This window comes from Primulina huaijiensis, chromosome 4, assembly GCF_012295235.1.
Source record: "Primulina huaijiensis isolate GDHJ02 chromosome 4, ASM1229523v2, whole genome shotgun sequence".
NCBI lineage: Eukaryota > Viridiplantae > Streptophyta > Magnoliopsida > Lamiales > Gesneriaceae > Primulina > Primulina huaijiensis.
Genome location: NC_133309.1, coordinates 3,768,368 through 3,840,456, shown reverse-complemented (window position 1 = coordinate 3,840,456; position 72,089 = coordinate 3,768,368). Strand labels below are relative to the sequence as shown.

The window sequence follows — 72,089 nt, the reverse complement described above, 5'->3', positions numbered from 1 at the left end:
CACCAATGATAAATGATAAATGATGAATGATGAATGATAAATGATGAACGATGAATGATGAACGATGAATGATGAATGATGAATGATGAACGATGATTAACGATGAACTATTTTGGCACATCATGATTTCATATGACACATTTACATTAAGCTTTTAAAGTTCATGAAAGGTATGTTGAGTATGCTATTTTTCACTGCTGTGTGCTATGTATATGTACTTGTTACTTCTAGTACAGGTGTGTCGAGTCTTTAGACTCACTAGGCGTGTGTGATGCAGGTGAGCTTGATGTTGAGAGGACTGGAGGTGCCAAACTCTGAGTAGGCAGATCTGGTACGGTGACACGACCCGAGGACCGCATGTTTTCCGCATTTGGAATTATGAGTTTTGAGAAGAGATGAACATTTTATTATGTTGACGATTTTAAGATTTTTACTCGTTCATGGTTACGTATGATTTTTGGATGAGTTTGCTTAATTTAAACTGCATTATTTTTACTGTCAAATATTTAAAATCATTTTTAAATGTTATATTTTTCTGTACAGCGCATGCATACGAAATGTTTAAATGTTATTTCGAAAATGTGAGATTTATATATATAAAAAAAAATTTCTGCACTTTTAAATTGATAGATGTTACATGCGATTAAGATTGCGAACATGAAATTTTCCAACAATCTCCTCTTTTTGATGATCGCAAGACTTGAACAATTAAAGCGATTAATTAAAATTTTAAAATTTAACTGATTCTCACCTTTTGTGAGAATCAAAAACATTTAAGACAATTAAAAAATAATTTTTCAATTCGAGGGATAAGAAAGATCCCCCTTAAGAACTGAATTTAAAAACAAGTTTAAAGCATTTTTCAGTTCGAGAGATAATTTTAAAGAAAAACTCCCCCTCAAGAACTGAATTAAAAACGAGTTTAAAACATTTTTCAGTTCGAGGGATAATTTTAAATAAAAACCTCCCTTGAAAATATAATCATTTACGCGATTTAATGAAGTTTTAGCATCTTTTAACATTCAAGCAGTTTAGGCAACACATTAACTGAAAATATCTGTTGAGTTACATTTGAACCAATTGGATAAACATGATGTTTATTTAATCGAATAAGCGTCCCTTGTATTATACATTAAGCACACCAACATGTGTAAGGGAAATGCTACTACAATTACAAATATTAAACAACATCAAATATCAGTCAGCTTATACATAAAAGAGCTGAATATACCAATAATTGGTTGCCTTGAACGCTTTGCAATGTTGCAACGATCTTGAGTCTCTTTTTGCCAAAAGATCAGCTAATTTGCCTTGGACTTGATCTCTGTACTGGCTAACTGGTCGAGCTGACTCAAACTGGATTCAACTGATGCTGAACCACATTGATCATCTACTCTGATCTGATATGACAATGAAGCGGCGGTATACTGCTGATGATTAAGCTCCTAATCATCCAACATTTCAGCGTAGCTGGGTTTCGTCTGTTGATCAGCTGAACTGGTATGCTGGCAACTGAAATCTTGTCCAACGTTCAGTTTAGATGTTCTACTGTTAGTTGAACTCAAAACCCTGCAAGTTGCTAAAACAACAAAATCCGGAGTCGAGAGAAGTGGCTACAATGTTAGTTGCAGATCCAACAATCTTCTCTCTTCCCACGGTAAGCTCATATAAAATTTTTAAGTGGATTTTGAAATCCATTTTAAATAAAATTTTGAAACATATTTTAAAATATCAGCTTTCAAATGTCCTTCGTAGAACAATTAGCTCTGATACCAATTGATGGATCGGTTCGGGCACCTAAAAAGGTGCTTCAAACACAATATTCTCAATGAGCTACAATAGCTCGTGTTCTAAGAATGTAAACACCGATGAATTAAATCGAGTTTGGTGTTAAACTAAGCGAAAAATACTCGAAATAATCATTTATTAAGAAAGCTGACTGATTTGAAAGCATTTTAACTTGTGTGAACTGATTAACTGAAATAAGGGAGATCAGTTCGAGCTTGTATCAGTTCAGTTATTGAAAGAACTAAATTGATATCAGGTGAACTGATCAAATCAGTTTTAATACAATAGTTAAACAGTTAATAACACAAGATATGTTTATGGATGTTCGGAGACTTCAACTGCTCCTACGTCACCCTTTCTACCATCTCGGGTAGGATCCACTAGAAGACTTTGATTTATACAACACCTTGTACAAATCTACTCAACTTAGGACTTACCCTAATGCCTGACTGAACTCCTAGCCTAGACTGAATGCAACAAATTTCAGCTAATACTTGTTTAACGTCTATGTGTTAAATAATATATACATAAGTTTAATGTCTTTGTGCAAGACTCACTCAACCTATCAGTACGCTCAATTTTCTATATATATGAGTGATTGTGCGTGTGCGTGTGTGTAAGAAATAATACATGAATACAACATGAAAGTGTTCTCACATACTGAGAGAAAAATGCTCCTAAACTGAGCTGATGACACTTTGAAATGTTCTCTCAAGTCTGAGCTAATTGTTTCTGTAAGCATATATGCATTATTCGTGCCCTTCTTCTTCCACACGCTTGTTCTCTTGTTTTTCCACACATCTATATGTTTGTTGATGATCTTGGTCTGGTATTTATAGAGGCAATGCGACCGTACACCAAGAATCATCAAATATGTTCGTTGCAGTTTGAACTCTTCCTCGAAATGTGTCTGTACTTTCGGACAGCCATTCTAGAACGTTTTGGCGTTAAGCTCTGCTGCAACGTCCATTATTGTCCTTTGACTGGACAAAAGCTTTTCCTCAATGCGCACAGCTGGATTCTATTGAATAATCTTGCCGTGTTCTGCAAACTGATTGATTCCTAACTGATGTTCTGAACTGGTCAGTTGAACTGATTTTGAACTGGTTCGGTGAAATCAATTGGCCTCGTCTGAACTGATTTCGCTGCTTCAGTTGAACTGGTCAGCTGAGCTTTTCATTAATTGAACTCTTAATTAGCTGGCCGGCTTCTGAAGGTCTTTTGCTGAACTGCCTATCAGCTGGTCAATCAGTTGAACTGGTCTTGATATATCAGTTGAACTGATTCAGTTTGGTCAATCAGTTGGCGCTTCTAGTTTGCGTCTCGATAGCTTCAGTTTTGGCTCTATAACTGATTAGTTCAAACCCCGATCAGTTTCAGCTTCTGCGCACTTAGGTAAATTCATTAGAAAAAAAATAAAAAGTTTTGTTAACATTAAAATCAAGATTGTGAACATGAAATGTTCCAACAAAACAACCAACATTTTTGAGAATCACTAAGATTCTTCTATTGTTTCTTTGGAGGCAGTGTATCCGCAGCTTCCTTATCCTTCTTTTTCTTTCCTTTATCATTCGAGGTAGATGTATAATGAGTACTTTCAATCTTATCTTGCTTCAACCTTTTGTCTTCCTGAATACAGTGCGAGATGAACTCATTCAGAGACAAAGTCTCTTTCTGAAAGTTATATCTTATCTTAAATTGATTATCAAAACCAAATTCACTAGCAAATCCTCAGTGCTTTTAACCTTGAAACGATGAGACATTTCATAATGTACTCTCTTATGTTGTCCTTCCCATATATTTCATTGTAACGAGGCTTGCCATAAGTGTATTAATTTCAGACTTTTCACTTTTAACATACCTCTTTTCGAGGTCCTGAAGGAAAGCCTTAGCCGTAGAAATGTCACTAGACATTGTGCCCTTGAATGTTTCTAGAATGACCCTCTTCATAATCATCATATTCATGCGATTTGACCTCTCCCACTTCGAACTATTTCTTTTCATGAGAAGTATTCTTATTCTTAATGGTGCGAGGAGATTCAATCTTTATCACAAGGTACAAATCCATGAGTCCGAAAACTATCAATAAATTCTCTTGCCACGATTTAAAATTGGAGCAATTTAACATAGAAATAGAACTTATGTTGAAATGAATATTTGCATGACTCAGATCTGAATAGAGAACAAAAAACCCAAATATACATGCTCAACTAAATATCCAAATAAAACAACCAATAAATTCAAATAATGTAAACCCCATAAACAAGATACCGATCACTCCATTAATGTTTTATATTTGGATAAAAGATTAACTTGTAAATGATATTTTGGCGTGAAAAATCGAACAATTATCACATGTTTACCACCATAAGTGTATATGTAATTATATTAAATACTAATCTTCTTTTAGGCCGATCAATATTTATATAAATCACATATACCAAAATCATTTTGTATTTCAAAATAAAATTAATTTTCATAAAAGATGCCACTTTAGCGATATTTTATTTCAATCAATCTATTTTAAAATAAATATAACCTTATTATTATTTGAATAATTGAATATTTAAGCTTAAACCAAATAAATTGGGCCGCAAAAAATCATAAAAAAATCCATATTGTGCGTGCTGGGGCACCTCGAAATCGCGCCCCAGCGTGCCTGCTACTGCCCCAAACATACTCAGCGCGCGGGGGTGCCTCAAAATCGGACCCATGCGACTGTCCGGACGTTCTTGAGCGTGCCCTAGGTCGATTTTGTCGTGCCCTACGATTGTTTGGGGGGCACTATTGGGCTGTGCTCTAAGCCGATTTTGGAGAAAATTTTTAACCCAAATTTTCGATTTTCGTCTAAAATATATTTTTGAACAAACACTGGACGAAAATTTGAAGTGTTATACCGAATAATTAAAATTTTTAACCAAAATCTCTTTATCAAAACTGAAACTTAAAACATTTGTTTTCAACCAAAATATTTTCCAGATTTGAAGCCATATTTTTCTCCAGATATAGAACCAAATAATATTTAAAAAATAAACAATCTCAATTATTCAAGCCTGAGTGACTCTGATTCCACTTATTAGGGAAATTCCATAAACCACAGAATCCATTATGCTATTAAAAATTTGACTGAAAACTTAAGCGGAATCGTATCTGAAACCATAATTATGAATTATTTAAAACGTGTCTTGATCTTCCATATCTACACGGTCTTTTTCTTGAGAGAACCTTTTAATTTTCTCTTCTGAACTATTTTCTTAACGAAGAAGAGAATAGAGAATAAGGGTGCTTATCGGTTCTAGGGTTCCGGTTCCGGATCGGGTGATGCCAGAACTGGTTCCGGTTCCAAGAATCTTGTAACCAATCCAATCTTGGACCGGTTCAATGACGTTTAGACCGGTTCCGGTTCGGTTTGGACCGGTTCCGAGTTCCTTGTCCTAATATTATTATTTTTAATATATAAATAATTTTATTAATGAACATTTTTTTATTTAGTATTTTGAGTACAAACAATAATGAATAATCATAAAAATAAAATAATTGAAAGATTGATTTTACAATTCAAAATCTAAAATTCATCACGATTTATTAAAATATATTTTGAATATTCCGTATCTTCATTGGAACTCTTGAGCTTTGAAATTCATCGATTGCGCCAGCAGTCCTATTCTTTTTTTCGCCGAATATCGAACCGAACCGACAAATGAACACCCCTAAGTGCGGCCTAGTCATTTTTGTTTTTCTCTTCATTTTAATGTTGATATGGTCATCATAATATTTGTCAAATTCAGATATTTCTTACATAGAGCTCCGAACACCATTTAATCATATGTTTCTCGCACGGTCACCAATTTAAACAAAACCAAAATATATCTAAACTCAAAAATATACTTAAAATATTAGGGGAGCATTGTCTCTATTGGAACAAAGTCATCATGTATAGCATCAAACCTATATTTTCTCTGCTAGAGAGTGCCTCTGAATCTTTATATGTTTTTTGTTGGAAAAGTGGGTTGTCTGCTCATTTAAAGTCGATAAATAATCCAGACGATCTGCAAATATAGTTTTGAAGTAAAATTATTTATCGATTACTAATTAGGATGAATGAGAAATTAATTAATAAAATTTGAATATTAGATTAAAATTATTTCTCGATTCAATATTTCAGGTGACTTCTAAATTCACGGTGGTTTCTAAGCACTTTTTATAGCTAAATACTTGATTATTCAGCTTGAACAACACTTAGATTATCTAAAGGGAGACTTGCTTTCAAATCTCCAACAACATAGTTGTATTTGTGTTATGTCCCTATCGAACAAAATTTTTCATGCAATATTGATTCACTCAAAAAAAATGTTTCTCACTCACTAGCCTCACATATTTTTTCGCATGAAATTTGACACATAACATTGAAAATCATGTACTTATATATGATATTTGAGAAATAATTGTTTTAGATATGATACAAAAGATAAAATTTGAGTATAAATTGGAACAATTATATTAATATAATACTTGTTACACTTATTCGAGTACTCAAATATCATAAATGAGTATCATATTTTTAATATTTTGTACTGATTTTCATTTGAAAAAGACGTATCATTAATATCAATATTTGTTAAATATGTTTGGGTACTAAAAACCATATATTTGTACCATATCTGAAATATTTGGTACTCGAACATTATTATCGGTGTCATATTTTCAATATTTTGTACTGATTTTTATACAAGAAAAGACACATCATTACTACCAATATTTGTTATACATGTTTATATACTCAAAAATCATATATTAGTGTATGATCTCAAATATTTAGTACTCAAATATTATATATTGATATCTGATTTACAATAATTTTTTTACTGAATTTCATCCGAGAAAAGAATTGTTGGCCAGGGAGTGCAGAAACATTTTTTGTATGAATTAAGGACTGCATAAATTTTTTTCGTCTAACAGGAACTGAACAAAAATATAACTATGATGTTGGGGATTTATTGATCATTTACTCTTATCCTATAAATATTTGTTAGAGAAATTGCATTTTTCATGTTTATTCAATTTTTTTTTTTGGCAATTTTGGTAATTTTGTTGTCAAATTTCAGTTTCGGTCTCTTATCTTTGTTTTTTGTGGTCAATTTTTTAGTAATTTTTTCGAAGTGTTATTGACGTGTGTAATGTCACATCGGTATTTTTAATGAAAAAAAAGTCTAAAATGACCAAAAAATGAAACATACCAGATTAAAACTGAAATTTGATAATATAAAAACCAAAATGGTAAAAAATCAAATATACATCGCCAACATTCAATTTTTCTTAACTATTATTGTCGTTTTTTCTATTCATTTTCCTCTGGTTAGGAATTTTCCGACGGGCTTGGATCATGGATTAAAAACAAAAAACCAAAAACTTTGGGTCTCATTGATTCGTTCTATGTTGTTTGGGCCCTATATATCGATCTCAGTATCTCATTGTCTCACTCTATATTCATTCTTTTATTCTTTGTAAAACGCAGAAGATAACGCAGAGGATTAAATTCAGAATGACGCTAACAAATTTCAATGGTGCCGGTGTCGGTTTTGGTAATATATTTCTTGATAAAATGCTTAAATTCCCTTATTACACTAGTTTTAATATGTATCGATATTTGTACTCGGGGCTTTCTTGAAAAATGTTTTTTTTCGTGTGTTTGCAGTTACCCTTTTCTTTAATTTTTCTTTTGTTTTGACTATTATTATGATGACGGGTTTTTCTTGAAATGGGATTGAAATATCGTTCAGGTTTCGGAGTTGGCTGTGGCTTTGGTGTTGGATGGGGCTTCGGGGGTCAGTTCCCTATAACCTGCTATTGAAATTTTGTCTGAGAATAAGTAGCTTTAATTTGAATTTTCTGAAAGGTGCTCTGGTGAAAAAAAAGTTCAGATTTTGTGCTGAAATGTTCACCAGAAAATACGTTAAATTACTATAATCTTCTTAAAGATATGCATAATCTCATACTTTCGACTTTTCACAGTCCAAGATTTGATCGATTATGGTAATGAGATTGCTGTTTGAGGTCTATAACACGCACTCTTTTTAAAACAAATATTACACCATCTATAAAGAGGATTGGAGTACGTAAAGGCTCCAAACTAGTAGAGAAATTGAATATTTATGAATCAACTCAATGACCATAGGTAAACGCTTGTTTTTTTCACATTTATTTTTATAAGGTTCTTTTGAGTTTAAAAACATTATTTATTATTACATAGTTACCATGGTTTATGCCTCTGCCTATGCTTGCAATGACTGTAGGTAAAATATAATAAGGTTATTAAATTTTTATTTAAAAAAAAAATTTGAAGATGTAAAATATATCTAGGTTGAAGCTACCTGGCTCAAGCTTGAAGATGACCTTGAGTTGTTCGTTTTCATTACAAGTTCACATTTTTTTTTTATGAGGACAAAAACAAGTGGTATATTCTCTGTCATTTTATTGGTCAAGTTGATATTCAATGTCATTTATATTTTTCAAGTAATCATTTTCAATTTTATGAGGATATAGATTATAACAATATAGACAAATACATGTTACATCATCCTAGTGTTAATTTGATAACTTTGGAAGAGTTTAATTAATGTTTTATTATTATTTTAATGTGGAGGAAAGTTGTACGCATCCCTTAATTGCATATGGCATTTAGTTTAGATCTTGCATATTAAAATTAAAAGTAAAAAAATTACTTAAGAAACATTATACAATTATGAATTATAAAAGAAGATACATTGTAGACATTACTTGTAACTATATAAAAACTTGTAAAATTTACCCCATAGGGTTTTTTTGATATCTTTATTAATATTTAGGATTTATTCACAGAAGTTAGAAAAGATTAATTAATAGTTTTATTTTAAAGTTGTAATTGAATGTAATCTAAATGTATTAAAATTTTAGTTTAGAAACCAATATTGTGTCATTATATTTTCATAACATGATTTACTCTGGTAACTCATGGTATCTGCGTCAAATATTTTTATGCAGTCAAGTAATCAAATATATAGGAACAAGGGTGAGAACTATAATATATGAAATGAGAGCTACATATTTAGGAACTAGGGGGTGAGAACTAAATGATGAATGTATATTATGGCCTACGTTATTAGGAAAGACGAATCATCTCTTATCACCGAAATCAACATCTTTGATAATGTTGATCTTTATGAATAATGGAGCCGAATTAATTGTCTCTGTGTGATGTTCTTAAATATCAAAATCTGTGCTGGTATCTTAGTTCAATCAATCGGCATAAAAAAGTCAGAATTGGTGAACGATGTTAATGAATAGTTTTGAGTTTTCGAATATAACACTTGTCAGCACCTTGATTATGATGTGATCACATCATATAAATGAGGGCTCATCTAAAGACATTTGAGGTTGATATGTCTAAATCTTTCTTGATGTATTATTTTGAACACAAGGAAAGGTTGTGCAAATTCCATAAATGACTTCAAATGAAAGCTAAAACAATCTCATTTGTCTATTATAATTGTAATGTGGTTGATATTATGTATGACATATGGTGGATTGACTATTGATCTACAATTCATGTTTCAAATACATTGTAAACCTAAGGAAACCACTGCATTTATTTAGGATGCAAGATGCATTTGTATTTGAAGGTTGTTGGAACATGGAGTTTAGTTTTAGGCGGTGGTTCTGTTTTGAAAATAGAAAAGTAATTGATATTTTGGATTTTACTAATTTTGAGACTTGTGTCAATTGCATGAAGGGAAAAAGAGACTAACATATTTTGCGAAAGCCGTGCTAAATATGTTATATCAGTTACATAAAACTTAAATATGCTCATCATTTGTTGGTGAACATTTACAAATTTGTGCATTATTATCCTTTATGTTTACCTCTCAAAAGGGCTTATTTCTTTAGTAAATTTACATGTTCAGCATAGGCATTATTGAGCTATGTTACTATCTAATAAATCATTACTATTTCCAATTTTGCTTCTACGTTGGTACTGCATTTCGTTTAATTTAGTTGCGGGTGTTGATTTTTTTATCCTAATATGTGTCAAACTGGCATAATAATTTTCAGGGATGCCTTTTCACTTCTTGGGACTTGGAGTTGGTAAAATCGCATCCAAACGTTTTATGAAGTTCCTCACCCTCTATTTGTTTTTTTTCCTATTCTTGATCTATTCCTTTTTTTTCCTTCGATCTTTAAGGTGGTGGCTGCGGCATTGGGCTAGGACTAGGGTGGGGATTTGGCACAGCATTTGGTAGCCAATACCACAATTCAAGAACAACATTCCAAGGTGAAGCATTTGAGAGTAAAACCAGTGAAGGAAGTGTTTCCAAGAACTTGTTGGAGAACGTTAAGAAAATTCACTCGTCTAGTTGACATTTATATGGACCTTCATTTGTAAAGTATTGACAAAGTTTTTAACTTGAAATTTGTATTTAGTCGAATTTCTGCGTAACATCTCACCATGTTAGCAATACTCTTTGATCCAAATGTACTAGGCCATTGTTGTACACTAGTTAATACTCAGAAACTCTGCCAAGCAAGGCTTCTGTTGACTTTGTCGGGCCTCGAAGTTGCCCATTTCTTATTCCTTTATCCCGTTTAACTGCGGGGCTATAAGTTCAATGTGGTTTGTCTAAAGCGAAGATGCCAAAAGCACAGCATCACATGGCAAGTAGGTAGGGCCATAGCGTTGCATGTCTAGGCGCAAATCGAGGCACAACCCCTTTAGTGAAGTATGTAGCTTGGTCATGAATTTCATGTGTTTTTGGTTTCTTTTGCTTTCTTGAATTATTATGTGTTTTTGCATAATTGGATTCCGAAATGGGAATTGATCTAACATTATATATTTTGGAAGCAAAGGATATGGGTATATACTCCAACTCCGTGCTCTATTCTAATCCCGTGGTTGCCGGATATATGTTTACTGTTTTCTAATTCTGTTTTGAAATTTTTCAAAGCCATTTATTTGTTACGTAATTAAACTATTATATATATGGGGATACCTTGGAAAGAATCCGAGCCATTCTTGGACTCGGGTAGAGAGAGATACCGAGAAACCAGAGCTGGTCCCGATAAAACAAGAGAAGATTAAGTGAGAGCTAGCTTGGGTAAAGAAAGAATATCTTATTTAAACAATCCCCAGATGTACATTAACTCGAGAAACTGATCAGTCTACTGCATACTCATACGAGCCTAAGCTTCCAGCCTAGCCCGAGCAGCATAAGAAGACCAAGATGATGGATCAAGTACCCTATCCACATAATCCGGAGACCGGGATCCTCATTGTGTCCTCATGTCATAACCAGTGCCGGAGCATCTTGAGACAGGTATCGATTCCGGTCCCACAGGTATGAGTAGTCATGCTTAGAAATCATTAGTATGTCAATCATCACACGTGGTGGCGATGTGACAAGACTGGAAACAGAATGAGTTGTCAGTTGTGACAATGTCAGGGAGCGTGACATAGGTAAGTTGTCTGATAATGAGAAGTGACCAAGAACTGAAAACAAGGTCATCATTACTTTTTCTCCGATAAATACTCAGGTTTGCTCGATAATTCGGGATGATTCACATAAAATTTTCACAAGAAATTACTATATACTCACTATATAGCACTTTTCTTTTCTTTGTGTAAATACTTGAACGACTCGAGCGTCGTAGTGGTTACATCGAAAACCCTTCTGGCGCTCCATTAATGTTCTTTGTTTTTCAAGTCTGTAGATCATCCAGCCTGGGCTCCTTATGCCCGGTCACTAACATTATCATGGAAAGAACACGACTCTGCCCATTGAATTGCCCACCCAACTTTCCAATTTATCCGGTATCATTATTGGCGCCGTCTGTGAGAAATCAGATATATAGATCTATACGAAAATCATCTCGATGGAAAGATTCTAGAAGGTAGACCACAGACTCAGAGGTCCTTCAAGGAAACCCAACCCCTCAACAAGCTTTTACTATCGCACTAGAGCAGTTGACCCAGTGGATAGCGGCTGCTGTCTAAAAGGCCATAGCGAAAAACTTTCCTCCCAATAACATCCATGTGCATTGAGAAGAAGTGTCCGAAGATGAATCTCAGTCTCGGGGCAAGACTAAGAAATGAGAGAGTTTTCAGAAGGGTTCAAAGGACTGTGGCTGAAGAATTAAAAGACCTGAGGAAGAAGGTGAAGAGACTGGAAGGACAAACTGGGTCTTCCCGGGATCCCTGAGCCCAGCCAAAGGGATGTCCTTTCTCCATCCAAATAGTGAATGATCCCTTACCTATTCACTACAAGTCAAGCAAGGTTAGAGATTATGACAGGAACACAGATCTAGAGGAACACCCGAATCGATTCGAGAACATGGCTATGTTGCATTGTTATGAGGAATGAATCAAATGTTAAGCTTTCTTGACCACGCTGGTGGACTTAGCCCAGCGTTGGTTTGAGAAGCTTGAGCATCGAAGTATCCATTCCTTCCAAAATTTTAATAGCATATTCTTGCATCATTTCAGTAGTAGCAAGAGTGTTCAAGATTAAGCGGAATGAGGATGAGTCATTGCAGACATATATCTGCAACTTTAACAAAGCAGCCCTGGAAGTGCCATCTTGTGCTCTCGAGACCAAAAATATAGCTTTCATTCAGGGGCTCCAGGAAGGAGATTTCTTCTGGTCCCTTGTGAAGAGGATGCCCCAAGATTTCGAAGATCTGCTATCTCGGGTAGAAAAATACATCAATATGGAGGACGCCTAAGGACAAAAAAAAAATCCATGACAAAAAAGAGGGGACCTGGCAGGAAAAGCAGAGGACCGAGTATAAAGATGAAACTTTCTTGGACGATTTTCCCAATACACGCCCATGAAGGTCTCGAAAGATCAGGTCATACACATTTGTAACGAAGATAAGGTTGTCCCAAAGCCCTCACGGTCCTCCCAGGACTCAAGGAAAACAAGAAATTATGCGTATTCCACCAGGAATGTTACCATGATACCAGTGAGTGCAAGCAATTGAAGAGGTCCCATTCTCGACCGAGTTCAATCAAAGCCGGTCCTTCAATAAAAAAAACCCAGGCATTTCTGTGGGTACCCAAGAATCCAGATCTCATCATTCCTGCCTGCATCCAGGCTTTCCTGTCTAGGCTGGGAGGTTGGGATATTCCCTTGCAAGGGGATAGAGTCTGGGTAGAGAGAGACCAGGAAAGTCTCCTACTTTGAGAGTGATTAAAATGATTTATGATGATTATTCTAACCGAGCTCGAAAGGCCTGCAGCCGACGAGAAAGCTTGGGAGTGGACAATGTAGTTCGGCAAGATGATCCAATGATCAGTTTCGGTCCCCGAGATTTGCGATGCAACAGTTTACCTGACAACGATGCCCTAGTCATCCATGACAAAATTGCCAACTATGATGCAATGCAAGTGTTCGTTGACTCTAGGAGATATGTTAATATCATATTCCAAGAAGCTGTCGAGCAAATGGATTTGAAGGAATATCATTGGTACCAGTGGAGACTATCATCTTTGGCTTTGCTGGTCACACCATGTACCCAAAAAGAGAGATACTGCTCCTCTTGAAAGTCATATCCGAGGTCTTGAGGAGGATTGTCATGACAACATTCACAGTGATCAGTGCATTTTCCTCGTATAACATCATTTTGGAAAGCCCAGTCATGAATGCTGTGACGTCTCAGACTTCTCATTCATGCTTAATATACATTAAGTGCAGAAGAATGAGGAATATTTTTTTGTAGAAATGTGTGTCGTGCTCGTAAGTGTAATATACCATGCATTAAATTAAATTCATTCAACATATCCAAAATGCATAAAAAATCCCATGATTCAAGACTTGTAAAAAATCTCATTAAACAAAAGAATGCTAAAATTCGAATATCACACGATTCTCATATGGGAATGCCAAAACTTTTTTATTCGTGAAAACTTGAAACCATAAAATAATGTATTAAAACATGCATTCAAATAAAATGTGCATAACGTAACCAAAAATATATAAACTTCATTGACTTGCTGGACATAAGGTTCTCGGACAACCATGTCATGAAATCCTCTCCCCTCCTTGACTACTCAGCCTCATGACCATCGTTTAAATCATTAGCTTCTTAGTTCTCAACTGAATCATCCAAGCATAGTGAGTCTAAAGACTCAACAAGCATATTAAAATACTAACTAGACATAATAAAATCATAATATAGGTAGGATGTGATCATAACTTAAAAGTATATCATTCTTAGCTTTGTGTGATTAATATAATGAAAATGTGGTAATCACGATTAGAGCACATTTTCATGTTTAAAATAACTTTCATGAAAAAGAATACTTTCACCTTCATGCATTACGTACTAATGCATGAACCTTTCGATATCCTTGAGTTGAACCATAATTAATTTAATATCCTTGAGTTGAACCTTTTACCTTACTAAAACTCATCCATTTACAAGTAAACACCCAAATATAGAACGCTTACATGTCTTAAACTTCGAGTACTGTAAATCCATAAAACCTAAAAATTCAGTACAATGTCAATCTCTACATATAAAATAAAATCCTTCTAGCATCAAAATATGCTTAAACTATTTGCTTCACAACTATAAGTTTAACTGAAGCTTAAGGAACATGGACTTTCCATTGGACCGAGTGCAGTATTCTGTCATGTCCCCATTTTTAAATAACAATATTATATAAAGCTCAATAGGTAGTTCAATATCAATGTCCTACTTAATCTAATAAAATTTTGGGTTGGAAAAGCTAAATTTATAGTATTTCAATATTATATTAAAACAATCACCAATTTAATAACAAGTGTACTTATAGTCCGACGATCTTACCAAGGCTCAATGCTCAAGTGTGTAACCGAGAAGGAAGCCGAGTATGTACTCATAGAAATCCATGAAGGGTGTTGCGGAGACTTGCAAGGCATTGTTAACGGAATTTTGGTGGCTTACCATGAACTCGGATGCTGTCTGAATGGTCCAATCATGTGAAAGATGCCAAGGCATGGATATTTTTGCATTACAGCCCGATCTCAGCCATGAAATCTATTCGAGCCTCATGTCATTTCGATCAATGGGGTTTGGATATTGTGCGGTCTTTCCCAATAGCCTTGGCACAAAAAAAAAATTCATATTGATCGCAATGGATTATTTATATAAGTGGGTGGAAACCGAGCCCTTAGCCAAAATCACAGAGGAATAGGTGCTAAAATTCTTGTGAAAAAGCATAGTGTGCCGATTTGGACTGCCGAGAAAGTTGGTGTCTGACAATGGCTTGCTATTTTAGGGACGTAAAGTGACATCTTGGTGTGAAGAAATGAAAATTGCATAGGCCATTACCTCGTTTGCCTATACACAAGCTACTGGACAGACTGATGTCACCAACCGCACCATTGTTCAAGCCTTAAGAGACAGATTACAAGGAATCAGAAAAGAATGGATAGAAAAAATACCTAGTGTTCTATGAGCCTACCGAACTACTCCATGTACTGTTAATGGGGAAACACCTTTTAATTTGATATATGGATCTGATGCTGTGTTACTGGCCAAGATAGCGCAAACTTTAGCTCGGATAGAAGCCTATGCAAAAGGAAATAATGAAGCTAGGGCTCAGGAGTTAGAACTCACAGAATAAAAAAAGAAAGAATGTCATCCGAATGGAAGCCTATCGGAGCCAAATCATGGGAGCCTAAAACAAGTGGGTCCGAGCTCGGGATTTTCATGTTGGTGATCTTGTCCTACAAAAATTTAATCCAACTGAATATGTGGGAAAATTATGTTCTCTGTGGGAAGGACCTTGCAAAGTTATCCGAAAATTCAGATCAAGAGCTATATACCTATAGGATGGCCAGGTTCGATCTCTTAGAAGGCCCTGGAATGATTTTCATCTATTATTCATGAGTTGTATTGGCCCTCTAATTATCAATGAAGTTTATTTTCTTCGTCTCAATATGCGTGGAATTTTATCTAAGCCCGAGAGTTACGAGGCCCCGACACTCTATCCTGTATAGGCCAAGGAGGCATGAGGCACTAGCTTCCTATCTAAGCCCTGGAGTTAAGAAGACCAGACACTATCTTGTATAGGACCGGGAAGTATGAGGCTCCGGCTTCCTATATAATCCCAGGATTTACGAGGCCCTGACACTTTATATAGGATCAAGAGGGATGAGGCCCTGGCTTCCTATCTAAGCCCGAGAGTTACGAGTTTTGGCCAAGGCTTTCTTCTCGGTAGCCGCCTTCCGAAAAGCCAGCTTCTTCTCCTCGATCGCCTTTTTCGCCCCTGGTATTTTAGCGAAGGTCTCCTTCAACTTGGGATTATCTGTAAAAGACAAGAAAGTGTTAAAAAGCAACATATAAAGAATTAAGGAGAAATAGAAGAAAGAATGTGTGCAAGGGAGAGATACCGAGTTGAGCACCCAAGGCGTCGAACTCGTCAATCAACCTATCCATAGAGTCAGCTCGGATACTCAACCTGTAAGCTAACAAATTTTCCTATGAAATTAGAAGGGAATAAGAGAATTTATGCCCTTCCACGAGCTCCTGGCTCTGAACATAGGGTTCTTGGTTCTTATAGTTGCGGGGGAGCTCGGGCTGGGTAGGAAATTTGGTTTGGAAGCCAATTGAAGAATTGGGAAAGAAGAGAGGTTAATGAAAAAAATACCGTACTTTCCACCCTTTCAAAGAGGAAGAGATGTCACAAAGGAATCGATTGTTGACCGGGACAGTCAAAGACAATGTGTGGTTGCCGAACCGACATAAAAAAAATAATAGAGAATGAGAGGGTTAATTAGGAGATTATGCATCTTGAAAATAAAAGGTCTAGGCCATGATTCAGAAGAAGATGGGTTGGAGTTAGTTGAAAGGAACCTCGAGAATGCGGAACACCTCAAGGTAAAAAAGAAGAATGGGACACCGGAGACCACAACAGATTTGGTCCCTCAAAAAATTATAGAACCCATCCGAGGCTTATCAGCTCGGTCCGAGGGACTGAGAATTATGAGGGAGTAAGAAGAAAGGATTGACCCAAGGACTCGGAGGTCCTCGTCGGCCCGAAACGTAGGGTACTGGCCATGGTAAAAAACCATGGGGCACCGAAGACCTCGGTCTGTGTTTTGGTAGGGGGTTGAACTTTGACTTTACCCTTAGCTTTTTGGATTTTTTAGGGGCTGGAACTTGGGCTTAGGAAGAGGGGACAAGGAAGGATTTTTTGGAATAAGTGGTGGATTTTCTAATGGGAGAGGAGTTAGAGTTCAACGGCGCAGACTCATATTCCGACGAGCTGTGGACGTTGGCTCCGGAGGTGGAGGAAATAGAGGAAGACATGTTCTAAAGCAAAAAGGACTGAAAAAATATACATGAAGATCTTAGGAAGAGGGAGATAATCGGAATCACAGCAAGTAGAAGCAGGTCAAAATCACAGAAAAACGAGAGCACAAATGCGAGAAATCAAGATAATGCGAAAATGAGAAAAGAAGAAAGGCAATTCATATTTATAGACGGGGAAAAGTGATCGCAGCTGTTGATCTAGGTGTAAACGAGCGGACATGATGTGCTTCAGAAATTGAACCGGGTCATCGGAGAATACGAAAAGTCAGGTTAGGTATATGAAACGATGTCAGACACTTGTATTTTCAAATGCTAAGGCTTATGTCACTCTTCCATCTGTTCTAGCTTGCTTAAAAGTCAGTGTAATTGTTTTCCCGCCCAAAGTCCAATGTCTAGCCACTAGGTACATCAAGTGGGACTCTAGCCCGACTATTCTAAAAGGGAGTGGTGATACCTTGCAAAGGGCTTGGGTCATCCTTGGACTCGGGTGTCAAGAAAGATATCGAGAACCTAGAGCTGTTTCCAGGAAGCAAGAGAAGACTGGATGAGAGCTAGCTTAGATAAAGAAATAATACCTTACTTAAACCATCCCCAGATGTACATCAAATCGGGAAGCCGATTAGAGTACTACATATTCATACGAGTCTAGGCTTCCAGCCTAATCCTAGTAGCATAATAAGACCCAGATGATGGATTAGGAACCATGTCCACGGATAGTCCGGAGATCGGGATCCCCCTTGTGTCCTCACGTCATGGCCTGTGCCCAAGAATCTTGGGAGAAATATCAATTCTGTTCCTACATGTATAGGTCTCTATGCCTCGAAATCATTAGTATTTCAATCAATGCACATGGGGATGACGTGACAAGACTGGAAGCAGCATGAGTTTTCAGTTGTGACAGTGTCAGGGGAACCGAACACAATTCCATCAGTATTCTTTCCTCTATAAATACACATGTTTCCTCGATAATTGTGAACGATTCACTTAATATTTTTACAAGAACTTATTATATACTCACTCTCAAGCGCTTTCCTTTCATTTTCATGATTATTTGACTAACTTGAGCGTCAGAGTGACTAACTTGAGCGTCAGAGTGCTGATTTGCTAACTGATTGGCTATTTGACCCATTTGAGCTTCCAACCTTTGCAAGATAGTATCATGATTTTGCAGCCTCATCTCCATCCCCAAAACATGTTTCATCATAAAATCCTCATAAATTGGTCTTTGATCTCCTTATTTGAATCCTGGAGGTGCTGCTGGTACCAATATCCTTGTTGTCTCACTTGTTGAGGAATGGACAGTGGAGGTATATGTGTTAGATTAAGAGAATTCTCAGTATTCTTCCAAGATAAATTAGGGTGATTCTTCCATCCTGGATTGTACGTGGAACTGTATGGATTGGATTGCTGTCTCCATTGATTCCCCCACGAAATTCATTGCTTCCTCATCAAAATTGGGTTGTTCCTCGATGACTATTCCTTGGACTTGATTTGCTTGATTCCGTTGCAGCTGAGAGAATTTATGGGCTAACCCATCAATCTTAGCAGTAAGTGCATTCAACACATCCATTTCAAGAACTCCAGCCTTCTTTTCTCATTTAATGTCCGGCCAACCCGCACTATTTTCGGTCATATTTGAAATTATTTCCAAGGCAACTCGTGGAGTCTTCCTGTATAAACTACCATTGGCTACCACATCTAACATGGAACGCACAGAAGGATCAAATCCGTTATAGAAAATCTGAACTTGCTCAAATGAAGAGAAACCATGTTGAGGACACCTCCTCAACATCTTCCTAAATCTTTCCCAAGCTGAATGTAGTGTCTCCCCATCCTTCTGGTGAAAAGATGAAATATCCATACGTAGTTGTGCTTGCTTGGTGGGTGGAAAATATTGATTTATGAACATTTCCACCAAACCATTCCATGTAGTAATAGAGCCAGCTGGTAAATCTGTAAGCCATTCGGCTGCTTCACCATGCAAAGAGAAAGGGAATAGTCTCAATCTTATGGCATCAGTGCTCACTCCATTAAATTTGATTATGTCACAGATAAATAAAAATCCTTCTAGATGCGCATTAGGATCCTCAGTCTGCGATCCTCCAAATCTCACTTGATATTGTATAATTTGAATAATGGATGGCTTCAACTCAAAATTGTTTGCTTCTACAGTAGGACGAGTGATGTTCGAACCATAAGTTCAAATCATAACCTCCAGTAGTTTGTCTAGTGAGATCATAGACAGTTCGATCATTCTCCTCGTTGGCCATTGCTTCCATCCCTGCTGTTTCAACCTTTTTCCTCTGGTGAAGGAACGTGTGATCGGCGCCTTTGAGGTGCTTTCAACAAAATAACTCAATGAGCTGCAATAGCTCGTGTTCTAAGAATATATACATCGATGAATTAGATCAAGTTTGGTATTAAATCAAACGAAAAACACTTGAAATAATCCTTCGTTAAGAAAAACCGATATGTTTATATATTGTGCAACTGAATAACTGAAATACGGGAAAATCAGTTAGAGCTTATATCAGTTTAGTTATGGACAGAACTGAACTGATATCAGCTGAACGGATTAAATCAATTAAGAACAAAATAAGCCGTTAAACAGTTAAAAGACACGTGAGATGTTTATGGATGTTCAGAGACTTCAACTGCTCCTACGTCACCCCTTTTACCTCCTCGGGTAGGATACACTAGAAGACTTTGATTTATTCAACACCTTGTACAAACCCACTCAGCTTAGGACTTACATTACTGCCTAACTGAACACCTAGTCTAGACTGAAGGCAGCACCTTCCAGCCAACACTTCTTTAACGTCTATGTGTCAAAGACTACATACACAAGTTTATTGTCTTTGTGCAAGACTATATTTGAATGGTGGTGTGTGTGCGTGTATGTGAGAACTGAACAATGAACATGATAAGTGCATTTTGTGCACTTAAATTATCCTTATAATTCAGTTAGATTGTTAGTTTTCTTGGGCAGAATTATGCGTTTTTGTTAGTTTTGGTGTGATCGCAGGAATCTAGGTAAGACAATGCATGGGCATGAAAATGAACAAAAAATGGCGCTGAGAAGAAGATTTTGAGCAAGAGCCCACCTTTGGAGGCAGTGAGACCCTCGCATATGCGCGTGTCGTGATCTGCAACTGATTGCTCCTAACTGATGTTCTGAACTGATCAGTTGAAGTAGTCTTGTTCTGGTGTTCTGAACTGGTTCTTCAAACTGATCAGCAACTGGTCTTTGAACTGATATAGCGAAATCAGTTGACTCGTCAGCAGAATTGATTTCACTGATTCAGTTTACCTGGTCAGCTGTGCTTTTCATCAGTTGAACTCTTCATCCGCTAGCCGGGCTTCTAAAGATCTTCTGCTGAACTACGGATCAGCTGGACATTCAGTTGAGCTGGTTGCGATGCATAAGTTGAACTGGTTCAGTTCATTCGATCAGTTGGTTCTTTCAGTTAGCATCTCTGATAGCTTCAATTTTGGCTCGTAAACTGATTCAGTTTCAGCTATCTGCGCACTAAGGTAGGTTATTAGAAACAAAATAACAAATTTTGTTAAAATCAAAATTAAGCAAAGATTACGAACTTGAAAAGTTCCAACATCTAGTTTTAATTGTTCTTCCATGTCAGAGTCTGAGGATTTCTCCCTTTGTGATCTACGTCTCCGTCAAAAAGTATTCTCAGTCTCTAGATCAAATGGCTCTAATTCTGTGTCTCCTTTAGCACGGCTCATGCACAGTTAGATAATTCCAGAAAATAAATAAACAAACTTTAAACGAAAGAATATGCGTAAAATCAACAAAATTAAATAAAAACCTAATCTCAAGAAAATAATAAATCCTAATATTAAACAGTCCGATCTCGGCAACGGCGCCAAAAACTTGACCGACGATTTTGGTTGAGAATAAATCTAGCAAGCGGGCTAGGTCAAGTAATAGTAATTTGATGATGAGTCCAGGTATCGTACCCACAGAGATTGAAGTTTAAATACTAGAATATGAATTATTTTTTTAAATTTAGGATAATCAAATTCAAGTGAGATGAGATAAATTACTTGAAACTAAATTAAACAATTTAAATAAATTAACTAAAGCCAAAAATAATCCAAGTTATTAATTTAGACGAAAATTTAAATTATTTAAAAATGTTTAAAGCGCACAGTGGTACCAAGACAAACTTATAATCCACGTGTCAAATTTAAATCCAATAAATTAATTACTTAATGCATGCCGAAATTCTAAAATTATCTATTAAACGATTTCTCGAATTACAAAATTAATTAAATCTAACAGTCCAATTATTCATAACTGAATTTAATTATATTCAACCGCATTAAGTCGCTATGAAAATCCAATTTTTCAACCTAAAGTTGCACATTGAAACTGAATACTATTTCTAGTCAATTTAACCATGTGTTGATTGATGTATGAAGCAAATATTAATCTATCGCATTCTGGTTGTAGATTAACCAACAAATATTCAACTTAATTGGTTAATTAAAAGAACATATGGTAAACGTCATCAATCAATGAATAAAAATAAATAATAGAATTGAATCAAACTCAAAACATCAAAAATAATTTGTCTTGGCCCTATCATGGCCTTAGTCTATAAAAATCTATTCCATAAATTCAAAACAAATATAAATCCATGTTTAAATTTAATGAAGAAAACATAGTTGAGAAGGAATGGAAGGAATTTTCAGTGATTTGGCGTGTGTCGAGAATTCCTCCTGTTTATGCCTTCAATCTTCCTCCCTTCAATTTTTCTTCCGCGCTGTTGCTGCTTCACTGTAGTCTTCCGTTCTGCACTTCCTCTCTCTTCCTCTGCTGTTACGGCTCCCCCTCTCTCTGTACGCTCTTCTAAATGGGCCTCCTCCTTCAATTCCTTTTAAGCCCATCTCAAACTTAAACCTTGTAGATAAGATTGTAGATTTTATTTTCAAATATGAGACTTCATCTTTATCAACATATGCACATATTTTTCTTCAAAAACTTCAATAATATCAAAATAATAATAAAATATAAGAATATTTTATTTCCTAATTCTTTTGGTATTTTTTTCCTTTGAAATCTTGTAAATTCATTTTATTTCTAAATTTAATCATTTTTCATCTTTTATACAAATATACAATTATTAATTCAATTAAGTACATAATTAGGGATAAAAAGTCTAGATAAACACAAATAAAACCCCTAAATCTCTATACGATTTGGGCTTATCAAGTGTCTATGCTGAAAACCCTTCCGTTGCTCCACTAATGTTATTTGTTTTTCAAGTGTGCAGATCATCTAATTCGGGCTCCCTCTACCCTGCCACTAACATTAGCAAGGAAGGAACAAGACTCAACCCAGTGAATTGCCCACTAGCTCTCCTAGTTTACCCAGACATCTTCAACTTATAACTTTTTGTACCAAGAAAAAAATGGTTATCATTTTTAATTGATTCACATACTCATCCCTTACACCCCATATAGATTAGACTGAAATCGTTAAGTATATTTGTCATTATTCCTCGGTTAGTTTTTTCCACTATTGTAATTTGATATTGACCGGAGCAACGTTATGTTTGTGATGTAGGTAACGATCCACTAAGTTTCTCTTAGGGTTTGCAAGAGCGACAACCATACATTCAGACTCTATCATCCAACATTCGTCCGAAACTTTCTAACCTAGACCGCGAATTTATTTGGCTATATCAATGTATTTAACCCATAGCGATATTGTCCGACCAAAAGCACGAAAATACTCGTACATACATAGATGTCAATTGCACAACTACTAGGATCTAATTTGGTACCAAATAAACTGAATTTTATTACAATATTTTGTACAAAAATTTTTTTTAATTATTTTGTTATTTAGCATTGTTTGGTAATGAGGCAATCACGGAGATTTGAGTCTTAGCGTGTATAATTTAAATCAAGGTTAAATGTAAATCCTGACAAGTTCACATTGCAATTAGTGACAAAATAGTCCATTACTATATGTTTTTTTTTTTTGTTGCAATTTCTAAAAAAATAAAAGCAATAATGGGCCAATTGTTCATAAATATTAAAATATAAATATTACCCATCACCAAAAATATAAATATTTTATTCTAAAAGGTAAATAAACTAACAACAGTAGGTCTCTTGTGATACGGTCTCACGAATTTTTATCCGTGAGACGGGTCAACCTTACCGAAATTCACAATAAAAAGTAATACTCTTAGCATAAAAAATAATATTTTTTCATTGATGACCCAAATAAGATATCTGTCTCACAAAATACAACCCGTGAGACCGTTTCACACCAGTATTTGCCAACTAACAATGTGTGATATATCTTAAATCACAAAATTTCTCAAATCAACAAAATATGAATTATATAATTTGATTTAAAAAATTAAATAAATAAATTAAAAATTTATTAAACTATATTAATTAATTATAGAAAAAAAACATTAAAATAATTTTAGCTCCGAGAGTAACGCAAGACGCGGCTTCTTGACGGGGTGAGGGCTTTCCACTTCCCCTTCCATACGAGAACCGAGACCCAGCCAGGACTCCGGCACCACCGGCAAATTCAAGTCGAAACCCCGGTGAGTTACGACGCCTGTGCCATCGGATGATGTCACCCTGTTGTTGCCGCCACCGGCGCCTTCGTAATGGCGCCGCATGTGTCCTCCCAAGGCCTGTCCGGTGGGAAAGCACTTGTGGCATATGGAACATTCGTGGGTTCTACCTCCGGCAGCGCCTGAGGTGGCGGTGGCAGTGGTGGCTGAGCCGTTGTCACCGCTGGTTTTCCGATGGCTGGCTTTGTGTCCTCCCAAGGCTTGGTAAGACATGAAAGCCTTGTTACAAACAGAACACTTGTACACCAGATTCTGGACTGATGACTCCACTGCTGGCGGCAGCGGCGACGGAAGACGGGCTCGGTTAGGTGAGTTTTTAATCTGTTGGTGGGCGGTGGAGGAGGAGGCGGACGCACCGCTAGCGAGCATGATGAGGCAGAGTGCAAAGTACTCGTCTTCATTGACGGGCTGATGGATTCCGCCACAGGGACGCTTGGATCGCTTGCTTTTGTTCCATGACGACTCCTGGTGGTGGCGACGCGGTGGTGGTGATTGAAACGGCGGCGCGGGATCCGCGGTTGAGTTCAAAGCTTCAAGCACCATCTGAATTATAGGTCAAGAGGTATGAAAAATAGCGTTGTAGTATTCAGAATAGGGAAGCTATCAGTCGCATATATATTACATGCTAACAAGGTAGGGAAGGTTCTTGACAAGTGTTAGTGTGTGTGTATATATATATATATATATATATATAATTTTGATAAATTACATGTTTACTATGCATACTTATGTAATATCGATAAGGTGACATTCATCTATTAGATGTGATGAAACACGAAAAAATTCTACATCCGAAAAATGAGTGTCACTTCATCAATACTCACATAAATATACATAATTGGTGTGCAGCATATCAAAAATATGTGTAGATATATATAATTAAATAAGAGCAGAATAAAAATTAAAATATTCTAAAATTAGCAATTAAATTCTAAAAATCTTATATTTAGTCCTCATTACTGAATAACTCAAATTGTGAAATCTAAATTATTTTTCTCTAAAGTTAGCACCATTAGTTGATTTTTCATTCATAAATTATTTGATTTGATTTGATTTTGTACCAATAATTTGAACTAATTTATCAATGAATCTACTTGATATTTTTTTTTGAAATAAAATTAGTAGATGGGAATAGAGTACTAGTTTTATTTTAAATATTAAGATACATTATGTGTAAGTTAATCAAATAAAACTATATTTATCTTGTGCTTCAAGAATAATCAACTCTACAAAATTAACTAGTAATTTTAATATAGTTCATAACTAAACTAAGTCAAGAAAATAGTATTTTTTTATCAAATCGAAATGAGTATTTGGTCTGTTCTACGGTTTAAATGATTGTAGTCATACCACTACTATCAAAAATAACTTTCGATAAAACGACAAACGTTCGATCCTACAACATTTATTGATATTGGTTTTTCAGTAAGAAAATAGTATATCTGTTGTTTAGGAAAAATAAATTTATTTATTTTATTATAATATTCTTTTTTTTTTAGGATATTTTATTATTATATTCTATTTTCATATTGGAAAGAAAAAACACGTTTAATTCCAAAGTGGGGTTATTACTTGAGGTGCACGTGGAAGTGTGTGAGGTCAGAATGACAACATTGTAAGTGGCCGACTAAGCAAAGGTTAGAGCTCGGTCCAAGTCAAAGCTACTATACGCGCTCTATTTCTACGCAAATTATTATTTACTTAAAATATAATCTAATATAAAAATTGAGGGAAAAAAAATTTAATATTTGGAAAATATTTAATTAAGGTTATCTTTTATTATATGGTTTTTTTTTATTTTTTCAATTCAAGTGAGTTATTAGAGTTTGTATAATTTGAAACGGTCTCACACACACACATATATATGAGTAGGTCTCTTGTGAGACGGTCTCACGAATCTTTATCTGAGAGACGGGTCAACCCTACCGATATTCACAATAAAAAGTAATACTTTTAGTATAAAAATTAATAATTTTTCATGGATGACCTAAATAAGATATTTGACCCACGAAATTGATCCGTGAGACCGTCTCAATAGAGTTTTTGTGTATATATAATCGTGAGACAGGTTGACTCGGTTTATACCTACAATGAAAAGTAAGTATGTTTGACATAAAAATAATATTTTTTTACTCGAATCAACATATATTGCACAATATTTCTTCGTAAGATAACTAATGAAAAATGATATTTTTGTAGTAAAGATTAATATTTTTGACATAAAAAATAATATTTTTCATGGGTCGCTGCGAGACAGGTGGGAAATCTATTTCACAAAGTTGACTCGTTAGATCGTTTCACGTGAACTTATGTGGAGTTATTAATATCCAAAAAGATAGTATACAATCTATATTACTTTTGCTATCACTCTGCAGCGAGTAATATAAATTGAATAATTCGATGGTTACAATTGCCTACGCAAGTCAAAGCCATCTTTTTGTTAGCAGCCACGAAAAGAATAAATAGCGTCCCTTTCAACTATAATTTAGGTGACGCCAGTATGGTTCATGACATATTGTAAGTAGATGATACAAGGGAGATAGAGGATAATGGAAAATACTATATTTTAGTTATATTACTTTCATATATATATATATATTTTTATTTTTTGGTCATGTTGTTGGTTTATTTCGATCTCAAACCAATTATTTGTACACTTTTTGACTTTAGTCTTTTAATCAGAGTACTAATTGTTAGTCCTACGTACGATAATTTGATATAATAAATATGAAAATAAAGAATAAATTGGACATCGAAATTTACTAAAATGTCAACTACTCGTTTTCTTAAAAAATACTAAAATTTTTTTTCTCCATTAATTCGGCCGAACTACTTAAATAATTATATGAAATACTTTTGGAACATTTTAAAAATAAACCAACCAACTATATTTGAAAATCAAAAGGAAAATAGTTTGAATCATAAAATCGTCATACGTCTCAAATCCTAACTTAGCAAAATTGCTAAAACTAACGATCTCTCAAAAACCACTCAAAATCATGATCAAAGTCATAAAAATATCTTTAACATAATCATAAAAATCAAAAATCATAAACTAGTGCGGAAAACTAGCGATGGTCCTCGGGTTATGTGCACTTCAGTTCAGCAAAGTCAACCATCAAGACCGTCATTATCATTAATATCAATATCACCTGCATCAATCACACCTAGTGAGTCTAAAAACTCAACACATCATAATCTTGATATCAACATAATACGTATACATAACACATGCAACAGTGAAAATACTTGTACGTACAATAACATTTTCATAAATATTCATTTTCGTTTTCGTTGAATTCAGATCATTAATTGTGACTTTCGTATTCGTATTTGTATTCGTATTGGGGTGATGGATCCATCTACATGTAACCACATTACTGGGCGACGAGGACATCAGCGATAGTCTCACCCGTCAACTGAGCCTTGACCTACGTATTAACATATCATTGTATCACTTATTCATATTAGTCACAATTACTTCACTTCCTTCAACATTTCATTTTTTCATCACTTATAAAAATTAAACATGCATATAACGTTTTTCTTTTAAATCAAGCATACAACATATCTTTTAAATGTCTATATTAAATCATTGTAACTATTACATTTCAGTTTGGAGGATCAATCAAGTACCGATATTATAATCAATCTCAATATAATGAAGTATTGTGGATACATTTTTGAGGTCAAGTTTGATTTCATTTGAATTTTTTAGCAGTTGAGAAATTTTTAACCAATTACTTAAAGATTACAATATATTTTTCATTTTTTGAATGAATGATTTTGTGAATCTAATGCATTTTTAATTGTAGATATTATGGTACTGTTGTACATTTATTCAATTTTTGTGAATTGGAAAATATTTTTTAACTTCACTACTTTATGAAACAAAATGAACTTAAAAAGGTAATTCAAATACTTCATAAATTTTAGTTCAAATATAATCAACAATTTCTTCTTAAATTAAAATTAGGTTGCAGTGAAATATGGTTTATTACTTCTACACTATAAATAAATGATGAAGTAATATAACAAAAAATACTTTGACAAAATTCAAATTGTGTCAAAGTTATAGAAACCATTTATTTATCCCCAATTCAAAAATTATGAAGTCATCCGAATAAATTACTTCGTAAATCAATGTAACTTGTGAAGCCATGTTTGATCATGTACTTCGTTATTTGATAGAACTTACGAAGTAAAAGAACATTTTTACTTCGGAATCAGACTTATTTTGAATCGGTTATATCTCTTTAGACCAGCCAAAGATTTCATTTTTTATTGGACACAACCTTGGTTTTAAGACAAAGTAAAAAATGATCATTTTAATTCATATACGTCTACTTCAGTAGTTATATACTTATTACTTCATTTAATATCCGAAGTATATCAACAAAATTCTTCTAGTTAGAAAATAATGGAAATAAAATATATATTTTTGTCATGTGACTCGAATGTTTTCTATTTTTTGTCATATTATTAGTTATTTGCAGTATTAGTCCACTAATTTATATTTTTCGATTTTAGTTCTTTCATCAGATTGTTGACGTGATACCAAAAAATGATAATGTTTAATCGAAAACTGATAACATGACGATGACTATTACTAACATGTACGTTGTCACATCGGCATTTCGATGATAAGGACTAAAACCGAAAAACGAATGCACAACTTCGTAGATTAAGACCAGTTCTTCACTCAAGGACCAAGCATATTGATGTCAGACATTACTTCATCAGAGATCATACTCTAAAGAAGGCAATCAAGCTGGAATACATACCAACTGAACAACAGGCAGCTGACATCTTTACCAAACCATTACCCGAGACTAAGTTTTCTAACTTTCGCAATATCCTTGGTTTAATTGATCTATCTTAGTTATATGTTTGAATATTGTTTTGTCAGTTATTGCAAATTACTGTTCAGTTAGTCAATTGTTAGTTATTACTAGTTATAGGTCAGTTAGTTAATTGTCAGTTAGTCATATGCTAATTAGTGAACTGATATCAGTTAGTATGCAAAGGTAAACAGAAATGAATCGAAACAACAAATTTATTGATGATATCTTTCACACAGTACACGATTTATTTCCCTTTCAAGGGCTTTTAGCCATAGGGACATCCAACTAGATAATTCATTACATGAAATTCTTCTGTAGCTTTCCATAGAGACAATCTTTTCCAGCACACTCTGCTCCTTCTTAAGCATTAACTCTATCAAACCTTCATCAGTAGCAAGATCTGAAGTATGGATAACATCGAGCCGCCTCTTGTACTTGATTTCAGTTGCCTTCTGTTTATCAGTGGCAACTAATTTGTTTTGCTAATGGTCTGGAGGTTTTGTATTTTAGTGCAGGTGGACATAACTTTTTCCGAGACAAGATCCTCAATAGCTTCTTTCAAACTCTCCAAACGGTGAAGCGTTGCTAGAGAAAGAGGATTGTTGGAACTGTTTGTTCTATCCATTTGTACTTAATTGTTGTTGTTAGTATCTAATGACAGCAATCTTATTTATAGACAAATTCAAGAAGAAGAAATATAAGAAGACGAGAAGACTTCAGTCAACCAATTGCACTTGACTTATTCAGACTAATTTTTCTTTAATCTTTTATCTATACACATTTATTGAGGGGGAATGTCGAATTTAAATGGTTAACTGATAAGACAATAGTCAGTTGGTCATTAGCTGAACTGACTCAGTTTTTAATTTATTACTCAGTTACGGACCTAACTGATCTTATAAAATAAGTTAACTGATTATTTGATATACATTCTATATTAAGGATGTGACTGTTAAAATTATGCATTAATTGATGTCTTTCACTGAATAGTGATTTGAAACGTGGATCCTTGTAGTCCATTTAACTTCTACACACGTTTTCATCACACGTACACACGATTTTAGTCATTTATCTTGGACTGACACGTGTCCCTAAAATTTGAACAGTCACAAACATATGTACTTCAACCCGCTTCATTTCAGTTCTTCTTTTAGGCGCATCAAAACTTTCAGAGCAAATCGAATACACAGAGCTTCTTCTTCTCACAGATAATCAAGCTATCATCAAGGACGAGGCTATCAAGGATGTATTTCTGAAGCTCGAAGCAGCCGGCCTGAAGACATTTCTGGGATTCTCATCCTAAGAAATCTATCCCAAAGAGATTCAAGATTTTTATGCTAATAGTTTTATCTCTGTTGATGGCAAGATCACTACTACCATCAACAGTCAACTGCTGATTGTTGAAGGAGACTCCTTCTGCAATCTTTTCCAACTGCCGTCTGATGGCTTGGACAACATTTATGATGTGAAAACTTCTGATGTGGAGGAGATGCAGACACTCCTATCTGCTGATGGGCAGAAAATCAAGGTTTCTGACGCCAAGAAAAAACTGAAACCAGAAATCTAGTTATTGGCCGACATCGTGGCCAAGGGGCTACTCGTCAAAGCAGGCTCTTTTACTGCTCTTACCTTGGAAAAGTTCCAAGTGATGTCTGCCATCATGGCTGATAGAAGACTGAAGTGGTCAGCTATTATCTTCAACATACTCAAGAATATGTTTCAGTCCTCCAAACAATCCAAAAGATTTGCAATGCCTCTCAGCTATCTGCTAAAAACCAAAAGCTTGGTGGGTGATTATTCTGAGAAGTCATCCAAGGTAAAAATATTCAATGCGAAAAATGTTCAACCACCAAAGCTCAAGCTAGACATATCTCCTGAACAGTTTATTAAAGTGAAGAAAGAGATTTGGACAAAGGAGGCTCCCAAAACAGTCAAGAAGACAGTCCAGAAGAAGAAAATCAAAAGGAAACTGATTGTCAGTGAAACTAATTCTGAGAGAAGTCCATCTCCGAAGATTGCAAAGAGCCCAGGACTTTCAAAACAAAACCAACAACTGTTTTGGAAGCCATTCTAGCTGAAAGACTACAACTGACTGGAGCTGAACAGTTAGAAGATTCTTTTGTTTTTCATTCTTTGTACGAATCTGTACATTCAAAGAGTTAACAATAAAAGATTATTTTATCTACCCAAAGAGTTCAGTTTGATCAGTTCGTATTTTTCTAAGTTTTGTCAAACACCTAAAAGGGGGAAATTGTTGGAAACTGAATTTCGGTGGTTTGACAAATTGATCTAAGTTATTGAACAACTGATCAAGATAACTGATCTAAAAATACGCAAATTATTGGTTGCCTAACTGAAGATTATTGCGCAGAAAATCAACAACAACTGAACTAAGCTAACTGAATATTGTATTCGACTGAATGATCAGTTGGGAACTGATCAGTTACCCTACAATCAGTTGAGAGCAGTCAGCTTATAATATCGGCTTTATCACAAATGATAAAACAACTGAACACATCATCAGTTAAGGAATGTAACTATCAACCGACAGATTGTACAAAACCAAGACTGCAACTTTTAGTGGGAACGCCGCATTTCAGCAATGCAACAGTATATTACTGTCAGAAGAATTTTGACATGGCAAACAATGGATATAAAGTTTCAAATCACATTCATTGTTATCGATGGAAGCAAAGACTATAAATAGCCGAGAAGAGCAGCGGAGAACGAAGCTACTCAACCTAACGATACTCATAATCAATCAAGCTGTTACTCTGCTGAAATCGCTTCAAGATTTCTGTTCATATTCAGAAGATTTCAAAGCTCACGCTCAACATATAGATTCATAGCATTCAAGGTTAAAATTTGAGCTTACAAGCACAAACACTTAATGTTGTATTATTCGATCTATAGAGATCAGTTGTGCTAAGTAATTTCAGTTCAGTCGAGTACTGTAAACTGTATCGAAACTAAGAGTTTCAGTTTGACATTATTAAGTCCAAAACTAAAGTGGATATGTACAATTGTTTGTATTTGATCATAGTCTTTTAGTGAATATCCTATCTTCTAGATAGAAGGGGTGACGTAGGAGTGTTTGAAATCTCCGAACATCCATAAATATTGTGTCTCTTTATTTCAGTTATATTCTATATGTCAGTCATTTTATTTCCGCATTTTCACCAGTTAACTGATTGACATCGACAAACAAGATTCTCGAGATCAGTTTATCACTAAACTGACTCATCAGTTGAAAAAAGAGTAAAATTGTCAAGTGTTTATTCAATTCCCTTCTAAATACTTCACCACCTCTCAACCATTCTATCATATATATTGTAATAATAATATATTTTACTCTATATTAAACTTGAGGCAACTATAGTAATCAATGTAGTCTATTAATATCACTCATACAAATGACAAATTACATATATANAATTTGTTTTCATGTATATTATATTATTAAATATGAGATCCTTAAAGTAACTATTTTAGAGGACATCAAAATATTTAATTTCATAAATTCTTTTCCGATCATACTAAAAACCTATTCAAGACACTCCATATTTTATATAGAAAAAAATATAAACAATTTTTTTTTTTAATATAAAAAAAATCGAGCAATTTTTTTTAAATTAAAAATAATTTATTTAATATTATTTGATCAAAGTAAAAATAATAATAACACATATAACTCGTGCGGAGGAGTGGCTTGTGCCAGCTTAGCCGGTAGATATATATTGTCGAAGAATTAAATTAAAGGCGGAATAAAACAAAATCCCGATAAACAAACGCACCTACCTCCGGACAGCGACGGGGGCTTCATCGATCCGCCATGATTGAAGCTGAGCAGCCGCTAAAGAGGCAAAAGTTGCTCTCCCCACGATCGTCTCATCCATCCCCACCTTCAGCTCCTCCGCCGCCTCAACCACCTCCACCGCCAACGCCGCCTCCTATATCTCCGGACGAGATACTACAGAGGCGCAGAAACAAAGAAGAGATTCGTGATGTTTTTGAGTGCTACAAGCAAATTAAGTTCTGCATCGATCACAAGGATAAGCGTGAGACGGAAGAAGCCTACCTTTGTCTCATCTCTGCAGCGAGAGGTTGCAGTTGCACTTTCTCTATGCTCGCTTAATTAGTAATACGATTTTCTACCGAAATGGGGATTTTTTTGGGCTTTTGGGAAGAATTTCATTCCTCGTTTCAACTTGTTTATTTATGAATCTGTTCTGTTATTTGTCTTTTTTTTTTTGCTTAGGTTATTGTAGAAAATAACGAATACTAAATTGCCTTTTTTTGCTTTAGATTTGGTTAAATTGAAAAGAGTTTTGGTGTAATCTAATATAGTATTTAGCTTCTTTCTTTTGTGGAATAGGACAATATAGGGGATTTTGGATACGGGGCATGGTTTTTAATTGCTTGGCATACACAATTTTTTGAACAAAAGCGACTTGGTTTTAGGCCACAAAAAAAAAAGAACAGTGTATTTTTTAAGTTGACGACCCCCTCCAGAAGTTTGAATTTACGATTCTTAATCTAAGCTTTTCCCCCCGAAGCTTGTAGGTACAACGAAGCTACTCAATTTGGTTAAAAATGGCCTATTTTGAATCTCATTCAGTTGGGGAACTAGAAAATTTGAAAGTGTGGCGGTGGAAGATACGATATCTGAATTCAAGTACTAGGTAAACTTGAATAGTGTGAATAGCTGAAGAATTCCACAGTAACCTTCGTCCAAATTGAGACCAAAAATGGGATTTTTCTCTTCATTATAAGGAAATTCCTTTATGAGACAAACAAAAACTTTGATCCAGTAATGATTCTCAAGTTGCTGTAACAGAATCAATTTATTATCTAGCATCTTGGAGGAAATTTTGGTACTTGCATTAAGAAAGACAATATGTACTGATGTTTTAGCCAGCTGAAGGTTCAAGTCAGCTCGTAAATGAATCTATGATTATGGAAGAATAGAAAGGGGGAATGTTTTGTCATGTTTGAGGCAGCTGAGGCTTGCTATGTATATTTGGAAGTGGTCCATGGATTATCGTAGTCTTTGCTGAAGAAATTGAGTAGGAGAGTGATAACTCTATAATTCTTGATTGTTGCGACAATAATTTCATCTTTTCTTTCTTTTAGACTTGCCAATTCCAAATAATTTAAATAGTTTTAAAGAACTTGAAGCCACTAGTAGGTGAATATGAAGTATTTAGAAAAGTGTATAGTTGTATGTGGAGAACATTGGTGTGCCAAGCTTTGATGCTTGCGAACATGATATTCAATAAGATTCCCGTTACTATTTTTTTAAAATTGAAGTAATAACTTGTGGCTACATAATAAACTATCTGTGAAGAAATTAGATTAAATTCTTATTGTTAAGTGCATCGAAGAGACTTTGGCGGCAGCAGTTGTAGCTTTCCAGGCATTTTAAATTATTATTTTTAGCTGCAAAAGTTCAACCTTCTCGGAAGTAGCTTTTGATGGGTTTAGTTACTGAATCTTTAGGGACTAATTACTGGAGTAAATATAATTGATGGTGAAACAATTGGTAAAACCTTTGAATTTGTTGTAGGACTAGGTGTCATCCAGACCTTATGTTACAGATCCACATTCAAACAGCATACCAAACCTCTTTCGAGAGTTAGGAGTTGGAATGATAATGAATTACAAGTCCCATGATAAACATGTGTAATCTTATGATGCTACACTAGATAGTCTAGTTCATAATGAAACCCAAATAGCCAATCAAAGTCGGGCCATGACAAAATGTGCTAATTTCCATTCAATCCAACAGAAAGAAGAATTTCAACTTTTAAAAACAAAACACAGATGAAAACAGCCTGATTCGGTGAGCATTATCCGAGTAAATAAACTCAGCCAAGGGGTTATCCCTTTTACAAGAAGAAAGACTCTCCCTCTCCTTGCCCTAACCCAAATCTAGCAACAAAAAAAAAGATTGATTCCCTCGAGCCAACTCTAATCTCATATGTATCCTTTTTCCCGCTTCCCAACCTTTCCCGCTCTTCAAGTTAACATTTCAAAAATATTTTGGCCAAATAAGACGACATTAGCTTTCTAGGCCCAACTTATCCATAACAATACCGCCCCTTGAGAAGTAGCCTTGTACTCAAGGCTGTAGCTAGAAACCTGAATTTTGTGGTTTCATCATCCTTCTGAGTTGTCTCTTTTTAAGCTCTATGATCTCAAAAAACCAATAATTTCCATCCTTCCTTTCAGTTGGACTTGAGGTTCGTTTAAAACCAAGTCGAATACTCCAGTGCTCTAGCTTTTTAGGCCAATTTAAGGAGGATTCATAGTTATTAAAAGCATGTGCCTGGCTGCGCCTAGGCGACAGACCCAGTCAGGCACACCCATTGCGCAGCACTTGAAACAAACGCGCGCCTTTGCCCAGGCGCGAGGCATCCTAGAGGCGCATAAGCGTGACCTTTAAAGAAGTTGACTGATATTTTGTAAGTAAATAAAAATTAACTCGAACCCAACTGATTTGAAGCCTAATTAGCAAAGCTTATGGCTATTTTATGATTAAAAAAAACCCTATTATCACCCATTTATGCAAGAATTTTTTATCAGAAAGTTCAAGTCCTTTGTGCAAACTTTTACTTTTATCTTCCCCCTATGATGATGATATAGTCGAGGAAGATGAAAAAGAATTTGATGATTTAGATGATATTGTAATCCTCATTGCAAACTTTTACTCTAATTTCTTCTACACTCATGACTCACCATGGTTTTCAAAGATGATTATGATAATATAGTTGAGGAGGATGAAAATGAATTTGATGATTTAGTTATTTGAAGTTTTTTCTTAATATACTATGAATCGATGACTTACTAATGAATTTTAGATCATTAAAGTTTTTTTTTCTGGTTATGATTTACGCTACATTATTTGTTAACAAATTTTTAGTTATAATGTCTGCTATCTTTGTGAAAAATATTTAATTTATGTAATATTATAGATTTATAGTATAAATCACTTTATATATATTGAATTTTAAAATTTGTGCTAAATGTGCTTTACTTCGATAAAGCGTGCGCTTCGTCTTGCGTCTCAGGCTCCAGGGTACTCTAGCACTTTAGTGCGTCTTGCGCCCTAAATAATTATGGGAGGATTGGTCATTGGTCAGCAGATTTAATAACATGATCAATGTGCTCGAATCTTCTGATTCCACCTAACAAATTCGAGGGAAATGTAGCAACATCACCCCAAACATGAACAGCTAGAACATTAATTTTGGAGAAATCATCAGTCTTGATTCCTCCGCCCTCCTCTGTAATCGCCTCCCCATATGTTTATTGATGTTCATTTTTAATGTTAAACCAAGACATTGCCTGTATTTCTGTGATAAAATATATCATATATTTTGTCTCTATGGTATTTCAGTATGCTAAAGTTATGTTGCTGCGTCTTTTCTGGGATTTGTGATTACAATGAGGTATTTGCAGGTGGCACAAGTGTACAACGCTTGTTAGCGAATTTCATTCCGCGCTATGCATCATATTGTCCTGCTGCTCTTGAAGCTGCAGCGAAGGTTGTCATCAGTATCCATAATAGGTGTTTCACTGTAATAGAAAGGGGAGAAGATGTTGATGGCGTTGCTTTTGAGATTTCTAAGGCCTGCATTTTAGGTCTAGTTGATATATGTGAAGCTGCTGCCTCAGAAGCTTCAATTTCTCCTGTTATTCAAGGAATATGTTCTATTGTGTTTCTCAATGTATTTACTTTCTTCATATCCTCATTTGAGGGGCAGCACATATTTCAAATTGTTGACCAGAGAATCTTGAAGATTCATGATGTTGCAGAATCTTTTTTTGAGTTCAAGAGGGAGTTTTTGGAGGAAGATAATTATGTGTTGCTTAAGCTATCCAAGTTACGTGCTCTTTGTTTTTCGAGGATTTTATCCAATCACCCTAAAAAATCAATTACCTGTTGTTTTGAACTTCTTGAATGTACTGAATCAAAGGAGTCACAGAAAGGTGCTTACTTTTTAAATCAGTTGACAATTGGACTGAATGATTTTCGCATTGATTGTCTGGATGAGAAAAACGGCAGAAATAAATTAGCAGTGGATACCTCAGAAGCAAAATGTGGAAGCAAGCATCTTAATGATTTTTCTTCTTCAAATGAGCACCTTTTTTCAAATGGCACAGCAATTTTATTGAAGAACTGCTTGTTGGGACTGGTAAGGCTTATTAATTATAGCATTTCATTGCCAGATGGCATGCCTAAAGATTTTTTTTGGTGTAGTTTAGTATTGTCCTCCTGTTGGTTATCTATTTATTCCACCTGATTCTGGTGAGAGATACTTAGATTGTGAAATGAATGTGCTATTTAGTTGGGCTTCAAATGCTCATTCATTTTTTCCGTGTCCTGCATGACTTGGTATTTACAAATTCACGTGCTCACTGAAGCCTTAATATGCCAAACTATGTAACAATTTATTCTTACACATTCTTTCATCTATGTCAAATTTTCATACATTTATTATTAGAATAAATGTGCATTGAGGTGTTCTAATGCAAACTTGCTTCCATGGTCACTTAAACTCACGAGCCTGGTGTAAATAAAATTTCCAGCCAAGTCTGTTACTGCATGACATTTTATTTTAGTTTTTACTCGATAATACTTCTTACTACTCCATGTGATGGACGATTTGGAATAAAAAAACTCGTCATTTAGAAAGGGACAAGGGCTTCGAGGTTTGGCTGTTGCATTTACGTTGTTGTTGTTCTTTGTACAGGTTTTTCGCAAAGATCCTTCATATAGACGTTGGATTTTTTCTAGGTACAGAAGGCTATGTAATTCTGCATCTCCTGAAATTGTTACGTATGTTACTTCAGTTTTAGAAGGAGTATTTAAATCTTTTCTGCAGCAACTCACATCCGAAGGCAGCCAAGTAGATATTGAGGAAGATATATCTGGTTCATCCAAGTATGTTAGTCAGCACTTGGCTTCTGGAATATCTAGCCAACAAGGATCTCCTTCTGTAGCTTCTGGGAGAGATTGTCCAGAAAAAGGTGTAGGCATCCATTTGAAAAATCGTAGTGTGATGAAGTCAGGTATTGATCTTATTGAAAGTGGAGAATCAAATTCTGAAGATATGTCAAATGCTAGAAATTTTGTTGTGGCAATGGAATTGCACAATCATCAAACTTTCTCCCCTAGAGAGAGAACACCAAGGGAATTCAGAAGTAATTCACTCAATGGAAGAATCCATGGCTTGCAGACGGAGAAGAGCCCAATTCCAAATTTGGACTGCTCGCCAACTGCTTTCAGATCCTCCACAGGAACTTCGAATTCTTCGTTTGAATCCCCCAAACATGATATCCCTGTGCCACATACTTCAGCAAATCATTTGACGCGGTGCTTGGATGGAGACCCAGATGCCATGGATGTATTTCCAGCTTCAAAACAACTCTGGTTGGGATCATTAGGTCCTGATGCATCTGAAATGCTTATAAGGTTTCTGTTCGAGAAGTTCGGTCCTATAGGTCAATTACGGTATTTTCAATATGAAGGGTATGCTTTGATTGAATACAGATACATTATGGATGCCATAAAGGCTAGAGAAGTAATGAGAGGACGCACCCCTTGGGGTGCACCCCTCCAGATAAAATTTCTGGATACAGGTTTAGGAACTCGAGGAGCGGTAAATAGTGTCTCTGTTGGTTCTAGTTGCCATGTTTACATAGGAAATGTTAATAGCAAATGGGCCAAGGATGAGGTGTTGCATGAACTTAAGAAAGTTCTTCATAAAGGCCCTCTCGTGGTTACTGATCTTAGTAGTGAAGGTGCATTATTAATGGAATTTGATTCACCAAAGGAATCTACCGTCGCCATGGCTCATCTGCGATGGAAACGCAAGGAAAATAGTAATTTTATCCTTCCTCCTTCCAGTTTATGTCCAGCCAATTTGATGGTGAATGTTGAAGGTGCAAGGCCTGCTTCTACTTCTGTACATATGGATACAAGAAACAATTATTCTGCTAATAGTATGATTGGATCACCTCATGCTCAGAATGTATTTGAGAAGCCTTACGACAGTTACATGACAAGGACATCAGGGTTGTCTTCTTTACCTTTATTTATGTTAAAATTTGATGCATCTTACCCCAAGATCCTGTTGAGATTTAGAATCATATTCATGTTCCTTGAGAGTAACTGGGACAAATGGACAAGTACGAATGAACACAATTTGCATTAATATTTCACTTGTAGTCTTGTAGGCTTCTCATTTGTGCAGATTATGAACATTGTTCTGTTGATATTCTGTCTGTTGTCTGATAACTGTTTCATCAGTCATCAGTCTTGATATCCATTTTTTTATTCAATGCATACGTCTGATATAAAGTGCAGTTATTTTCCACTACTTGGGAAATTCTTTTAATTTATATTTTTATGCTGCTTATGTCTAATTGGTCTTCTTTTTTCTCTCTTCAACAAATCCCTGTCTTTATTCAATTTTGAATCTCTATATTTTTTGGAGATAGGCATCAACTTATCATTACATTTGGAGCAAGTTTGACATGAGGTTTTTGGAAGAGTTATATTAAACTAAATGCCACTCTACATAATATAATAATCTCTCGTCCAATATTGTTACTTAAGGCAACTTTCTCTGAAGTTGTGGTCTTGGAGGTTCATGATTATGAATTACTACCCTCTTTCAATCATCCTTTCATGTATGTAAAGAACCATTTTTACTTCACCTTTATCTTAAACTTTACATCTATGTTTTGAACAGGAATCGGGGAAAGCATCATGGAGCTTCTCCCCCAGTCAGATCAGATAACAATGCTCTGGAGCTTACATCACCAAGGACTGGTCAAGAAACTTTTAGACCAATGATGCAAAATGTGCATCCATTCCAAACAACTTGGACTGATTCAGGAATGCTCGAAGTTGGAAGATTTTCTACTGCCAAACAAACATGGATGTGTGGAAAACCGGAAACTGGGATATCTTCTGGGCAAGGAAGCATGGGACCCATGCCCACCCAAAATCAGGGACCACCAATTACGCCACCACAGCTGGTTCAGTCATCTACATTTGTTCGACCTTCATATGCACCACCAAATAGTATGTGGGATGCACGTGGGTTGGGTCACCATCTGCCTCCAAATCCAATTTCTTGTGTAACACCTGCCAATGCTCATGGTAGTCTGCAGGCTCCACCTTTTTTACCTGCTTCTGTCACTCCGAGATCAAAAATACAAGGAAGTTCTATGCCTCCATTTGATCAGATGTATACTGTTCCTGTTGTTCCTCCTCCTTTATCATCTTTGCCTCCTCTTACTAACGTGCCCCCTCCTTTGCCTCCTCAGTCCGATTTCCGGCCTCCATTGCCTTTTTCATCTGAGTTTCGGCCTCCATTGCATCCTCAGCATGAACTGCGGCCACCATTACCCCCAACACCTCCGCCTCCACCTCCTCCACCTCCTTTCCAACCTCCTCCACTACCCCCTCCTCCAAGTTCCCCCCCTCCACCTCCACCATCTGACTCGCTAAATGGTGGAGGTTATAGATTGTGCCAGAAATCAACCTGGCAGGGGATCTTGAGTAAAAGTGGTGTTTATTACTGTACTTTGCTTGCACAAAGAGTAGATTCTGATATTTGCAACTATTCAACTGATGTTGCTGAGCCTGCTGAGTAAGGATTTTGGTCTTGTTTTGATAATTTTGCTTAAGAAATGCAATTTCTGATGATTTTCTCTTGATGCATCTGCACAGATGGCCTATTAAGTTAGACATGACAAAGCGGACAGATTTTCGTCATGTGAAATCAACATTTTCTAGCTCCCCAATTCACAGAGTTAGTTCAATATTGTCCTCACACGCCTTTTTTCATTGTGCATATGTGTGCAATATCTCGCAGACCCAATGTTTGTTCAGTCCTTTAGCAGTACCTCACAATTTGTTTATATAAGTTCACTTGTCTCTGAAATTTGCGCTTACTTTAATTGTAGCTCTGATTTAGCAATACCCATTTACGTCAAGGTTGGAAACCAATGTGTCTATTCACCAAGCTTGCTAAGAGCTCTGATTTGTCATAAATAATTTGTGAAGCAAGGTTTGGACTCTTTATGGATGTATGAGATGATTTACAAATTGTCAGTCTCAAGTCTCAAGTCTCAAGTCTCAACCCATCCATCAACTGCAAAGAGCTCTGATTTCATATCCATCCCGAGGCTTAGTTTTTCCTACTGGACATTATTTTGATCCTGCTAAATGATTTGTAATTTACCAATACCCAAATTTTCTCCGCCAGCCTCTTAAGTGACTGCCCTTCTTCCACCTATTCTTACATGTTTCACTTAGCACTTTATGCCCTTATCCCATAGAATTTATGCCATTTGAATCCACCTGTAATTAGTGGTTTTGAAGCCCTAGTTTTTTCCATTCCCAAAACTGGCCCCCTCTTTTAAATTTCAGCACGTGTTGCATAGAATTCATCTGAAAGTTCAAAATGTGCTCATCTTGCTTCCGAAGTATTAACATATGGTATCTAGTACAAATTTTAGTTATATGCTTTTACATATTTAAACTGTTTAACAAACTATTGATATTAACTTTAATCGTGACAGAGAGAGGTTTGCTGGCTGCTTCCTTCCTCTCAAGAAGATCACAAGGGGGTAAGTTGGCCTTCTGATCAATTTCATTTGCTTTGTTCCTTCCCACTGTGAGACTTGACCCCTCATATAACGCAAGCATGCAAGTGGAACTTTTCCTAATTTTTTTGTTTTTTTTGTTGTAACATTTATCCCCGCAAGCACAAATTGACCCTTACCGAAATAATATTTTTCTCTGCTAGAAAGATACTGTTTTGTGATGCTGGTTGGTAACCCAAAAGTAATGTCATGATTGTCACTGGTTTGGCAGTATTGGGAAATTTCCTATTCTAGATTTGGTGGGAATGGCACTCTCTTGTTTGCCTGGTCCTAACTAGGTGGATGATTTCAAGTGCAAATTTGTCTACTCCATTGTAGTTAAGGTCTGAATCTGGGTTGGACTCATTTAAACTGGATGTTAAATTCACATCTCTTTTCTTATTATTATTATTTTAGAAGTTCTGTAGTAGGATATTTTTGTTGAATAGCTTGGTGAAAAAACATTTTGTTCATTATTGCAAGGTTGATTACAATAGTGTTTGTTTTAAAAAAATTTAACCAGTTTATTGTTCCATTTTCCAGATAACATATTTATTATTTGGTTCAGATAGAATCTTGTTGAACTAGAACACCTAGATTAAATTACCAATCAGATTTGATTACTTGAATTTCAAATCAGACACCCTTGTCGGCAGATGCAAAGCCGTAATCAATCGCATGTGATTGAGGGAGCATGTAGATTTTCTATATATATATTTTTTAATTTGAAGATTCCAACCGAGCAATCCAAATTTGAAAGCTTATTGTGTTACTTGAAAGAGGTAATTGAGGGAATGAATCTTCTCTTCTATTGAGATTGCCTTTATAGTAATTTACAGCATAATTACAGCCCAATATCAGGGATAGTATCACTAATTTAGAGGGAAAGAATATCATCCTAAAATTAAAAACTACCTAAAATAAACTTGACAACTAGCTAATACCTATTTATCATATTTACTTGATTTACAGCTCAAACCTTCCTTAAATAATCCCTATTCTCAACACTCCCCCTCAAGCTGGTTTAAAGATGTCTTCCATACCCAGCTTGCTCACTAACCATTCGAATTGTCTCTTGTGTAGTCCCTTCGTAAGTAGATCAGCTACTTGTTCCTTAGTAGAGACATAGTCCACACAAATCACACTATTGTCTATTTTTTCTTTGATGAAGTGCTTGTCGACTTCCACATGCTTTGTGCGATCATGCAGTACTGGATTATGTGCAATTGAAATTGCTGCTCTATTGTCACAGTGCATCTTCATTGGCACTGACTCTGAAATCTTCAACTCTAATAATAATTTCTTAATCCACAAAACCTCACAAATTCCCTGTGCTAAGGATCTGAACTCGGCTTCTGCGCTGCTTCGAGCTACCACATTCTGTTTCTTGCTACGCCAGGTGACTAAATTGCCACCCACAAATGAGCAATATCCCGAAGTAGACCTTCTATCAATTACACTTCCCGCCCAGTCTGCATCAGTATAGGCTTCAACTTGCAGATGTCCCTGACGTTTAAACAGAAGACCTTTACCTGGTGTTCCCTTCAGATACCTTAGGATCCTGTGCACTGCTTCGAAATGTTCTGACCCAGGCGAGTGCATGAATTGGCTGACTACACTAACCGGGAAGGCTATATCAGGTCGAGTGTGTGATAAATAAATGAGCCTCCCGACAAGTCTCTGATAGCGCTCCCTCTCCTTTACGGATTCTGTCCCTGCTGGTTGCAGTTTGACGTTGGGCTCCATAGGCGTCTCAGCCGGTTTACATCCTAGCATACCTGTTTCAGTCAACAAATCAAGGACATATTTGCGTTGATTGACAAATATACCTTCCTTGGATCTTGCAAATTCCATTCCAAGAAAGTATTTCAACACACCCAAGTCCTTGATTTCGAATTCTTTTGCAAGCCTCTCTTTAAGCTTTCCAAGTTCCTCGTAGTCGCTCCCTGTTAAGATGATATCATCAACATATACAATTAACACAACAGTTTTACCTCCCTTTGAGTGTTTGTAAAACATGGTGTGATCAGCTTGACTTTGAACATAACCAAGTCGCTTCACAGCCTTGCCAAACCGTTCAAACCATGCCCTCGGAGACTGCTTAAGTCCATACAGGGACTTCTTCAGTCTACACACCTTGCCAAGTCCAAACTTTGGTTCAAAACCCGGAGGGAGTCTCATAAACACCTCTTCATCTAGATCTCCCTTTAGGAAGGCATTTTTAACATCCAACTGATACAAGGGCCAATTGAGATTAACCGCAAGTGACAGCAGTACTCGAATTGAGATAATTTTTGCAACAGGAGCAAATGTTTCCTGGGAATCTATTCCGTATGTCTGCGTAAAGCCTTTTGCGACAAGCCTCGCCTTATATCTCTCTACACTACCATCCGCCTTGCTCTTCATTGTGAAAACCCATTTGCATCCTACTATCTTCTGATCCTTAGGTGCTTCAACAATTTCCCAAGTATCATTCTTCTTTAAGGCCTTCATTTCTTCGAACACTGCTAATCTCCAATCCTGGTCCTCTAGTGCTTCCTGAATGTTTCTAGGCACAACATGTTTCAAGATATTAGTAGTAAATGCCTTATGTGTTTCGGATAAATGATCATAGGTTATATATCTAGCAATGGGGTATTTGGTGCAGGTTCGAGTACCTTTTCGAAGGGCAATGGGAAGGTCCAGATCATTTTCTTGTGGGACAATTGGGGTTGGACTTTCAAGACTGACACTGGAAGGCTCAGGAATAACAGATAAAGGGATGTTTTTCTGTGGGTGAGGGAAAAAATAGGTACCTGGAGTATCCATAGTTCCTTTGCCCGGGGCTTCCAATGAAGCTTGTGCTGGAATGATTAATTCATCTCCGCTTTTTCTGAGGACATTTCTCCTAGAATAAACAATAGGTTCAAGGATATTTCGATTTTTTCTCATTCGTAGTATTTCCTTTTCCGACAGATCAATTTCACGGTCGACAATTGTGGATTCAGACTCCCCATTTTGTTCATTTTGAAAATTAAGAGGTTGGTCAATTACCAAATTTGGAAGAGGTTCGGATATTTCCCAAAAATTTGGTTCCCCTATATTATTCTCCCCCTGAATTAAATTTTTGGTAAAATATGGTTTTGTTTCCATGAAGGTGGCATCCATCGTGATAAAAAACCGTTTCGTGAGAGGATTAAAAAATTTGTAGCCTTTGCGATTTGCAGCATATCCTAAAAAAACATATTTTTCTGCCCTAGGATCCAATTTCGACCGGGATCTCTTAGGTATGTGAACATATGCGGTGCAACCAAATATTTTTAGTGGTAAATCCGAATTGATTCGAGATTCCGGAAAAAAAATTTTCAAACAGCCCAGCGGAGTGATGTATTTTAAAACTCGTGTAGGCATCCTATTAATTAAATATGCTGCAGTTAAAATAGCATCTCCCCACAGGTATTTTGGAACATTCATGTAAAACATTATGGCCCTAGCAACTTCAAGTAAGTGCTTATTTTTCCTTTCCGATACCCCATTTTGTTCTGGAGTGTCAGGACAGGTTGACTGATGTAATACGCCATTTTCCTTCAAAAAAGTCTCCACATATTGATTGAAATACTCTGTTCCATTATCGGTTCTCAAAATGCTTATTTTTGTTTGAAATTGGTTTTCAATCAAATTGTAAAATTCTTTAAAAAATTTTCCAACTTCAGTTTTTTCGCTCATTAAAAATACCCAACACAATCTAGTATGGTCATCTGTAAAAGTTACAAACCATTTTTTTCCAGATGATGTAGTTACCTTTGAGGGTCCCCATACATCACTGTGAAATAAGTAAAAAGGTTTTGATTCAAGATAAGGTTTAGAAACATATGTTCTACGTTGACTTTTTGCAAGAACACAACATTCACAATGAAAATCCAAGGGATTCATTTTTTTAAACAAGTCAGGAAACAAATGTTTCATATATGAAAAACTGGGGTGGCCTAAACGGCAATGCCAGACCATTATTTGATCACGAACAGAAAGGGAACTAATACTACTAAGCCCTTGAACAATTTTATTACCAGGTAAAATATTCTCGAAATAGTAAAGACCATTAACCATTCTAGCACTGCCAATCGTCTTCCCCGAGCTCCGGCTCTGAAAAATACAATGAGAGTCACAAAAAACCACACGACAGTTAGAGTCTTTGGATAATTTGCTAACTGACAAAAGGTTGCAGGTGAGTTTAGGTACATAGAGAACAGACTTAAGGTCTATTTTTTCAGAAATTTGGACCAAACCTTTTCCGGCAATAGGTGAAAAACTTCCATCTGCAACCCTAACTTTTCTATTTTCAGAACACGGTGAGTATAGTTTTAACAAGTTCAAGGAGTGGGTCATATGATCAGATGCTCCAGAATCAATTATCCATGGAGTAGAAATTCCGAAACCACAAGAAAAGGCATTTATTTCGTTACCTGTATGTGCCACCGAGACACTAGGAGCACTGGACGATGGATTAGATTTTATCAGTGCTAGTAACTGCTCCAGCTGCTCTTTAGTGATGGTGCTGGCAGCAGTCTCGGCCTCATTTGCAGTGGGAAAGGCACTGCCCGTTTTCTCCCCTGTTCTGCCCTTGAAGTTGGCAGGTTTGCCATGAATCTTCCAGCAGGTTTCTCGGGTGTGACGCGGCCTGTTGCAATAGTCACACCATACACTTGGTTTCTCCTCTAGTTTACGGAGGTTGGCAGCACCTCTGCGCATGTTCAGGCCTGTAGAAGCAAGAGCAGAACCTTCAACAGTAGCAGCAGGTCCCTTCTTGCCGAGCATAACATTCCTCCGGCTCTCCTCCCTCCTCACTTCAGAGAAGACTTCGCCAAGGGATGGCAGCGGCCTCCTACCGATAATTCTCCCCCTCACCTCGTCGAACTCAACATTGAGGCCAGCCAAGAACTTGAAGATACGATCATCTTCCACTGTTTTCTTGTGGTGCTGTCCATCTTCAGCATTCTTCCACTCATAAGCATCAAAAGTATCAAGGTCCTGCCAGATTCTCTTCAAGGAGTTGAAGTACTTGGTGACTGTTTCTTCTCCTTGCCGTAATTCACCAAGTTTGAGAGTCAACTCAAAAATTTGGGACTGATTCCCTAAATCAGAATACATCTGATTTATATTTTCCCATAGCTCATATGCCGTAGGAAAACACATATAATTTGTGCCAATCTCCTCTTCCATGGAGTTTACCAGCCACGTCATTACCATGGAATTTTCGGCATCCCATGTAGCATACATTGGGTCATCTTCTGACAGAGCTTTCTTGTCACCCGTTAAATATCCCATCTTTCCTCGGCCCCGGATATACATTCTCACCGACTGAGACCATCGCAAGAAGTTGTCGCCGTTCAGCTTGATGGTGGTTATTTGAACAGGGTGTGAATCAGAGGTTGTTTTTTGCAGATCTCTAGTCACTGTGGGTTGTGAGGAAGGCTGAGGAATGGTGGTGGATTCGCTAGAATGTTCTGACATGGTTCTGGCTTAGGTTAATGGCGCAGAAAATTCTGGGCAGAATGGGGAAGCTCTGATACCAACTTGAAAGAGGTAATTGAGGGAATGAATCTTCTCTTCTATTGAGATTGCCTTTATAGTAATTTACAGCATACTTACAGCCCAATATCAGGGATAGTATCACTAATTTAGAGGGAAAGAATATCATCCTAAAATTAAAAACTACCTAAAATAAACTTGACAACTAGCTAATACCTATTTATCATATTTACTTGATTTACAGCTCAAACCTTCCTTAAATAATCCCTATTCTCAACAGTGTTAAAATTCTGTCCATCTACTCTTTGACTCAAACTGTTGTGTGTGTTACCTGATATTTCACTCCTCCCTAGTTTTATATTAATGGTTACTTCAAGGGCTGTTAATGTTTGGAGTGCCCTTGTAGTAAAGGCTTATTTATCTTCACTCAGCAAAGTGATTGAATTGCAATTACATATTTTCAGTTTCAAGATTTCGTGTCATACTTGAAGCAGCGAGATTGTGCAGGAGTAATCAAAATCCCAGCTGCTAAATCCATGTGGCCTAGGCTTCTCTTCATTCTTCCATGCTCTCCTGATATATGTGACATGCTATGCATTCCTCCTAGTCCTTCACTTTGTTTGATTGGATTGGTTCTTCCTAAAGAAACGAATGCCGAGTTGGTATGATCCATGAAGTCATGCACACAAATAGATTCAATATTTAGGTGATGCTTCGGACAAGTAAGACAACTAGGAAATGTATTCCAGTCTTCGTTTCTACTCTATTCGGTAAGTATCTTATCTATGAGTAATAGAAATGAAATTCCTTGCAACGTTTTCTGCTAATTGAAAATGAAAAATTGCAGTGGTTGAGGTTAAAATCTAGAGTACATCAAAATTTTTATTTCAGAGCAGATTTACATCCCTGGGTTAGCAGAAACACAATTTTAGATTCTCAATAATGCTCAATGAAATGCAGTCAACTTCGAAGTCTTACTGAAGCTTTCTCCATTTTTTCAATTTTTGAGCAGACAGCTTTCCTTTATTTGTTCTGTCATATAAACTATGCTTAGAGAAGAGAGGAATATAATTTTATTGAATAAAATTTGGGTTGTGTTTGTTCTAGAGAGACCTTGGCTTCATCTACGTCCCCGTGTACGTTTTTTATATACAAGCACGCATAGCCTGATTTGTGAAAAAAAAAGAAAAGAAAAGAAGGGGTTGATTCAATGGATCATCTGCCATCAATGTCTTCAATTTAGTGTTCCGATTATAAAATCATTGTTTGAAGCATATGAAGTTGTCGTTTTTATTGATTATCTGTCATCAATGTCTTAAATTTAATTCGAGATTCGGGATCCAATTGTGACAAAACTATACCCCCGAATGAAAAAACAGAATACAATGTGTGTAAAAATATCTCATTTGTAAAAGACAAGGATTTTTCTTTTGAGCTTCTGCGTTGGTATAAATTTTATTAAATAATACACACATTACTTATTTTGGACAACACATTTGTCATATGAGAACATATTTGGCCTAGCATAAGCAGAGTTAGGAACATGTGAAGCACAATAAATTGGATTGTCGTTCAAATTTATTGTCTTTCCTCTCAATCTATTTGAAAAAATAATCTTTATTCGATTAAAAACATATGATCCCACATTTAGAATCATGTTTATTTTAACAAGTATTGGCCTATTTTTAAAAATAAAATTGGAGGGAAAATTATAAATTTATGTGTTTAACATAGAATTTACATATAAATTTTAAACAAACTTTTCATGGTAATTGTTATAAGTTCAGGGTCTGTGTCTATATGTTGAGATCTGAAGTTTCTATTCATTTTCTAAAGTTTGATTGCATATAGTTGTATATCATTATCAACAAATCGAGAATGTTTACAGAATTATTTTACACAAATGACATGTCGTCTCATAACTGATACAATTTATGCAAATCAAGGGATGTCTCATTCTTTGTCGTATTCCATTGGCAAGGTAGAGTTACTGATTATATATTACTTATTAAGAGTGTTAGGTTTGTAATGCTCAACATATGTGTGTATAAAACATTATATAACAATAGCAAAATAAAATCGTGAGTGTTTGTAAATTTGTGTTTTATCAGAATTAAGTGTTGTGTCAAATGTTACAACATTTATGAAAACATGCAGCGGAATATTAAAGTTTGTAGCACAAATGCACTTTAAATAACTAGATGGACAAGATTAAATTTGCACCAGTATAAATACTTGCACGGTGCTTCAGGACAAAAATTAATCACTAGAAAACCAAAACGTTTACACAAAAATCAATTACTAGTGATCTAAACAAAAATCAATTTTCTCAACACATTGAGAAAATAAATGCTTTCTAAAACAATCAACAATAATAAAACATAATTAAGAAAGCAAAACGTGATTCCGAAAAGCACGAGCAACTAAACACGATCTTCAGCCAACATCGTTACGAATGTTGTCTGTAGATGTTTGCAACATTCAGGGCAACACGGCGATCACCACTCTTCCAATCAGCAACGATTTCGTGAATTTATTTCTCTAAAATTTTCGGTTGCTTGAATTTTCTGCTTGGGAAACACTTTCTCTTTGATATCCAACCTCTTATTTATAAGCTTAGGTTTCATTAATAAAGAATTCTACACAATATGGAAATTAGAGTTTTGTTAGTCATAAACTCTATTTAAACAAGGATATCATATCTCCATTAAATCTTAGCATAATTATAACATTAAATACTATATAATCTAGAAAGGCAAAATCTCAATAAATATTAACCAAATCATATCAATCAAGGAAAATATAATATTCGGGAAATCATTTTAAGTTAAGATATTATAAATAGAGAAAATATATTTCCCTTTAATCTCTCCCTTTTTGCCCTTCTGGACAAAATGAGATCAAAACAATTTATCCTTTTTAGCTCAAGTTATCTCCCCCTGAATTCGAGATTTTTTCTCCCCCTGAATAAAATACGGTTAGCACGGATGTTGTTACTTTTGTTGGCAACACTTGTGACAACACTTGCAGAATTTCATTTATCATTTCGATTACTTCAAACATAGGGCAGAAGGACATAAAACATAGAAACATATATCAGAAAAACATAAAACCTAGAAACACATAAAACATAGCCATCTAATAGAAACATTTAACATAAACTCAAGCTCTTAAGCCTTTTCATCCGTGTCATTACTGTCTTTTGTCCCTGATGGACCAGCAGCAGGCGATCGTGTTTGATCACTACCATCTCCCCCTTTTTGTCCTGAAAGGACACCTACTTCTAGAAGTAGCTGGTAGTTTGCAGCCATATTTTCATAATAGGCAATATCCGCCTTGGCTTGCTCAATTTTGGACAGTGCGAGTGCAAGTTGATCCTGGACTTCAGTGGTTGTTAACAGTATGAATCCCTCGGCGGGAGAAGTGGCAGGAGCAGAGGCAATAGGAGGAGTGGGAGAGGCATTACACGGAAGATCAATCTTCCGGTTACCCTTAAAGAATGCAGGAGCAATCTTAAACGTGTCACTATGTCGGAGAGCTGTTCATCAACATTCCATACGAAACCTTGAGACACCAGCAGCCCATAGATCAGTGAGGGAAATGGGAGTTTCGATGCCCTGAGTCCTCCGACAGCATACTGAAGTACTGTCTTAAAAAACCAACTTTCCAAAATTAAATACTCATTTTCTACGTATGGAGTATAACACCAAAGCTTGCTGACACATTACTATGGTGGAATTGGTGGAAGGAGTCCAGTTTTGGAAGGCTGGCTTGTGAAGCACTGAATATAGAGAAGTCATATTCGCAAATGATAACCGCTGTGGATGAGCTGGGAATTTAGTAATGAGACCCCCGGTGATAGTGGATGTGACAACATGAATGTCATAGGGGAGTCCATCCTCATCTTCTGTCGGAGTCTGGTAGTGCAGGTTGATGGCATTAGCATTGAATTCATAAACTCTGTTTCGAACAAACACTTTTCCAAATTTTGCCGATCGTTCATCACATACTCCTGGTGATAAATTGGCGTAGAATTCCAGTACTAGTCTGCGGCAAGAAGGTGTGATGGCAGACACGGTGGAAATGAGTTGACGGTCATTGAGGAAGGAAACCAGATTGTGGCGAGCAAAGGCATCAAAGTCTATATTTTTCTCGTCGAGGAAATCTTTCTCGTTGAGGAAATCTCGATGCACATAAAACTGCCATTGGGCACCTGATGTCTCCGAATAAAATTGGGTGCTAAAGGCTGTAGTTAGATCGTAGTCAAGGAGATCAGTGTTGTCCGGAAGGTCGGCATCATCTGGCACAACACTTCCACTTTCAGAGGAAGCTTCCGTGCCTGCCTCAGGCATGTCATCAGTGCTTTTGGAGGATGATTAATGAGGCTATCCTCATCAGATTCGTGCACTATCTCAGGAGTGCGTTTGTCAGCAGACGGGGTTGGCGGCAGTCGTAGGGTTAGATTTTTTTGATTTCTTCAAATCGGCCAGGACTTGGGCTAGAGACACTTCGTCTTCATCAGACGAAGTTGGCCCCTTTTTTTCGTCCCGTGGACCTGAGTCAGAAGATTTTGAGTGTCTCACCAGTTGATGTGGAGGTGGATTTTGGAGCAGCTGTAGGCGTGGGCTTCTTATGAGCCACTATATCATAATCAACATTCTCAGAATCATCGCCTAAGCTATTATCTGGATCAGCAAGTGAAGGAGGCTCGGCCCTCACCCTTTCGGCGGAAATGCTTTGATGTAGTCAAATCAGGGTTGTACCCTGCTTGTCTCTTCGATCGGCGAACAGGTGGACGTGTTGGATTAAAAACCTGTATTATTGGTGGATTATCAACATCAACCGCATTCCTAGGCTCGCCTGGGAAAATTACTTTCAGTGGTGTGGGTTGTTCAGCAACGGGGACTATTTCCATAGTAGAAACTTCTGTAGGTGTTGCTGGATATGTTGTCTCTGTGGGAGCAACATCTTTCGTGTGACCCATTTCACTTCGTATGTCATGACGATCATAACCCTTTCTTGCCATTGGTTAACAAATGAACTTCAAATAAAGAGGAGTAGTAAGAAATCACAGCAACACTGGTGAAATTACACAGAGAGGGTTTCCGAAGTTTTGCAGAAAAATCATAAAGCGGATAATTTAATTTTTCAAAGCAACAGAGTGGATTAAGATATATGCACGCCCAATTACCTCAATGGTAACAAAATCAGGGTTTTAGCCAAATGGGTTTGTTGCTAACGGTAATAAAATAACGGGTGAAAAATAAACCGCCGCAAAAATATCCGTGGATGGTGAGGATAATTCCGTTCAAATTGATTTCAAAATAATTTCCAGAGATTGTAAACCCCATCGTAATAACACCACTGAAACCTCAGACACTTCACAGATTCGAGTTTTCGTAAAATTTTGATTTTCATCGAATTTTCTTTGTTGAAAAACTAACGTCCTGATGACACAACAATATTCACAATGTTGTGTTTATGCATGACCTATTTATGCCTAATAACAGAATGTAACATAAATAGAAACATGAAAGCAAATATGAGATATGTTTACACATGAAGTGTTATCACAAATGTTGGTGATTTAGATGCTTACTACATGAAAGAATTTTAAAACTTTGAAACTTGCATATTTGAGGCGTGACTTCGTGAGCTTCTCGCAACCGGCAGTAGGGATAACTCTTTACAAGAATACCGTTTTGATTCCAACTGTAACGTACCATAATTTTGAACATACTTAAAATTTGCGAAAAATAAAAATTTTTCTTAAATAAATAATTCTCCTTCAAAATGCCGTAAAAAAAATAAAATGCTTGAACAAATATTTGAAATTAAAACAAACTTGTAACATGCACTTGTTTAAAACAACATAAAGTAATTCGTTAAAATCATAATAAATGAGTTCAACGTGCATAAAAATTCTTTAAACTTAAGCGGTCCTCGGGTAGGGTTTAGTCCTCCGCCTAGTCCGAGCCATCTCACTGGTCTTCCCCTCTTGTCTCCTCAAACTCGTCCTCACTTGCATCGATCAAGTCTAGTGAGTCTAAAGACTCAACACGTATAAACTGAGAATAGCAAGTAATACATAATAAAATCACATGCTTTTTAAAGTAGCACATACATACTTAAATTCATAGCATGCTTGCATAAACAAAGACGTGCCAACATTTCATAAACATTTTCGTAAACGTACTTGCATCATACATACTTAAACATGCATATCATCATCATTTTTGCGTAGAGATATGTTTCAAAGCAAGTGACCCATAACATGGTGCGCCTGATCTGACTAAACCACAGTACTGTGCTGGCAGGGATGCCACTACCGCATACATAAGATCCCCGATCATACTTTATCGGGTGGATTGGTCCCTGGTCATACTTTACCGCTTTCTAATCCTGATCAAAATCCGATCATACTTTACCGGGGTGGAGAGGTCCCCGGACACGTTCTCCGACTTCCAAACTCATTCATATTTGGTCACAAGACAATTAGCATACCTAAAAAACATAAAATATTTTCTTTTGCACGTCGAACTTACTTACATAGCTTTGAGAGATTCGTTGAATCTCGCTCGGACGGTTGCTGCACATACTAACACATTTTCATGCATCTTAAATTCTATAATTTAATCATGTCTATCGTACTTATAACCAAGTGATTAAATAACTTATGACTTTCTAGAACACTCGGGAATTGTCCATGATAAACATCATAAACCACCCATGAGCGAACCCCGGAAAAACACTCGGGAATTGTCCATGATAAACATCATAAACCACCCATGAGCGAACCCCGGAACAAACCCTGATATTAGTATGAACATTTCCCAAGCAATGGAAAACCCGAACCCCGTTTAAACCGTGACTCAACGATTCTCATTCAAGACTCGTAACAACTAGTCTAACCCTCATCAAGCTTGGACATAACGACGTATTAATACCCAAATGAAGAAACATCACCTAAACTTGAAGCTCGAAGGCCCCTGCACCAGCGCCTTGGCGCTACCTTGCACAAACCAGCAGCGCTGCGGCGCTCCAAATGCAACGTTGCGGCACTAACATTGAGCGAACCAAACCCCAAAAATGTCATCTTCCACCCATTTGCTTCCCCATGACTTCTAATGCACTCACACCTTTACCGACCCGAAGCTACACACCAAATTTCATAGAATCACCACACTCAACACACCTACACGTAAAAAATACCACTCGGCGATCCCCAACGAAGCCTGCAATCAAATAAACTCCAGAAACATGAAGAACATATTTTTAAACATCACAGTTTGAGCAGTCACATGAAAATGATCATAACTCACTCGTTTCTTATCAAAAAATTACGAATTTACTGTCAAACGAAGGTATCAAAAATTACTATGTTTTATATGTTGAAAGTTTTTCCAGAAAGTCGACTGAAAATTCACAGTACTCGAAATGACAACAGACTCGGTTTTGAGATCTAAAATTTTGATCCAAAATCGTTCAAATATTTTTACTCAAACTTTTGCATAACATACACATATTTTTCATACAATATGCATCAAAATAGTTATTATGACAAGATCGATGCGAAAATGAAAGATTATACATGCTTTCGATGATTATACTTACGAAACGATGAATAACGACGTGAGGACATGCGCGAATCGATCCGGGACGACTTGTGGGCGATTCTTTCTACAAAACCTGCGTGAATCTACTGAAAATCAAGGGGAAGGGATGATATGGAGGCTGATGAAAGAGAAGGGCTCAAGAACCCTTGGTTTTTCTTTACAAAAAGAAGGAAAGTCAAGTGTGTGTGCCAATGGTGTGTGTGGCTGTGTGAGTAACGTGTGTGTGTGTGGAATAAATTAGGGGCTTAATTAAATAATTAGGTATAAAATAATATTAATCTAATTATTTAACCCCACTAAAAGATTTAATAAAATAATTTACAAGGTTTAAAATCTCAACTATTCAAATTAGTATTTTTGAAAAGCTTAAAATATCAAAATCACCTAATAATTTAAATTAGACTTTGAAATGCTAAAACTTTCATAAATCGTTTAAAATACCAAATTTTCTTGGCATGAAATAAAATACCACAATTTCATAAATTGCCCAAATCGTCACCGTTCTCTTTTTCCGATCCCGCATCGATTATTTTCCAGCAACATAAAACTCAAGAAAACGTTTTAACGTGCACCAAATAAACATGTAATAATTTTAAATAATGCAAATAATAAATCATGCATCGTAAACAAAATCATTTTAAAATTTAAATAAATAATTCAACAATTTAATAAATGCGTGGGTTTACGTGTACTGATTTTGGGCTCTATAACTTCAGGCTCATAGACCATGCTGAAGGTAGTTTCGCTTGTAAATGTTATCGGAGTAGTTTGGTAGGGCCACAAAACAATATGGAGTTCGTCAATCGAATTATTAGCCACTCCATACAATCTTGTCTTCAAAGCTTGTACAATAGAACTGTTGGTTACCAAAGGTTGTCCATTTTCTTGAGGGTAGGGCAGGCCGAGGTGAATGCTAGTCCTATCTTCATTTCTTTACACCATGCCAGTACCTTATTTCCCTGAAATTGTCTTTCGTTATTTGAAACCAATCTCCTTGGAGCCCCATACCTACACCAAAAATTATTCCCGAGGAAACAAAGTATGTTGTTCTCAATGCTCTGAGCTAATGACTCTTCCTCTATCCACTTAGCTAAGTAGTCAACTGCCACCAAAAAAATAATTTTGTGCTGGGGCAATGGGGAGTGGACAAACAAGGTCGGTCCTGAGGTATGACCCCACCCTAACGGGATGGTGTGAGCTCTATTTGATAGATAACATTTTGATATGAAAGGACAGTGAGGGAAGCGGTCATCTTGGTAAGGACGTTGGTCTCAGTGTTTTCTGTCTTCGTTATTTAAACTATGTTCCCTTTTATGAAATTTTCGGATAATCTTTGTATGACCTTCAAGTATTCCGCCATTTTTTCATTCTTTGTTTCATAAGTGCCCTTGAATTGCTAGATGGTCGGTTAAGAATCAGAGTAAATGACCACCTGAGTATCCTCAACCTCTTTGAATACCCTCAAACCTACTAACACGGCTTCATATTTAGCTTCATTATTCAAAGTCATGAAATACAACTTCACTATTATCTTTATCTTTTCTCCCGAGGGGGAGATAAAGACCGCTCTGACGCCGCTTCCTTCTTTTTTCTAAGCCCCATATACATAGGTCTTTGAAACCTCCTTGATTTTCACATAAATCATCTCTGCTAAGAAGTCTGACAAGCCCTGAGCCTTGATGGTAGTTCTCGCTGGTACTCAATATTGTACTCTCTCAACTCCATTGTCCACTTCACTATTCTGCCCAAGATTTTGGGTTGAGTCATAATCCGGCCCACCGAGCTGTTATCGAGTGCAGTGATGGGGCGAGACAAGAAGTAAGGTCTCAGCCTTCTTGTTGTAGTCACCAAGACCAGGGCTATCTTCTCTACCTCCGTGCATCTGACCTCGGGACCTCTAAGGGCGTGGCTAACATATTACATGAGCTTTTGGTCATCACCCTCTTGTTTAATCAATAATGAACTATTTGCATGCTAATAGTTATATGTTGGATCGTGTTCTTGGTATCAAAGGTGCTTCAAACAAAATATTTTTCATGAGCTGCAGTAGCTCGTGTTCTAAGAATGTATACACCGATGAATTAGATCGAGTTTGGTTTACAAACCAAGCGGAAGGCACTCGAAATAATCTTTCATTAAGGAAACTGATATATTTTATATACTGTGCAACTGAATAACTGAAAATGAGTAGATTAGTTTTTGAATTCACCAATTCAGTTATGGTGACAACTCAACTGATGAATACCCTTGCTAATCCAGTTAGTTTTGAAAACAACAGTTGATCAGTTAAATACACAAGATATGTTTATGGATGTTCGGAGACTTCAACTGCTCCCACGTCACCCCTTCTACCTCCACGGGTAGGATACACTAGAAGAATTAGATTTATACAACTACTGAAACGTCTACTTGTTGTGAAATGCGGAAATATATATATTTTTTTAAATTTTTTATAATTACAAAATAACATTTAAAATGATCGTATTTATTTGGAAATAAAATGTCGCAGTAAAAAAATAACCAACATCAAATGTAAACATAAATGGGCAAAAATCATTAAATCCTCAACGTAAATAAAATATTTAACTCCTCTTCAAAACCAACACTCAAAATGCAGAAAAACGTGCGGTCCTCGGGTTATGTCACCGCACCAGGACTGCCTACTCAGAGTTCAGCACCTCCTGTCTCCTGCTCAAAATGCTCACATGCATCACACACGTCTAGTGAGTTTAAAGACTCAACACACCAGTACCAGTAATAACAAATACATATACGTAGCACACAACAGTGAAACATAGTATAATGAACATACATTTCATGTCAGCAGTAAAATCGTATACATAAACATGTCATGTCAAAGCATGTTGAAATCATAGCATGTATAATCATATCAGCATATACGTGTTAATTTTCTTAATTTAAATTCCGTTCATTAGCTGTGACTTTCGTATTATCATGTCATCATGTGAATCGATGGATCCATCTACGTGTAACCGCGGTACCCGGCGGCGAGGATCAACAGCAACGGCATTACTCGCCCACTGAGTTCGGGCCTTACATATCATCGTGTTAGTCACAACTAAATCACTTTCTTCAAAACGTGTCGTCATGTTCATCACTTATATAAAAGCATGCATATACGTAATTTTCTCTTTAAACTAAGTATGCATCATAATTATCATAATAGTGTAAAAATCGTAAACATGATGCATGACCATTTAAAATATCATAAATTGTGCTCAGGGCGGTGCCATGACCAAAATCTCACCCCGGGTGCAAAATGACCATTTTGCCCCTAGAAGCCCAAAAATTATCGTTTCATCCCTGAACCTCTAAAATTGACCCGAAGCTTACCAAACTCCTTAAAATGTCCCAAAATATTTTTATAAGTATTCTTAGACGTAAATCCCAAGCCAAAATCAGAACTTAACCGACTCGTTTTAGAACTTGAACCAGAGTCCCGGTTTTAAACCGAACCAACTCGAAACTCTACTAAATTCTTCCCTAATTTCTACCATATCTTAAACATATTAAAATGTTCCTAAAACCATGACATTTTCCCCCTAACACATGGCTAATCAATTCCAGAATTTTACTAACTTCTCGGTCCTATCCCATTTGTCCACCTCATGCACTTCCCTTGCCCAAAACTCACGCCTATACCCTCAAACCAACTCACCAATCACGAGCCCACACACCAGGGACTTAGATAAGAACCTAAGGTACTCCACCGAATCAAACCTCCGCTCCCATGCACGCCCCTACACCACCAGCTTACCCGCTAGAAGTCCATCACCTAACCCGTGTTCCCTTGCTTCCACTTCACGTGTGCTGCTTCAAGGATCGAACCAGCAGTGTTAGGGTCCTCCAAGGACGTGGATCAGACCCACCAGAAGTAGATCCACCGCTTGGCTCACCATAGCACCGATGGTTCTCCCCCTTACCCTCAATACCAGCAAACCCGAACCCCCACCTCGATTCATCCCTTCGCCCCTACCACTCACAACAACCAAAGTCCTGTGTTGCCTTCAGGATCACCCTCGATACCTTTAACAATCTCTTAACAACCCTAGGTTGCAGCCCCTCGCACAAACCAGGGAAAACGTGAGTAAAATGAAAAGAATGCATAATATGGATGAAAATCGAAAATTTCCTACATGTTCTTGGACAGATCGAATTCCTTCATGCATCATACATACAAATCAGATATATACTACGTGAATGATGCAGCAAAGGTGATACGAAGCATGCCTTGCGAGTTTGAAGATCAAGAACGATGCGAGAGAACCTGGATGAAGTTTTTCCTATGCAAAACAATGGAAAGCCGAGGCCTTCAGCTGATGTTTTCTGAAACCGAGGGCAGGGAGTGATGAATGAGGGTGTCGGCTGGTTGTAAGATGATTAGGGTTAGGTTAGGGGCTTAATATATAATTTTTAAATAGTTAATTTATCAATTAATGGGTCTAAATTTGATAATTAAAGGCAAAAATGGTATTAAACCCAACGGGCTTAAAAGTAAGCCCATTAAACCCTAACACAAACCCAAAAAATATTTCGTGTTGAAAAAGTTTTGAAAATAATAGACGAACCCTTAAAAAGTCCCCCGATTCGATAAATTTATGTACCGTAAAAAAAATAAAATCCTGCGGTAAAAATACCTATAAATTCCCATTTATGAGAAATACCCTTAAAAACACCTTAACTAAATTTTATAAAGTAAATCGTATACTTAAAATAATTTTCTTGAAAATTCTCCGGTCTCCGATCCTCGTTCGATTGTGAAATGCACCTAAAACCCTAATGCATGAACTTTTAAAATTTCATTAGTTAAATCCTATTATGCATTAATTATGCATAAAATGCATAAAAATAACTAAACACATAATTTAAAAATAAGAATCCAAGATTGCATGCTTTAGGTTACGCGAATTAAATTTCTGGACCTTACAACTGATTGTATAAATCCTACACAGCTTAGGACTTACACAACTGCCTAACTGAACTCCTATTCTAGATTGAAGACATCACTTTCCAGCCAACACTTCTTTAACGTCTATGTGAGAAAGACTGCATTCACAAGTTTATTGTCTTTGTTCAAGACTGTATTTGAGTGGTGGTGTGTGTGCGTTTGTGTGAGAACTGAACAATGAATACACCAGAAGGGTGTTCTCACACACTAAGGGAAAATAACTTCTGTACTAAGCTCATATCTCTTGAATTGTTCCCTCGCAACTGGGCGTAATGCTTCTTGAAAGCAGAATAATAAGCATGCCCTTCTTGTTTTTCACACTCTCTATATGTCTTTGCTGATGGTCTTGGCCTGTATTTATAACAGCTAGATGACCGTATGCCAAGACTCAGTGCATGTGACCGTTGCAGCTTGAATGCGTTCCTTGGAGGTTGTGTCTCATCTTTTTCCGACATCTCTTCTGGAACAATTTGTCTTTAAGCTTAGCTGCTCGGTCCATTATTGTCCTTTGACTGGACAAAAGCTTATGTACCTTTGCGCATAGCTGGATTCCAATAATGTTGACTGTCGTGCTCCGCAACTGATTGCTCCTGACTGAATTTCTGAATTGGTTAGTTGAACTGGTCTGCAGTTGAAGATGTGAAATCGGTTGGCTCGGCAGCTGAACTGATTTCACTGGTTCAGTTGAACTGATCAGCTAGGATCTTCATCAGTTGAACACTTCATCAGCTGGCCGGACTTCTGAATGTTTTCTATTGAACTACCTTTCAGCTAGTTAGTTAGTTGAACTGATTTAAGATATATCAGTTGAATTTTTTTTCAGTTCATAAGATCAGTTCGTGCGCTCAATTGGCGTATCCGATAGTCTTCCGTTTGGGCTGTCAACTGATTATTTCAGTTCCAGTTTTCTGCGCACTTAAGGTAGATTATTAGAAACACAATAACAAGTTTTGTTAACATCAAAATCAAGTAAAGATTACGAACATGAAATGTTCCAACAATCTCCCCTTTTTTGATGCTCACAAAACTTGAACAGTTTAAAGCAAACTAAAATATACAACTGAATTTTAAAACCTAAACGAATCTCCCCCTTTGTGAGAATCAAAAGCAAAATAACAGAAAATTTCAATTTGAGGGATAACAGGTTAAAATCAATTTAACGAAAAGAACAAACTCTCCCTTAAAAACTGAATTAAAAAAAAAATTTAAAAAAATTTCAGTTCGAGGGATGATTTTAAAGAAAAGCTCCCCCTCATAAACTGATTTAAAAGCTCCCCCTTAAAAATATAATTGATTACGCGATTAAAGAACTTTTTTGCATCATTCAAGCAGTTTAGGCAACAAATCTTAAAATAACAGTTCAGTTATATGAAGGCTAACTGGATAAACATGATGTTTATTTAATCAAATAAGCGTCCCTTGTATCATACATTTCCGCACACCAGCAAATGTAAGGGAAATTGCTACTACAATAGCAGACTTTCAATAACATCAAATATCAGTTAGTTTACACATATTAGAATTGAATATACTAACAACTGGTCGTCTTGAATGCTTTGAATGCTGCAGCGATTTTGAGTCTTTTTGCCAGAAAAGCAGCTAATTTGACTTGAACTTGATCTTTGTGCAGTCTAATTGATCGAGCTGACTCAGAACAGGACTCAACTGATGCTGAATCGCATTGATCATCTACTCTGATCTGATATGGCAATGAAGCGGCGGTATTGCTGATGATTAAGCTCCACTTAAATCACCAGTTTCAGCTGGTAGTTGGGTTCGTCTGTTGATCAGCTGGACTGATAGAAAGGCAGCTGAGATCTTGTACGCAAAGCATTTTAGCTGAACTGCTGTCAGTAGACCTCAAAACCCTGCAAGTAGCTAAGAAACTCAAGTTAAGGAGTTTGGAGAAGTGGCCATAACGATTGCTGTTTAGCCAAGACCTTCTCTTTACTCCCAGTAAACTTATATAAAATTTTTAAGAGGATTTTGAAATCTATTTTAAATACCAATTTAAAACACATTTTAAAATATCAGTTTTTAAATATCTTTCTTAGAACAACCAGCTCTGATACCACGTGTTGGATCGTGTTCTCGGCACCAAAGGTGCTTTAAACAAAATATTCTCAATGAGCTGCAGTAGCTCGTGTTCTAAGAATGTATACACCGATTAATTAGATCGAGTTTGGTTTACAAACCAAGCAGAAGGCACTTGAAATAATCTTTCGTTAAGGAAACTGATATATTTTATATATTGTACAACTGAATAACTGAAAAGGGATAGATTAGTTTTTGCATTCACCAATTCAGTTATGGTGACAACTGAACTGATGAATACCCTTGCTAATCCAGTTAGTTTTGAAAACAACAATTGATCAATTAAATACACAAGATATGTTTATGGATGTTCGGAGACTTCAACTGCTCATACGTCACCTCTTCTACCTCCATGAGTAGGATACACTAGAAGAATTAGATTTATACAACTGATTGTATAAATCCTACACAGCTTAGGACTTACACAACTGCCTAACTGAAATCCTATTCTAGACTGAAGGCAGCACCTTTCAACCAACACTTCTTTAACGTGTATGTGAGAAATACTACATACACAAGTTTATTGTCTTTGTGCGAGACTGTATTTGAGTGGTGGTGTATGTGCGTGTGTGTGAGAACTGAACAATGAATACACCAGAAAGGTGTTCTCACACACTAAGGGAAAATAACTTCTGTACTAAGCTCATATCTCTTGAATTGTTCCCCAGCAACTGGGCGTAATGCTTCTTGAAAGCTGAATAGTAAGTGTTTCCTTCTTGTTTTTCACACTCTCTCTATGTCTTTGCTGATGGTCTTGTCCTGTACTTATAGCAGTAAAATGACCGTATGCCAAGACTCAGCGCATGTGACCATTGCAGCTTGAATGCGTTCCTTGGAGTTTGTGTATCGTCTTTTTCCGACATCTCTTCTGGAACAATTTGTCTTTAAGATTAGTTGCTCGGTCCATTATTGTCCTTTGACCGAAGTTTATGTACCTTTGTGCACAGCTGGATTCCAATAATGTTGACTGTCGTGTTCCGCAACTGATTGCTCCTGACTGAATTTCTGAACTGGTTTGTTGAACTAGTCTGCAGTTGAAGAGGTGAAGTCAGTTGGCTCGTCAGCTGAAATGATTTCACTGGTTCGGTAGAACTGATCAGCTGGGATCTTCATCAGTTGAACACTTTATTAGCTGGCCGGCCTTTTGAAGGTTTCCTACTGAACTACCTTCCTGCTGGTTAATCAGTTGAACTGATTTAAGGTACATCAGTTGGATTTTGTTCAGTTCATAAGATTAGTTGGTGCGCTCAGTTGGCGTATCCGATAGTCTTCAGTTTGGGCTGTCAACTGATTATTTCAGTTTCAGTTTTCTGCGCACTTAAGGTGGATTATTAGAAACACAATAACAAGTTTTGTTAAGATCAAAATCAAGTAAAGATTGCGAACATGAAATGTTCCAACAGTATACCTATAGCCTCTCTCTCGGTTCGAGCTTAGTTTAGGATGGGGAGATTGGTTGGATGCTACTTCAGCTCAGCGAAAGCTTTCTCACACTGTTCGTTCCGCTCAAACATTTTTTCCTTCTTCAGTATTTTAAAGAAATGATGCACTTCGCAGATTGATCGAGGTCAAACCTTCTTCTATATAGCACGAAATTTCTATGGGTTGACTTTTATCCATATTTTTGTGACTATCTTATCCAGAAACTTACCTCCTCTTACTACAAAGGTGTACTTTTTAGGGTTCAACTGCATATCGTATCTCTTCAGAGTAGAGAAGGTCTCCTTTAGGTTGGGTACAAGGTCGTAACTTTCCGTAGACTTTACTAGAATATCATCTACATACACTTCCACATTCCTTCCATCCCGCTCCTCAAATACCTTGTCTTCCTCAAGTTTCCAGTCCCCAAGGACAAAGGCAGAACAATCTGTCTTCGAGGATAAACAGTTTCCCGCAAATACAAACAAAGACGTGTCTATGGGCTACAACTTTTGGTCCCCCAACTCAATCTAGAAAAATGTTTATAACATTCATTGAGCTGCCCCAGTCAACAAACAGCCGAGCCACATCATATTTGGTCATTGTAGCTCAGATGACCAATGCATCATTGTGGCAGAAACTAATTAGTTCCATATCTTATGGAACTAAGCTGATCACTAGCCCTTACTGCCGAGCCGAGCTCCCCACCCCAAAACTCTCATTCCAACTCCATGCCATCGGTGATCATGCTAATAATGCTTCGAGCAGGGGGGTCCTCCTGGCACTCCTCTTCCCTTCATTCCTCTCTCTTTGGGTCTTTAGGCCTTGGACTTGGCCTTGTGGGGGGTTGCCAGCCAGGACCCCTTCCCCATATCGACCTCGTCAAGAGAGGTTCTCGGCCCCTCTTCCGAGGCAGACTCCTTCTACTATTCTCCGATTTTGCCAACAATATCCTCATTCGAATACTTTTTTATCGCCCTCTCTAACTCCTTGTCTACATTCTAGAATTTCGAGGTATCATGTCCATGCTCTCACTGGAATGACTAGTACTTTCCTTGAGTCTCTTTTCGAGATCCCTTAGGTCGATTTGGTCCTAAGAAAACTTATTCTTCTTTGTATATCTCTATCGCCTTTTCCCTGAAAAAGTATCTCGAAGGTCTCAGTTTTGAAGCGCTTCACAAACTCCCTCAAGTCACCATCTGTCCTCTTCAAATCGAATAGGCTGAGGGTAGTTTTCTTATACCTCTTGTTGCTAGTAAACTAGTGCAGGAAGATCTCGTTGAAGTCATGACAAGAGGTGATGGAGCTAGGCTCGAGTTGGTTAAACCAGTGCTGAGCTGCCCTCACCAGTGTAGTGAGGAAGACTTTGCACTTGATCCAATATGCAGCATGTATGCAACATGCTTGAACTGTCCCAAGTGCTCCTCAGGGTCAAGACTCCCATCATACTCCCCCACATGAGGGAGCCTATAGTTTCTTTGCTATGGCTCATCCACGACCTCTGGGGAGAGCGGTGTACCCTTTCTGGTTGAGAGAAGTCTGCCCTTCCATTCTTCATTCGCCGCATCTCTAATCTCAGTTCTCTCATATGACCTGTCAATCCCACATCTATTGGGGTCGCTGTGTGGGACCTGACATCTTGGTCTTGCTTCTCATCCCCTTTCTTTTCTTTCGTTTCCTTTGTACCCTTCCCTTCTTCTTTGCTTGAGGATGACTCTTCAGATTGCGGTATGCCGTCGTTCATCTCCTACTTGACCGCGGTCAAGATCATCAGTTTAAGCTGATCAAAGGTCAAGGACCCCACCTTTTGCACCCTCGTGGAGGTCTCTCTATGGCATATGATGTCTCTCTCAGATCTGGTTCCTACAAATGGCGCCGATGTTAACACCTGAAAAAGACGAGGTAGACGTTTCATCTTTCCTAAGCAATGTCTTTTGTCAGACATAGCCGAGGACCTGAGCCAAATACCTGCACACACTGAATAAACATGTAAATGAGTGTCAGAAGAGTTTTTCGGCTTGACCAGTATGAAAGTCAAGTCATAATTGGCTCACGAAATAGATAGAAAACTCTAAAGAGTGCATATCTTGTGAATGAATAAAAGATTATGCAAACCTTGCATTTATAAGCAAACCTTAGCATATGACCAAAGATTGCAAGAAGATATGCTTCTCTCTTTGAATCCGTGCATTTTTCTGTCCGATATTATTTCCTTATCCAAATATATGGAGATATCTTGATAAAGATTTGGTAGATTTTTTTTGATAATATTTTCTTTCCCCAACTCCTTTATCTCCTTCGGGTCGGCCCTCATCCCATCAAATACCTCGACCATCTCAGTTGTAATCTCTTTGTCTACTTGGATGAGAGTGTATGATCAAACAAGTCCTCGCTCTAGGTCCGAGTCCTCGGGTCCTCGAACCTTACCCTCTCGGGACACGTCACCTCATTTCCATTTGCTCAAGTCCTCGGGTACTTGACTCCAACCATGGGTAGGCCGCGCATCTCCCCGCCATCTCCTTGTATCCTTTTAACTTCATATCCACGTCACCTTCTACCCCTTCACTTATAAGACGTTAATGGGATATCACTTATCCTCACAACAAGATAGTTACTCATTCAATTTTGCATATATTCTATTATATGAATATGCAATATAAAATTGAGAGCAAATAGCACTACCTAATTTTATATAATAATTGACATTGAAAAAAAATCATTATAAATTTACTAAAATTTATAACCACATCAATGTTATTCAAATCGAAGTATAAAAAAATTCATTTCGATTTTATCCAACATTTTAAAAAAAAAACATATAATTCTAAAAAAAATTATTATAAAACACCATAAATTTTATAAATAACTAAACTTATCTTACTCAAGCCATTATTATACTTAATTGAAAAAGTTTTTACAAAAATATTTTTTAAATTTATTNAAATGTGCACGTGTGTCTACTCGATTCGTCCGTGGGAAGCACGCGTATTCTTACGCGTGGACAGAAATGTAGACTTTTATCCAGTCAAACAACAAGTCACCCAGTCAAAGCCAGAGACAATAGAAATTCTCCAGTTTCATTTCCCACACCATTAACACAAAAAACCAACCCAAACCCCCATCAATCTTCCACCTCCGCCGTCTCCGTCGCCGCCGCCGCCACTTCCAACCACTCCACATTTATGCTACATTTCAAGATTGCTTATACAGCTAGCAACCTGTTTATTTCCATGTGAGTGTGTATATGCATATAATGGAGATGGATATAATGTATATGTTTATCATTATTACTATTCATGAGAAGATTAATGCTTTGCTAGATCAGTTCCACTAATTTTGGCGGCACCAATTAATTACTCCGCCCCATCTTCATTTATCCCAGATTTTCTTTGATGCAGAAACGAATTTGAAGTGCAGGGATGGAAAATTTTCAGACAATGTGTAAAGAAGGTGAAGCTAGCGTGGATGAAGAAAAGAGGGATGAAATTACTTCGATTATGGAAGGTGTCGAAGACGAAGAGTACATACAAACTTTACTTGATAGAGAACTAGCCAGTGGTGGGATCCAAGTGCAAGAATCCAGAGGTGATTGGATTTTACAGGGTCGTTTGAGTGGAATCCACTACATTCTTGAAGTTAGTTTCGTTTAACTTTCAATCCTGTTTTATATTTTTGTGAGTGAGTGGGGGAAATGATGGCGTTTTTTATGCAGAAAAGGGAGTTTCTTGGGCTGAGATTCCAGACAGCTTACTTATCAGCCGCTTATCTCGACGGTTTTCTTGAAAGAAAACCCATTGCTGTAAGTTCACAGAAGTTTAAAAAGATCATATCATCTACATTTTCTTGAAATATTTATGGGTTTTTTAGATCTTGAATTTCACAGGCTGAGAAACCATGGACGATCATGTTGCTCTCAATGGCGTGCCTTTCGCTTGCGGCGAAGATGGAGGAATCCACAGTGATACCATTGTCGGAGTTTCGCTGGAAAGATTTCAATTTCGAGAGCAGACATGTAGTGAGGATGGAACTTTTGGTGTTGAATACATTGGATTGGAGGATGGCATTGGTCACTCCCTTGGAATTCATTCATTTCTTTGTCAAGAAATTGTATGGAAACAGCCCAAGAAATGTGGTTTCAAGAATTGTTGAACTCATTTTACACGCAACAACAAGTTGGTTTTTTTTTTTTTTCCAATCCCTTTTGTGGAATTCGAAAAGTTTGATTAGCAGTTTATTAAAATTTTCCTTCTGCTTTGTAATTATGGATTGAATCTGTTTTTGCAGACGAAAAAATAATGTGTCACAAGCCTTCTGTGATAGGCGCATCAGCCACTTTGGTTGCATTGGACAGTGGACTGACAAGACACGATTTGGGGCTCAAGATCAGCCCTTTAACTTCAAGTGGTGTTCTTGAAATTGTGAGACAATTTTTATTTTCTTGTTTGAATTTTTTAGGTCCAAAATCGTTTCCATCCTTCCCTCCCTCCCTCTAGTTTACTTTGCGAAAAAAAAGTCCCTCGATTCATCGATTTTATGTTCTTTTTTGGTCCACTACAATATAATAATGAACCAAAATGGTTTTGGTCCTAAATAATATAGTGTATCTTTAGATATTGAGTGCCAAAACGTTTAAAACTAACAAGTAGATAGATGTTTTCGACATGTAGCAGACTGGACAGATCAAAACAAGAAGTTGGTTTTTTTATTTTTCAATTACTTTTCTATATTTTGGATGACGACCCTTTTCGACATTGTATTCATGTATTTGTTATTACAGGAAGATTGCATTGCTTGCTATGACCAAATAAAGGGATTGGAGTTGGGAAACTTGAAACCGAATCAAGAAATCAAGTCCCCCAAGTCATCACCTAGCTGCTCATACAGAGTTGAAGGTGGTGATGATACAAACTCATCTGCTAATCTCCTCTATGGACCAAACAGGAGAAGCCTTGAATTCAAAGAAAGTGACCAAATCGATGATGTCCCAAACAAGAATCAGAATCAGTGATTAAAAAAAAAAACTGTAAATATAGCCAAATAGTGTTTCATTGTGTTGTGGGATGTGAATATACCTTCTTGAATCTTGACCAGTAGTCCCAATATTTTTTCTAAAATCTTTTTTTTCTTTGGGCTCTCTATGTTTCATTGAAACCTATCATTTAGAGAGTGTGGCTTTTCTTTTAGTATCCTGAAAAGGCTAATGCAATAGGATTAGGGGGGAGGCTGTCTGTCTCTATGATTTGATACATCAATGTTGCACATTTTCAATCAAGAAAAGTAGGTCTGTAAAAGATGAGAGTGATTGGTTTGTTTGAATGTTTGGGGGATGGTGGGGCCATCTTCTGTTCTTTTTCTTGTTTTATTTTGCTCTTTTGTGTCATTGGCCTTTTTTTATTTTATATATATAAAGGAGTAGAAATTTCTATGCTCATTTCGTGTTTCTTGGTTCACTCAAACACGTATATTATCTCTTTTTTCATGGTAGTTCATTTGCTTTAATTTATGTCATATGGTGAGAAAAAATTTTATATGTATCTGATGTGACTTCGTTGAAATGGATGAGCCGAGTAAGGAGTTCCAACGAGTCAAATCAATAATTTATAGTTTTTAGGGACTTTGAGTGAAGATAATGGCTTCAATAGCACCTGCAAACAATGAAATGAACTCGTGAATGGGCGTTGGAGGGGTGTCCGGCGTGGCCACTCCGATGCTTAAGTCAGCAGGTTGAAGATGAGCAAAAGCAATATTTGGTAGAAAATATGTATAATGCTTAATAGTTCAAAGATTTTAGAATCTGTAAATGACATTAATACCTGCTATTTATAGTAGAAGATGAGGTAGGTACCTTGATTCCAGTGCTACCTACTAATTATGGCAAGTCGGCTGCCCATACCCTATCTTCTGATGACTTCTAGGACATTCCAAGCCCAAGTTGTTCTGACAGATTAGACGTCCTGTATCAATCATACTCGAGTGTGGTTCAATTCTCGAGATGGCCCGGGCAATTGGTTACCCGGGTACTTGTATGAGAGCCCGGGCTGTTCGGAGAATACTTGGGAAATATGTAGAGCCCGGGCTCTTGATGGTGTCCGGGTCATCAGCGACCCGGATCCTAAGGGGGTATCGCCACCCATCCGTAAAATAGTCGGGCTAGAGCTTGACTCGCTGTCCCGATCAGTCCAAGATAATTAACAATGTACAACATCGGAGCCTTCAAATATCCCAGAGATGAGATGAAATGCTGAGACCTCCTATCCCCTGGACTCATAATAACTTATTGTCTAACATTCTTGGGCCCTGTCGTTATTACCACGATGACACGTGTCATAGCATGAATTCCCGCCTAAAGGACGTTTCGCATTCCGAGAAGTGGAAAAGTCTGACGCCTCGATAACCGTACATGTCTTTTCACCTCTTGGCACCATTTCCAAAAACGCATCCTAGACGTTCGTGCATTTTTAGATCAACTGCTGTGATTACATCCTTCCTCCTATACATAGCCACTCACCCACTTTTCCATCATATTAACAAATTGTCATCCAGGAAACACAATGGCTGGTGCAAGCAGTTCGAAAACTCCGAGTATGACCGAAGCCTTCAAGGATTCTGCTCTAGAGATTCGAAAATCTACTATGGAAGATGAAGTGTTTCACGAAATTCTTGACTGCTGGGAAGAGTTTCAGGGGCTGAAGCTTCTTTATGACTCTGGAGAAGCTATCACTCCTAGCCTGGTAGCTAAACTGAGGAGAGTAGCTGAGTGGGTAGACATCTTTACAGATGGTCGTATCTATCAATTAATGATTCGGAAAGAAATAAAGATCCTTAAACGCATTGCCGATTCAGACAGCTTCCTGAAGACTTCCACCGGGCCTTTAGCTGCTTGGTTGAAAATATGGATAATTGCTGTAGAAGAAGAATATCATGATGTAGTACGTGCTAATGTCTATGGTTGAATAAAATATTAATTCTAGCCTGTCTTTGTCGTTACTTTGCTGTAATCCTTTAATTTTATCAGTTGATACATATATATCGCGAGTTGAACAAGATTAATTGATAAATTATAATGCCAAGCCTTAACATCTCCTGGGCTTTCCTTGAAATGCCGGGGCCTCATGCCTCCCGGGTTCTGAATACGGTGCTTTATCGGTTATTCTTCTCGGGTATTCCAAGAGACGTCATTATGACGCACGCTTCGCATTCATATCATTTCATGTTCCAAGAATCTGGTAATTCCGATACATTGATATCTGTAGCTCCGTCTTTCTTCATAAATAAAAAACGTTTAGACTAGCTCACGGCTTTCCACCTTCTTTAGCATTAAATTCCACATGTCTATAAATAAGAAGATGAAAGTGAAATAAGAACAATAATCCAATATGCCGAGCTCGAGCGAGTCCACCGTTTGTAGCAGCACGCATGTCCAGGCGCCTTCCCCAATATGTCCTCATCTGGAGGAACTGAAGAGGACCATTTAGGAATATGTTCTGGTGAAGGTCATGTTCACCTTTTATAAGATTCAAGACCTTCTGTATGCATACCAGAATGGCTTGGCTTTTACTCGGCCGCAAAGAGCAGTGGCGAGGAAATACACGCGGGAATTTCACGTAAATTATGTTGCAGAGCTGGCCACTGATCAAGTTCTGCTGCAGGCGATGCTATGGAAGGAATGACATCAGCTAAACAAGATTGCTACTACCGGGTCTTTCGCCAACCTCTGAATCCCCGAATTGACTAATTGGATATCGGAGTGGCAAGATTCTGTAGGCTCTAGAATGGCAGCTGTAATATGGCGTCGATTCCATTAATAATATTTTAACTTGCGTACTTTGTTTCTTCACTTTTCTGCAACTAAATTAATATGAACTAAGCCATATATAACTTGATAAATAAAAATAATGTGTCAGGATCTAATGTGTCCTGATCTCTAATATAACGTGCCGGGTTTTAAATAAAGTATCGCGAAAGTCCACACACATGCGTCACTTCCCTGTTGATTTAGGCACTAATACCACATTCGAGAGCCAAGTAAGTAATTGAATTTCCCGAATGTGACCGGCTTTCAAAAGCTCTTTTATTTGTTCATCAATAACTTTGTCCTTTTCAGGACCAAAGTGCCTCTTTTTCTGCTTTATCGGGTGAGATCCCGGGAGAATATTCAGTTGGTGCTCCGATATCAGGGGAGAGATTCCCGTCAACTCCTGTTGAGACCAAGCAAAAACATGAATATTAGCCTTTAAACAGTTAAGTAGATTGACCCGGGTGGATATATTAAGATCTCGGGCCACCCGGATCTGCTGGCCTGGTCCAATCTCCACAACTTCCTGCTCCTCTTCTGCCACAAAATGCACCTCTCCCTTCTCAACTGCTCTTGCACCTACTTCATCAGTTCGGGCCTTCTTCCCTTCCTTCTTAGCTTTGCTCTGATCTACCCGGACAGCTTCTACATAACTTTTCCGGGAGGAAGGTTGGTCTCCCCGGACTTCACCCACTTTACTACCAACTAGGAACTTAATCTTTTGGTGATAGGTAGATGCCACGGCTTTTAATTCATTCATAGCTGGCCTCCCCAAAATGATATTATATGATGAAGGGGAGTCTACCACAGTAAAAGTAGTCATCGCCGTTTTCTTGGGATCCTGGGAGCCCAGGGTTAATGGTAGGACAATTTCCCCTTCCGGGTAGACCACATGGCCAGCAAAGCCAAAGAGGGCAGTTTCCACGGCTTCCAAATGGTAACCCTGCAAATCCATCTACACAAAGGCATCTTTAAAAATTACATTTACAGAGCTGCCCGAGTCAACAAAGACTCTCAGAATGTCATAATTTGCCACCCGGGCTTGGATAACCAGAGCATCATTGTGGGGTAGATTCACCCCCTTTAAATCTTCTGGGCCAAAACTGATTACTGCCTCGCTTCTTCTCATTCCATCTACCTCCATACACTCCCTCCTACTCCTTGACTTCCTTGCCCGATTGGAGTCTCCATCAGTAGAGCCTCCTGATATCATTTTTATCAACCCCGTAGCAGGGGGTGAATTCTTTTTTGTCTCAAGCTCGGGCTCTCTTCTCCTCCCGGGCTCTCCTCTCGGTATACTCCTCGTACCTCCTCCTCTAGCGCTGGACCCCGGCTGTGGAGATGTCCATGGCAATCTCGGTCTCTTATTGGCTTGACTTTGTTCCGGGGCGGAAGGGGAGAAATAGTTTCCCTTCAATGTTTTGCAATCCTCGGTGT

At 37.0% G+C, this 72,089-nt stretch overlaps 4 protein-coding genes across 5 annotated transcripts; 3 read left to right on the top strand and 1 right to left on the bottom strand.

Annotated features, from left to right (window-relative positions):
• Nucleotides 1-7,136: 7,136 nt before the first annotated feature.
• Nucleotides 7,137-10,364, top strand: LOC140975262 (uncharacterized). The gene is made up of 4 exons (XM_073438874.1): nucleotides 7,137-7,370; nucleotides 7,569-7,613; nucleotides 9,877-9,909; nucleotides 10,007-10,364. The coding sequence occupies exons 1-4, from the start codon at nucleotides 7,331-7,333 to the stop codon at nucleotides 10,180-10,182; spliced, it is 294 nt and encodes a 97-aa protein (XP_073294975.1). The 5' UTR covers nucleotides 7,137-7,330; the 3' UTR covers nucleotides 10,183-10,364.
• A 13,098-nt stretch (nucleotides 10,365-23,462) lies between these two features.
• Nucleotides 23,463-24,316, bottom strand: LOC140975919 (zinc finger protein ZAT10-like). The gene has a single exon (XM_073439850.1). The coding sequence runs from the start codon at nucleotides 24,285-24,287 to the stop codon at nucleotides 23,574-23,576; it is 714 nt and encodes a 237-aa protein (XP_073295951.1). The 5' UTR covers nucleotides 24,288-24,316; the 3' UTR covers nucleotides 23,463-23,573.
• Nucleotides 24,317-32,341: 8,025 nt separating this feature from the next.
• On the top strand, nucleotides 32,342-47,736 carry LOC140975261 (uncharacterized). Of its 2 annotated transcripts, XR_012174922.1 has the most exons (8): nucleotides 32,342-32,691; nucleotides 36,050-36,786; nucleotides 37,345-38,669; nucleotides 39,349-40,254; nucleotides 40,335-40,416; nucleotides 41,189-41,236; nucleotides 47,224-47,529; nucleotides 47,607-47,736. XR_012174922.1 is itself a non-coding variant. In XM_073438873.1 (7 exons), exons 1-7 carry the CDS (start codon nucleotides 32,421-32,423, stop codon nucleotides 47,425-47,427), a joined length of 3,573 nt encoding a protein of 1,190 aa, XP_073294974.1. In that variant the 5' UTR covers nucleotides 32,342-32,420; the 3' UTR covers nucleotides 47,428-47,736. The 2 variants fall into 2 exon arrangements, 1 of the variants encoding a protein (XP_073294974.1); XM_073438873.1 differs by having other exon boundaries at nucleotides 47,224-47,736.
• Nucleotides 47,737-65,953: 18,217 nt separating this feature from the next.
• LOC140975908 (cyclin-D5-1-like) lies at nucleotides 65,954-68,238 on the top strand. Its single transcript, XM_073439840.1, has 6 exons — nucleotides 65,954-66,089; nucleotides 66,275-66,492; nucleotides 66,570-66,656; nucleotides 66,741-67,029; nucleotides 67,142-67,275; nucleotides 67,635-68,238. The coding sequence occupies exons 2-6, from the start codon at nucleotides 66,277-66,279 to the stop codon at nucleotides 67,863-67,865; spliced, it is 957 nt and encodes a 318-aa protein (XP_073295941.1). The 5' UTR covers nucleotides 65,954-66,089; nucleotides 66,275-66,276; the 3' UTR covers nucleotides 67,866-68,238.
• The last annotated feature ends 3,851 nt before the right edge of the window (nucleotides 68,239-72,089 follow it).

What these genes read in the sequence shown, in the direction of transcription:
- LOC140975908 (XM_073439840.1), top strand. Translation starts at nt 66,277, where the DNA reads ATGGAAAATTTTCAGACAATGTGTAAAGAAGGTGAAGCTAGCGTGGAT. An exon ending in CATTTTACACGCAACAACAA is followed by an intron (nt 67,030 to 67,141) that starts GTTGGTTTTTTT and finishes CTGTTTTTGCAG; the next exon opens with ACGAAAAAATAATGTGTCAC. An exon ending in CAAGTGGTGTTCTTGAAATT is followed by an intron (nt 67,276 to 67,634) that starts GTGAGACAATTT and finishes TTGTTATTACAG; the next exon opens with GAAGATTGCATTGCTTGCTA.
- LOC140975261 (XM_073438873.1), top strand. Translation starts at nt 32,421, where the DNA reads ATGATTGAAGCTGAGCAGCCGCTAAAGAGGCAAAAGTTGCTCTCCCCA. An exon ending in GATGTTGCTGAGCCTGCTGA is followed by an intron (nt 40,255 to 40,334) that starts GTAAGGATTTTG and finishes GCATCTGCACAG; the next exon opens with ATGGCCTATTAAGTTAGACA. An exon ending in CTAGCTCCCCAATTCACAGA is followed by an intron (nt 40,417 to 41,188) that starts GTTAGTTCAATA and finishes TAATCGTGACAG; the next exon opens with AGAGAGGTTTGCTGGCTGCT.
- LOC140975919 (XM_073439850.1), bottom strand. Translation starts at nt 24,287, where the DNA reads ATGGTGCTTGAAGCTTTGAACTCAACCGCGGATCCCGCGCCGCCGTTT.
- LOC140975262 (XM_073438874.1), top strand. Translation starts at nt 7,331, where the DNA reads ATGACGCTAACAAATTTCAATGGTGCCGGTGTCGGTTTTG. An exon ending in TGTTGGATGGGGCTTCGGGG is followed by an intron (nt 7,614 to 9,876) that starts GTCAGTTCCCTA and finishes AATAATTTTCAG; the next exon opens with GGATGCCTTTTCACTTCTTG. An exon ending in CTTCTTGGGACTTGGAGTTG is followed by an intron (nt 9,910 to 10,006) that starts GTAAAATCGCAT and finishes TCGATCTTTAAG; the next exon opens with GTGGTGGCTGCGGCATTGGG.